Genomic DNA, 64,208 nt, shown 5'->3' with positions numbered 1-64,208 from the left:
CACAATGACCCCCTCCTAAAAATTTCTGTAAAAGACGTTGCTTAATGATCAAGGCAATTATCTGTCTGAGAAAACATTGAATGCAAGGTGAAGATAACGAACAGTGATCAATCTCATAACTCCTATAAGCAATACAAAATAGATAGTTGGGCAAACACGGACCCCTGGACACACTAGAGGATGTGTCGAGTACCTTTGTGACCTCTATATGACCTTGACCTTGACCTCAATGTCAAAATTAAAGGTTTTTTACAATGGATTCGTATCCGGGCCATACCTTCTTTGTTCTTTGGAAGAACAAAGAACGGCCTAACAATCGGTATGAAATGCTGACTTCAATCGAGACTGGTGAAACCCCTGTACCATCAACTTGTTTGTCAGTAGCTTGCCTCGATTTAAAAACTGACTATACGCAGAACATGTTCTTGCGTATCGAATCAGTAGAGATATAAACACCATTTAACTCCTATAAGCAATAAAAATAGATAGTTGGGCAAACAGGTATGGGATGGTAAAAAAATCCATCAACTGCTATTAAAGGCATTAAATCAAACAAACTCGAACACTGAACACCAGTAGACACTGTAGTCACGATTGATGGAAAAGATACCTGAATGCGTCTTGTCCGTTGAGGAACTGGGATGAAATCTTGACACCGCTTGCAGCGGGTTTCTATTAAACTTGTTCTTACCGGATTTATGGCTACATATTTTTCTTGGTTATTGTTACAGAGTCAGCCTGGGACTCATCCGACACTGTGTCTGTAGTAGATACTCTTGAAGCGATTGCCTCAGGGGCACTGAAATGAATGGAATCCAGGTTCTTATCTGTCGCCTTTTCAACTACTCCTAACACTTTTCTGAATAGTGTTTAAAAACATACATAAACTGTATATTTATAGATATATGAATAAAGTATCATGCCATACAGTTTGTATGGAAAAAGTACGGGGGATACTTGTTACAAATGAAACAGATCTAATATAATCCCCTTCATTTTTAAAAAGAGTTATGATATTGATCACTGTTCGTTATCTTCATCTTTCATTGATTGACATCTGGGGCAAAATGAAACCTCATGAAAATGTGTGTCTAAAAATAGAGGAATGTCGAAAAAGGGCGAAGATAACGAACAGATCAATCTCATAACCCGTACAAGGAATACAAAATAGAAAGTTGGGCAAACACGGACCGTTGGACACACTAGAGGTGGGATCAGGTGCCTACGAGGAGTAAGCATTCCCTATTGACCGTTCACACCCGCAGTGAGCCCCATATCAGGTAATCGGAGTAATCCTTAGTCAACATTAATATGCCACGAACGGACTGACAATCGGTATGAAACACGTCAGACAGCATTTAACCAAATGATTGATTGCATTGGCAAACTAGATCGATTTAACGACCTTTCAATTTGCTATAAATACTGCGAAATATGATTTGAAAATTCCCATTTCGATTTTGTCTCATCAGCTCAATTTATCCTTTTATGAAATGATGCATTCGTTTATTAACGTATTTTGACTTCAATAACGTTTTGTTTATTTTCATTTCTTTGTGGTGTGTTTTTATGTAACGGTGGTGACGAATATTTACTTCAAACGATTTGCATGTGATTTGCATGAACTGACGACCGATGTTCCATGTCATCAATATAGCACCGTAACCTAAATTAATGCTTATAGATTACCTTTAGACTTTCCAATTAAGGCCCGAGCTTATGTTTATTTCCCGGTTTTAGTTTCATAACGTGAAGTAATACTTGACCCCTGAATTGAAATGGAGGAAATTTTGTTAATCTATCATATATCTCTTTATTTGTGTTGTGTACCTCTTTAACAATTTCTTTTGCAATGTCTTCTATGATTTTCACTTTATACATCAAATTTTGTTTAAGCGCTTAATCAAACTATTCAGAGTATTTAAGCAATACAATTTCTAATCTCAAATCTGTCGCAATTATGCCAGACAATAGGTTGAGTATGAAACAGAACTTGATACCTTGTCAGAATGGATAACTGAGGAATATCAAAATCACGCATAAACACACCAAAACAAAAGTACGTACGTCTGTGCTTAGTAAACGAAAAATGATCAAAGGATTAAATAGGTTAAATGAGGATTATGTTTTAGTTGCAGTTGACAAAGCTTGTAACAACATTTCCCTTCTTTGTATAGCCCATGATTACAACTGTATATTAATCGAACTTGGCATTTTTCCAGATTTGATAAACGTACGTATACTCCAACTTCCCTTTCAAAAGATGAATATTTTCAGTTTAAAAAATAATAATATCACAATCAATGGGACGGATATACATGAGTTACCGTACCTATATTGGATTCATAAACTTTCCAAAAAAAACCTTACAAGTATAGATGCATTGCAGGATCCAGTAAATGTTCTACTAAGCCCCGATTTGTGCTCCTCACGACAATGTTAATAGCTGTCAAGGAGAAACTTATGCATGTAACAGTTTGTGCCATGACATCTGCCAGAAGTGGTGTAAATCAAATGTGCATTCTCAAAATTCTAAAGAAAGTTTAGTAAATTTGAAATCATAAAACCTTTCTCAAATCAACCACATTTAACATGACTTCTTCAATACTTTACATAATCATTCCCCATGATAAATCCAAGAATTGACTTTTTGACATCATAGAACTTTGCTTCTTTAATAAATAAGAAACGAGGAAATATTCATATATTGCTATCAGTCATTCAAAACAATGAATTTATTAATCACAACTTTGAATCTATAAACAAGTATATTAGTGCTGGAGTCCCGCATCATAATATCTAGGTACTATTTGCTGATCAGATCTTCCAATAGTCTATTGGAATTGCCATGAACACGAAGTATGCTTCTTTATTAGCTGACCTGCTTTTATATTCTTACGAGGCAGAATTTATCACACATTCTGAAAAGAAAAATGTCTTGTTTTGACCTTCGACTAGACATTTAGATGAAAGGTGAAGATAACGAACAGTGATCAATCCCATAACTCCTATAAGATATATAGACGACGTTTTATCAATTATCAACAATAATAATGTTCATTCATATTTCGATTCGATATACTCCAGTGAACTTGACATATAGAAGACTCCACAGTCTTCCACATGTGCTTCATACTGAGCTTTTATTGAACATAGATGTTAACACCAAACTACCAACTTTGCGTTATGACAAAGGGGATGACTTCAGCTCTTCCATCGTCATCTTCCCATATTTATGTAGTAATATCCCATTATCACCTGCAAATGCTGTTTATATCTCAATTTTCCCGATAGATAAGGACTTGATCTGTGTGTTGTCAGTTTTTAAATCGACACAGGTTGCTGATAAATAAGTTGACGATATAGAGGTTTCAATAGTCTCGTGTAACGTCAGCATTTCGCAAATCTTATGATCGTTATTACGATCTAATTTACCTTAGAACCTGTCATTGGGTAACATGTTGTCTGACATGTTTCATATGAGTTGAGGCCGTTGTTTGCACATTGAATATGACTACGGATTACCCGAACGATATGTAAGGCTCACGGCGGGTGTGATTGGTCAAAAGGGGATTTGTACTCCTCCTAGGCACCTGATCCCACCTCTGGTGTGCCCAGGGGTCTGTCTATTTTTTGTATCTCTTATAGGATTTATGAGATTGATTGCTGTTCGTTATCTTCACCTTTCATCAACCTATTAAGTTTGATTCTCTTGACAGGAAGCGCAAAGAAATTCCAAGAATTGAATTTATTCATTTTTATACTACATTGCTTTGTGAGTGATGAGAACTTGTGTAAACTCTTGTAACCTGAAAAAGTTTGATATTGATACACACACACACACACACACATATATATATATATATATATATATATATATATATATATATATATATATTAAAAGAAATAGAATAAACAGTACACAAAGTTAAAAATTTAACGCAAGCGCTTTCATTTTATAATCCTCAGGCGTTACATTTTAAAATAGTTTTGAAATGGTCTGACGTCATAAAGGCGTCCTAACATTTCACGTACATAACGACGTCATAAACGAATGAAGGGGAAAGGTTTTTACGTTAAGCATATTATGACGTCATAGATAATAACAGTAAACATATTTCACAGTAAGCTATTGAGAGCGGGATTTAAAGTCTTAATAAAGTGTCTTTCTTTTTCTCGTCGGGAAATAGTATTTTCTGTATACCGTTTATAAAACGGAAATACACTGAATTGTCCGTGGCCACACACATCTATATGTTCACTAACTTTAAATTTTTCTGTATTCGGGGGCTGAAATGTGTTGTTTATGAACTCGTATACGAGTTCGCAGAGTAGTTCCAGTTTCACCGATATAATGTTTTCCACAGCCAGCACATGTTACAACATTGTATTTCCGTTTTATAAACTGTATACAGAAAATACTATTTCCCGACGAGAAAAAGAAAGACACTTTATTAAGACTTTATATATATATATATATATATATATAATCAAACTCAATGGGCTGATGTAGATTAGTGTAGATGTAGTGCTAGTTGTTTTTATATGTAGTTTTTGTATTATTTATTATTCTTTGTTAATATTGGCCACATTATAATTTATTTTCCTTACAAAATAAATATATATTATTACTACAGTAACTTGATCCGAAGAGTCGGATCACGTCGAGTTGACAGGCGCGGATCATCAGATCACACGAGACGCGAAGCGTCGAGTTTGATCTGATGATCCGCGCCTGTCAACGAGACGTGATCCAACTCTTCGGATCAAGTTACTGTAGTAATGATAAATTTATTATATACCCCCTTTTGCATTTTAAATCTACATTTATAAAATACTAAATGCAATCCAAATTATCAAAAATACAGACATACAGTGAAAGTATGTTTTGTGTACGCAGTTTTGTTTGTGACGCGGTCAATATTTTCCACAAGAAACGTTGCGTTGATGCATTGTGACGTCATTGTGACGGCATCAGTTTCAGAAGATACTGATACGGAATCAGAAAACCACAGTATGTGATCCGGAAAACTGGATCACACGCTGTGAAATCCACAGTATCAAAGAACGATACATTGATGGGTATATAATAAATCAGATTATTATAGCAATGAAAAACTCAATCGCAGTTGAACCCGATAAAAGTCCGGGAGAAGTACTCTGTGCTTGGGTATTGTGTCGTCATACTTTGACTTTCATTACGTCACGTTTAGTACAACGGTTGTAAACATACTTCACAGATCAGCTGGGCGTAAAGACTGTTTATTAGAAAATTTGGAAGTTGTTTAATCAAAAAACCAGCTTTATTAGTAAACTGCAGTCCCGGCAATCTTCTCATTCTTCTGAACCTCGGCCTTTGAGGGAAAAAAGGAAATTTACAGGGAAATCACGTTTGCCAGGGAGAAAGCCGAAAATTCAATCCACAACCACCGATGTAGCCAATACAGGTGTAAGCATCGAGGAAGTAGCCTCATCAGTATCTGAATTAATTTTACCCGAGTTAAAGCAGGCGATCCAAACCATTATTACTCAGAGACAAGACAGCGTCCTTTCATCCTCAAGAAACGAATCAGAAACATCAGAAAAATCTGGACCTTCAAGCAGCGTATCGTCCGCAAGTCCCCATGCAGAACATCGGAAAGATGTTTTAATCAATCCAAAACAGCCTGTTCCAAATGAAAGTGTACTAGTATAGTTCCTTTAAGCATGGAATCAAACAATTTAGAGCCATGTTTAGAAATGAAAAATGCAATTTTAAGCGTGGACAATGAATTAGGTGCGCACGTACCTCAAGCTACAAAACAGAAAATCTTTAAAGGTGAATTTATTGAATTGTACAGTTTACTAAATAGGCATCTAGTCAACGATCAAGAAAACAAAATTGTCTTAAGTAATGGTCAGTTATCTGTCAAACCGATCAGTCAAAACAAAATACTCGACATTCAAACATTGTTAGATCGACCAAGAGGTGTGGCTATTGTACGTAAATTCTTCAAATGTACCTTGACAACAGACAACCCAGCAAAAGGGATGTTTTGATTTCAATAACAAAGGTTTTTGTGTTCGTCCTTACTGTCAATATAGTCATATTTGTTTGAAGTGTTCTGGTAAGCACCCTGCTACAAAATGTCAAGTAACAAATCAAAACTCAAACAGATCTCTTGAGTCTAACCAGGACAAGTCCTCTCCTAGCCTTTTTCGTCGCTCATGGAAAAAACCACAGTCAGCAAAACTTTCAGAAACCCTGGAACAACACCAATTAATATACATAATATGGAGTCTTACCTTTCTATTTATCATAAAACTTCAGACGCTAATGAATTAAGGGAAGGCTTTGCATATGGCTTTAAAATAAAATATTTAAGCTCTCTGCATCAACGTGTACCAATTTAATATCAACTCGGCAACATCCAGTGGAAGTTAAGCAAAATATAGACAAGGAAATCGCTTTAGGTCGGGTTGCAGGCCCTTTTGATCAAGTTCCCCAACAAAATTTCAGAATATCACCTACAGGTATAGTGGTTAAAAAAGATGGGGGTTGGCGTTGAATAGATCATTTATCATTTCCAGAAGGAAATAGTGTAAAGGATTTTATCGATACGGAATATTGTACGGTTCATTACACACCGTTTGATGGAGTGTTAGAAATGATTGCAGCATTAGGTAAAAACTCCCTTCTTGCAAAAACGGATGTCAAATCAACATTTCGTTTATAACCAATACATCCCTCTGATCATGAGTCAATTTTTACAGTGGGTAACAATCCCCAAAACAGGCCTAAAAACAATAAGCCATTACTTAGATGATTTTATTTTCGCTGCTAGAGAATTCGAAGGCTGTAAATTATTAATGTCAAATTTTCAGAATACTTGTCGTGAATTTGGAATTCCGCTGGCGGAGGAAAAACCCGTTGGTCCTAAAAGTTCATTGGTTTATCTTGGTATAGAAATAGACACAGAAAAAATGGTTATAGGTATACCAGAGGAAAAATCCATTGCACTTAAGGAAACTATTGTAACAATTTTGGGTAAATCCAAAATAACATTAAAAGATCTACAATCTTTAGTTGGTTCCTTGAATTTTTGCGCCAAAGCCATTCCTTCATTTCGTGCCTTTAATCGCCGTTTCTGCGATGCCATGTGTGGTATTAGACATTTCATTTTACATTATGACCCCTGGGTCGAGGCCTCTGCTGGTGGACTGTTAGTCCCCGGGGGTCTCTACAGCCCAGTAGCTAAGTACTTCGTTACTAGCTTGAAAATACGGATGTATATTTAATTGCTGTTATAAAATTTAGAAATTCATTTCAAAATTAAGGATTATATCCCTTATGCATAGCTCTTATCCTTGGACGAATTTGGCTCCACTTGTTTGGCACGCTGTTTTTGGCTATATTTAGATCTAAAACTTCATAGTTATTTCGGATTTCAAACATTTCGGTTGAGCATCACTGAAGAGACATTATTTGTCGAAATGCGCATCTGGTGCTTCAAAATTGGTACCGTATAAGTTTTACATAAGGGTCAATGCTGGTATGAAGATCGACCTACGGGTTTGGTTAAATTTCCTCGAGCAATTCAACGGCAGTTTCAATTTTTTGGAAGTTAATTGGTTTTCAAATTTTGAACTTCATTTATATACAGATAGTGCGGGTAATGCTCAACTTGGCTGCGGCGTTTATTTACAAGGCCATTGGGCATATTTTCTGTGGGCTACCCAATGGCAGGATTCAGATATAATATCTGATATTACTTTCTTAGAATTAGTTCCAATAGTTCTGGCAGTTCTGTTATTCAAAAACCATTTCCAAAATACGAAAATAATGTTTCATACCGACAATATTGCTTTAGTATCGATTCTGAATAAAAACACATCAAAATCTAAAAGGGTTAAGGAACTAGTGCACCTCTAGTGCTTCATTCAATGGTTAATAATATGTATTTTAAAGCAAAGCATATTTGTGGTTGCAATAATTCAATCACTGATTCTATTTCTCGAAAACAGTGGGAAAGATTCCGGTCTCTTGCACCAGAAGCGGACCAAGATCCTATACCGATCCTAGAAAATTTCACGAAGATGATATTAGAGCTGAAATAGATTTTAACACTTAAATATATTGCCCCAAACACAAAACTACTGTACTCCAATAGTTTAAAGCTATTTAAGGAAGGACTACGGTTTAGAGGAAATTTGGGGACCTCCCCTCTCTCACTTGTGTATATCCATCGCTCACTTGTCACTTCGCAATTTAGCGTACAGCACAATATCATCTTATTTAGGTGGTATAAGTTTTAAGTGCAAACTGATAGGCACCAACGACTATGCACAATGTTTCATGGTTAGAAAACTACTAGAAGGTATAAAACGATTCCGCAAAACAATTGACCCCCGTTTGCCTATTACTGAAAATCTTTTGAAAAACCTTATGTCAAGTTCAAGTTTAGTGTGTTCCTCTAATTTTGAAACATATTTATTTTTGCTAGGCCTTTTCCTTAGCATACCATGCTTTTTTGAGAGTCGGTGAGTTTACATGCAGTAAGACACGCGACACTCACCAAGTCATTGGCATTAACCACATACAAATTTTATTTGACCAGTCACTGAACAAGAAATTATTAAAGATAACAGTTCCATATTCCAAAACTGACCAATCAGGAAATGGATCGTCAATTCAATTGAACGAGTCATATATTACGGTTATTTGCTCTCTTTTTAATTTACAAAGATATTTGTCTGTCAGACCAAAAATTAATGGTCAGCTTTTTGTTAACGTAGCCGGCAGTCCACTTACCCGTTATCAATTTACATCAGTCCTTAATAAAGCAATTAATGATTTAGGTCTTTCAAATTCACGTTACACTTCTCATTCTTTCCGAATTTGAGCTGCATCGGATAGTTTTTCAAAAGGGCATTGTGAATCCGAAATAATGAAAAAAGGTAGATGGATTTCAAATGCTTATAAAACTTATATCAGAACTTAGTAGAATATATTTTATCACATACGTCAAGAAAAAAGTATATGGATAGTTGGTTCATTCATTATCAAACGGGCATTCCAACGAGCAAGCCTTTCAACTGAAAAATCACATCTTGGACTTAGACGTCTAAATTATCACATCCTTTGGCAGGGCAAGGGTGGTCTAACATGGAAAAAAATGTTCCCTCGCATTCAGTTACTAAGGAGGTATGAACCATTGCCTGAAATTTTAATAATTCACTGTGGGTGTAATGATATTGGTAATGTGCCTTTACTCGAACTTCGATTGAGGATGAGAGAAACATTACAACGGATTCGGTCTGAGTTTCCAAACACCCTCCTTGGTTGGTCTTATATTCTTCCAAGATTTTCATGGCGTCACAGTAAAAATGTTAAATCTCAAAACATTGCAGTCAAACGAAAACAGTTTTATGAGCAAATTGTTCTTTGTGAACAATGGTTTCTATATCAGCTATCCCGAGATATCTTGGGATTCTAGCGGATTGTTTGTTAACAATGGAGTTCATCTATCTGAACTTGGCAATGACTTACTATTATACAATTTACAAAGTAAACTGCAAAAAATCTGCTCTTTCAATGGCAAACGTAGGACCCGGTCAATGTAAGCGTCGCTTATCCTCCAATTTTACTGGCAGTGGTTGTTCTCACATTTGCTTGAACAACCATGTGGCGATATTTACCGACGCTTTTGGCTTTTATAGATTTGATAGCATTATCATACTGAGTATCTGTTCCCAGTACCAGTATAATTTTGTCTATCTTTCTCAATCATAAAGCCAATAATGATAATGCATAATGTCTTAATGTTTAATGCTACAATGATATAATGCCATGATGTATAATGATATAATGCATATTGTATGCATAATAAATAATGTATAATGTTGGAATGCATCATGTATGCATAATGTATAATGATGGAATAAATGATATCTTTGAGGGCTCTACATTGGACAGTGGTTGAAGTCGTTCCAAACAATGTTTTGACTATTAGCCCTCAAATTATAATATGGCATAATGATAATGTAATGTATAAAATTTAGGGCTAGCCATATATCATCCGGCAGCCCTACGGCCGTGGCCTCGTTCGCCAACAACAACAAAATAAATCTTATTTAACTTCACATTTGCCTTCATTTTCTATTATAATATAATTCTTTTCGTTTGTCATGAAGAAGAGACATGTCGTCCCGAAGATTTCAGAATCTAGTTGTTCTTGTCGTTGGTCATTTTAGTGCTTTGTATAATGTTTTGTAATTGACCTTGTATCCACATTGTGGATCCGACACTTCTAGGTATCGGGTGTTGGTGGCACGTATTGCTTTTATAGATATATTAGTATACATGTAGCACACATCTATTTACGCTTATTTCTGAAATAATATATATGACTATTATTGAATATCATCCACACGTAAACGTACGCTAGACTAGATTTACGTCTACGAACTTCAGTAAATATGGATTCAAACATCTCACCTCTTGTGTCCTCAGTGGGTGGTGATTGTCCTACTTTCAATTTTGTATTCTAAATAAGATTTCATGAGACTGATCACTGTTGTCGTGATTTTTCATTTTCGAAATAACTTATTTGAGCGTTAAAATTTATTTTTCATTTTTTCAATATGAAAATTGAATTTTCTCAATTCAGACATACAACGCAGAATGTAAATGTAAATACAACTTTTACCATTTTATAAACTAAAAATATGAACATGAAATTGTTAAACCAATAACCAATGCTAAATTGTAAAACGTAAATACCGATATATGGATAGAATATTAAATAAATAATTAGAATCATTTAAAGCGCAAAATCAATATCTATAAAATTGTTGCACAGGTATCTGTCTATACTATGACTGACAATCATAACAAAAACTTAAATTCTTGTAATTTTTTCAGCTTGTGATGTAGGTACCTATGGACACAATTGCTCTGGAGGACGGTGTGTTTATGGATCGTATGGATTTGGATGTTTAAAGAAGTGTAACTGTTCACGTGATCAGTTTTGTGACGCAATTACAGGATGCTCATATAATACCACTGGTAAATATTTACCCTAAAATGCTAAAATGAAAAAAGAAGTTTAACAACACGTATACATGCTATATTGCTGCATTTTGATAATGTTATTATCAAAATACAAGTATTCAAGAGGGAAGGGAGATACTTTCGTTCATGTGAAAGATGCTGTTGTTAAGTGAAGCAAATGATTAAATCTTTTCTACGTCACATTTACGACTTTGTGAAAGTGATATTTTGGATTTTGAAAATGAGGAAAACGAGCAAGTGTTGAAAAATATAGATCTACAGGTATATATGTATGTCTATTCACGATCATCCATATATGATACCATACTGATTTCTTTGTTTAATATTGGTAGGTTGGTTAACTATATATCGTTAACCGATTGGGGACTGTCTTATCAGCCATAATACTATCCATCTCATAAGCGCCGAACATATGCCAACATTTTGTAGCCCTTCACCGCCAATGGTGACGTATCTATATGAGTGAAAGATGCTCGAGAGGGACGTTAAACATTATTCAATCAATCAATCAATCCATCTCATTGCGATCCAGCCTCAACCTCCAACTCCTCTCAATGCACCAACATAATGAAGTTAGGTGTGTCGAAGTAACATTCATATGCTTCGTACTGGGTTGTCCCGTGGTTTAAAAATAAATATAAATAAATAATGACCATCGTGTACCAAAAAATCTGATGACTGTGGTACTATCTTTTGACGGCCGGACACATACAAGTGGTCATAGGTCATATGTCATAATGAAATAAAGGAGTAACTTATAATTTAAGAAGGGGGTTTGTTAATTGTTTTAATTGTTAGTAATAAAGTAGTAGTACTAATGAGTAATATTTGTGTTGATTTCAAGACGTAAGTATGTATCTACATGTAAAATAACTAAATTATATACAGAAAAGAACTAGGGGAGGATCACCAAAGAGAAGACATTGTAAATAGAGTGGTACTTGTTATTTAAATATTGAGTGTGCCAAAACATGAATTTTGAGATAGGTAATACCCCCTTCTTTTTCATAAAATAAAAATGCAGAGTTAGATCGGTAAGTCATTGTTGGTACATTGTTGGTAATCATAAAATATCACAATGGTGGTTAGCATATTTAATTTTTTAACCATAGATAACACACGTCATTGATGTCATGTGTATATCTTGTTGCAGGCGAAACGAAAGCAAGTGCAGGTATGTAATACCCCCTTTTTTCATGAAAAATAAAATGCAGAGTTAGGTGAAGAATTTATATATACAGCCCTTTAATCAGACCCGGAAAGGATGGATATTGTAATGATAGCCATTACGTAACGAATGAGATGCAGTTGCGAAAAAGTAGAGTATTAATCTGAATAAATGGTTCGTCTCTAAATTCCTCTATTTTGAGAAAATCATTAAAGTAGCCAAGTAGATGGGAACTATAACGCATAGCTTAATTTACTAAACGCGTGTTTCAGGTCTCAATCTGGTAAATATCGCATTCAATTCGTCTTAATGGCAGCCTAAGCAACACGTGCTTAGTAACTAATTAGAATTTCTTGCATTCATTGACAGTATTCATTGTATTGAAACGCCTGACTGAAAATGATCGTTAACGTGCTATTGGGATCCTCGAAGCTGGAGTGTCTCAAAGCAATGTGACAAAACAGTTTGGAGTTTATGTTAACACTGTAAATGTTTTATGGAGACGATATCAGCAAACTGGTACCGTTCGAGATCGCCCACAATCAGGACGCCCGTGTGTGACGTCACGTAGGCAAGATACGTATATACGGACGTTACATTTGCGTAATCGATTCCAATCGGCTTCTTTGACCTCTAGGGTATTGGCGGGTAAGTCCTCGTACCGTAAGGAACAGATTGTGAGAGGCGACATCCGTCCTTAACGTCCTTCTATCCGTCCCGTTCTGCTCTAGCGTCAACGTGCGAGGTTAGCGTTGTGTAGGAGGCATTGTCGTTTCAATAACAGATATTGGGCGGAAGTTCTGTTTACAAATGAGTTGAGATTCGTGTTCGGCTAACCGTCGTGCCGGGTAACGTCACATTGACGCCTGCGTTTTTCAGCGCCGCCAATTCGACGGAGGGAGTGTTATGGTTTGGGGTGGAATTACAACACATAGAAGAACCCCTTTGGTGATAGTGGAGGGCAATTTAACCGGCGTACGCTCCCTACCGTGACGAGATCGTACGTCAGCGCGTCATTCCATTCATTTATTACAACCAGCGTAGCATCATTATGCAAGAGGACAACGCACCACCACATGCAATGTTAGTGACTATCTACAGCAGTAAACCTTGAATATGCTACTCTGGCCTGCGATATCACCGGATTTATCGCCTATAGAAAATGTTTGGGATGAATATGAACGACCTTTATGTCAAGAGTCAAATCCCCCTGCTACATTGGATACTTTGCGTCATTCTTTATTGCGCATATGGCGGAACACTCCCCAGGTATTTCTGCACAACCTGATTCAATCAATGAGCCGTAGGTAGATGTGAAGAGTGCATCGGTCATACACGCTATTAAACTTGTGAAACATTTTGCATCCCCTTGTTTTCAGTGGCTGTTCGTATCAACCACAATGGATATAAGCGTTGACTTGATGTTTGACAAATTCGAAGACAATGCATCAATTTACATATACTTTTTAATCCTTTAATAAAATGCATTTAGAGATTGTGTAAATGATATTTGCTTATAATATAAAGGCAAAGACTGAATCACTAAAGTTTGTTGGGCGTAAGAACACCGTCGACCATGTCGTCTGGATCTCGGCCCACAAGAACCGATAATTTTGTAATAATAGTAGGGATCTATACCATACCACCCATAATAAGATTGTTATTATCCTTTATAAGAAGGTGGTATGGTATAAACCCCTACTATTATTATTACAGACGAAATTACCTGTTGCTGTGCATGGCCGCGCACGTGTGCAGAATTAAAACAATTTTGTTGCCAATTCCTGTCTCATACAACATAAGTGTACCACATTCCATGCCTAGAGAGGTTAATCATACGTTTAACGTGGTTAATATCACCAAAGAAATTAATCCAAGTGCGGGTTTTTCAACAATTCTTGATTCAGTAGTTGTACTTTCCATTTCTCTAAATTACAACACGGCCAACTGACACCTATAGTGACTACAACTGTTTACAATTAGACAGGGGATGCTCACTCCTCCTCAACACGTGATCCTACCTCTGGTATATCCAGGGGTCCGTGTTCGCCCAACTATCTATTTTGTATTGCTTATATGGGTTATGACATTGATCACTGTTCGTTATATTCACCTTTTATTTGAAAAGATATGAACTGTTTAAAGTTCAGATTGTACAACTTTGTTAAAAAAAATCAATGTTTGTGAAATTTAATGGAAAGTCAATTCGAAAATTGGATTATTAATTTTTTTCAGCATTGTGCACTCTTTTCATTTCCGTTATGACATCACATCTTGCTCTCCCATTAATCACTACTCACTTAATGAATTAGGCGGACAATTTGAAATATATATAAAAAGCACACATTAAAAAGGTTTTAAGAGGCTGTCTACGACAGAACCATGCAAATGGCTATTGATGGACATGTGTCGGAATTTCATGAAACTTGGTATATATGCTTTAGATAACATAACTTGAACGTAAAAATAATTATTTTCATTCCACTTGATCGGTAACCATGGAAACGAGAGACACTTGGTTTTTCCCATTTCTATATTTAGATCTATTTTAGAAAATCAGACAATGTACTCTTTTTTTGGTTTAATGTAAAACCCATGTTTTGCAATTTAATGATACTTATTTCATGATATTGCAGAGACAAATATGAATTAATATCACATAAACAATCAAAATTTAATACACAGTGCAATAAAATATCAAAGTTTTAAAATGAGGGAAATGCTGAAATTTTACCTAATTTCACCTATTTGTACTGAAACGGGTATAGTTGTCCAAGAAACGCTTCAATAGACATCATATTTGATACATGTGTAGAACCTATCAATTTCTAATACATGTTAAAGGGAATTTGGTTGCAAATGAAATATAGTGGTATATTGGGGGTGGGTGTTTATGCAAGAAAAAAAGGGGGTGGGGTAATAATGTCGATTGTGTAGAGTTAAAATCTTCAGATAATGTAATAATATCATTGCACATGTCATGCATGAGCATTAATGAAGGGTGAAAATTATTGTTTGTTGTACTTTGACCCAATATTGGAGGGAAAGGGGTTATTTTGAAAAAAATCTTTCACCATTACCTTCCACCAATAAATGGTACATTTATTGTAGTCATATACAAGAATTGTGTATTCAAAGCGTTTTTGCTGTCTATCAAATTCAGCAGGCAATTACAACATATGATATATTTCTCGTGTTTTGAATTCACTCTGCATATGTAGTTTTATTGTAAGTAAAGTCATAAAGGATGGGGGTGGGGGTGGGGGTGATATTCCACTGTAAGTAAGGTAATGCCAAAAATTCATGAAAGACACATTCATTATAAACATACAGATTTAACCATTGCAATTCTTTTTTGCAAGAATAAAAATTAAAACAGTTTTCCTTAACCACTTATGAGTTCAGTCATAGACAATTTATATTGGATAATAATTGGCTACATTCAATTGCAACAATATCACTGATGACATTCTGGAGGTCTTCGTCATTTTCTGGACCCTCCCCATTTTTCACCATGTCAATACAAGGAAAGTAATTGTTTGGTTCCTTGGAAAGCAGGGGTATGGCTGTCTCACTTCAGAAAACATCTGCAAAATAACAAAACAATTCTTATTATTGCATAAGTTTGCCTCTTGTCAGGACACCCCCCACCCCCACCTCTCGGTCATATATAAAACCCAGACATATTAGCATTACACATGTTTTGAACGTTAAATAACCAGAAAAGTTTTTATAATGTTTAGAAGTTTTATGGCTACGTTTAACCATAAATTACAATTTCAGCAGCTCATCCTTTGGTATTAAAATCCTCCTTGCAATTTGTTCACTGTTTTTATTGCACAATAATATGCATATGCACCTCTTTTAATCATTAAGTTTGAATTTAAGAGATCGAGATAAAGATTTTCATTTCATTGTGAGAATTTTCTATCTCAAATGAGTATGCACTGATATACTCTTTGTGATCTAATAAAATTAAAAACTTGATAATGAATTCATTTATAGATGGTGTTTCTTTTTCTAGTGTTCACATAAAAACAATATTTCATGGGTCAAGTTGTCTAAACAAGGGGTGGGTTGTCTAACCAAGGGCTTAAGTTGCTTAAACATGGCTTGCCTGAAGCAAAAAACTGAAAGTAACACAAGATGTGAAACACTAATGGCAACAAAGAACAATAAACAAAGTAAAACATTTTGATACGAAAAGAAATGTCTTGTTACAAGGATTGTTAATATGAAATATGACAGCCTATCATTCACCCAGTTTTAAAATTTGGGTCAAATTCCAAATTTAAGGTCACAAGGTCAAAACCTTTATCAAAAAAAGTAACTTGACCTGTAACCCATTGATATAAATATATGTATAAATTTTCAAATCAATAGCTGCAGACACATTACCAAAAGTCATAAAAACTGTTAATGCACAAATTCACATACAGGCTGAGGCCAGATAAAATAATGTGTGGTTCTGGTTACACTCCCTTGAAAAATAGGGTAGGTACATGTAGGTACATATGTAGTTAGGTATTTTATTGCATTTTTTTAAATTGACTTTTTTAATGATAGATTTTAGATGGAAACACAATTTTCTTTTTCTTTTACTTTTACTTCTTTGCATGTACATGTGCCATTTATATATTATTGATATACATGTATATACCTATCAAAATTGGTAGGGATTACCCTAGTTTTGACAATTCTTACATATTTATTTCAAATAAAACAATAAATACAGGGGGGGGAATCAGTGCAATTGCCAAAATTATGTTTTTGAGCATGAAAGTAGGAAATGATATTTCAACTAGAGTACTGTTTTCAAGCCCTTCCAAGGTTTTAAATCTATTCAACTTTTTCAAAAATAAGGAGGGAGATCGCTTAGTATATTCAAGCAACCTGAAATTTGCACTATTGTTTATGTAAGCACTCTTTAGTTCTAAGTCACTTTCTGTCTAATGTTAGATGACCTGTAATAAGTGTTTATTCATCCATGAGTATTTATGCATAATTGAATATCTGTTAGTGCAGGAAGATAAAAAAAATAATAACTTACCAGAATCAATGGCAGCTTGAGCAATGTGGCAGATCTATCGGCTTTGGAGTCCCCCCCCCCTTTCACATATGAGTTAGATTTGTCATGTAATGGGTGACAACATGTTGTTCTTTATGCAAAGTCAATGTCCATGATTGGCATAGGCATGATGATGTCTGTTAAGTCTAGATCATAGTTAATGCACATCAGCTGTGCAGTGCAGTGAACAATGATTCTGGAATTCACACAATTTCTGATGGACATTTAAAAATCTCAAGTGTGCTGAAGTATACTTCTTGCAACCCTGATGTAAATAGACTCCCTCTTTCCTTGTAATTTTCACCAAGGCTATAAATTTATTTCCCATCACTTTCCACCCATTCCATGTTGTTGTCATCTGCCTTATGAATCATTCTTCCCTACCTTCTTCCCATGATAGTTCCACAAAGGGAGATAATTTTTTGATAAAATTTCCGAATTTTATACCCCAAATAAATGACTTTCTATTTATTTGCAACCAAATTCCCGTTTAGTAGTGATAATTTCTGCATAAATCTGTGTTTTAAACCACGAAACTATTTATTCTAAGCGTTTCTTGGGGTTTTATGACTCACTAAAAATAGCATTTAATTTGAAAGTTACATAAACTTACTAGTTCAAACACTATACGACTTAAATCTGGAGAATGAATTTTAAAGTTATGTTCACCAATTCAAAGATACCGTTCGAATAGACTATGCGGAACTGAAATTATATGTGATTATTCTGCTTTTGATATTTTAATGACTAGCTGAAAATACACCATTTTTGCATGAAATTGATGTGTATATTGTGCTAAAAATAGAACGGCCCATTAGGTGTTAGTTCGGGAGGTACTCATCGATTTTGCCACAACATATGATATAACTAGTAAAATACTTTTGAAATATCATAAAAAGGTCTGAAAATTTGACAACACCTTCCATAATAATTTTTTGGTTTTGCATGGTTCTATCGTAGACAGCCTCTTAAGACTTTAGATAGAATGAATAAATTATTTTTCGTAAAATCTAGTCTTATAACTGAAACGGTGTATGCAAACAAATTGTCCTAACGCTTCTTTTTTTCCGTTAGTATTTATATTATTTAACAGAATAAAATCTAAAATGATCACATAATAATGAACGATTGTTAATAGATAAAACTTCGTCGAAATGGCGAGTTGAAGGTCGCAAAAAACATATTTTTCTCTTGTAGAAGCATTATAATAAACTCTTCTTCATAATAATATAAAAACAGGTCAACTAACAAAGGAGCACAATTCGTGTCCATGGGAATTTCAACAGACTGTTGGAAGACATGATCACCAAAGACTACGAAGATATAATGAACCTCAGCATATTTTTGGTTAAATTTCAGAGTACATTCTTTGGACAAAATTGTGATCATATAATTATAAACATGTATTGGTTCTACAAATTGTTTTATATTCAATTTTTTAAGTTTCGTAATGATGTAATGTAGCTTAAGAAACTTGCAATTTTCACTAATTCTTCACCGTGATGCCTCTCAGAACTGACCGCTATAGGATGTCACTGACCAATCAAATTAATTTATTGCTTATGACGTATTCATTTCATTCCGGTCAATTCTTCCTTTGTTTTCAAGCCACGGGAATTTCCAACCACTGCTACTTTCCCACCCCGTTTTTGCTTGTGGGGTTAATTTTCTGTATTTTGTGTGGGGCCCGTTTTGTGCACCACCTTTTAAGCAATAGTTATTTTTATCATTTGTACATGATTTATTAACTAGGCTGCTTTGTGTCATGTGAGTAGACAAATTCACACAATGGTATTCTTTCTTATCTTTTCATTTGTAATATACAACAAAAGAAGCTGAAAATTGCCAGATTTGTTTTTACATTCTTAGGGCAAAATTGTGAATATAAAATTTATTTTTTACTAAGTGGGAGTTGAACAGACATGTTTTTAAAAAGGGACAGAAGGTGACGGAGCTAACTCTGACCCAGATAATTCAACAAGTTAAGCAAAATCGAAAAAATGGATATCACGGAGGGATTTCATTTTAGAAAAACGAGGTTGACTTGCACCAATGGCAACGTGCAAAATACTGCGATTTGAACATTCATTGAAACGCTGGACGATAATCACTCATTACGTACAGTGTATGTATTCTTCAAAACAAATTATGATTACATACACCAAATCATAATGTAGTTTTTCTAATATACAGAGTCGTCCACTTCTGCTTCATACTTAGATATTTTATTGGTATGGATATTTAGAAAGAGTAGGTAGTCCTTTACCAAAATTGATCCCATGTGTAAGGATTTTGGTATAAGTGTGGGGTCAAAATAGTCAGTTATTAAATGTGTGAACAATAGTACATTTTTAACTTCCTTTCTATAAGTACCAATCCGATTCCTTTCAATTTTGGTACATGTATGAAGCATTTATAACCTTAGAGTTTTGACTCTAGGACAGGTCCAAATTAGTCATATTAGTGATGGTAAAGCCTTTCGTCAAATCCTCTCGAGGATATTTAAGAAGACATCTTGATTTATACTTTTACTAAATATTAGAATTTAGCTTATATATGCAGAACAGGCTTTCATAGTTCTTGACACTAGTCAAGTGACACTTTAAACTATTAATCACTTGATCGATAAGACATGTTGGCCTCTTGATACTTAATTGTTATTGACACGCTAGCCCAGTTCCACCGTGGGCCTCCTTGGACTTTTGTGCATTGTCAAAAACACACACCGCGAAACACGGAGGTTACGATGGACCTCCGAGTATTTTCCACCATGGGATTTATAAAACTCGTGTCGTATAATTTGTTCATATGACTTTTAACTGTGTGTCTCACTAACAATTCCACGATATGCTGTTGTTACATGTATCCATATTGTTTATCGTAGGAATATGGATGGTGAATGTATCCATCATGGTCGTCAGTTTTGCCGGAGCAGTCCTTTTGGTGACTATTGCCGTCATTCTTGTGAAGAGGTAACTTGATCGTTAATGAATCTTATGGTCTCCTTGGATGATCGTCTATTGCACTCAGTTATACTGCCTCCGTGGCCGAGTAGTTAAAGCATCGCGCTCAAAATCACACGACCTCTCACCTCTCTTCCCAGGTACATTGTATCTGGATTCCCTCTTTCACCAATAAAACTCGGCCCCACCAGATAACTGAAAAATTGTTGAGTGTGACAGAAAACATCAATCAATCAACTGAATGCTTGATAAGTGTATTGTATTCAAAGCAAATGTTTGCAAATTGGTAAATAATTGCGTTTTGATAATCGAAATCTTCAATAATGATGTTCATGTATCACATACACAACAGTGAAATATTTTTGTCCTACGTTCTTCGTTTCAATTCAAATTTATACTGTGACCGTGTAATATAAAATTAAATACTTCGAAAATAGAAAGATAGTTTGATAGTATTTGGTAAAAGATTTACAACTGAATTAATTAGAGGATGAAAGTCCAAACATATTTCAAGTAATATATCATTCATATGTCGAATCGATGTATTCCTGTGAACTCCAAGTAAAGGACACACAGAGTCCTCCACTTCTGCTTCATACTTAGATATTTTATTGAAAGTAGATATTAACGGCAAACTAACAACTCAGCTTTACGACAAGCGGGATGAGTTCAGCTTCTCCATCGTCAACTTTCCATATCTATGTAGCAATATTCCATTATCATCTGAATATGGTGGTTATATCTCTCAAGTGATTCGATACTTATATCTTGTGTATCGATTCAGTTGAAAGACATAAACATCATATGCAGGCGATAATGACATTTTGGTATATAACTATGGAAAGTTGACGATGGAGAAGCTGCAATCACATATTTTGAATTTTTGAGCTGTACTTCAAGATGAAGAAAATTCATATATCATGTTAATTATTAAGTTCAGATAAACATTGAAGGACCTAAGCAAACTGTTGCAAAATCTCAAGATTAAACATCTGTAATGACATTTTAAATTTTATGATTGCTTATTTTTGCATATATTTAGAACAAAATCAATATAGATGAAAGGAAGGAGACTAACTAATGTTGTCTCTTTGAATCTAAAGCGAGAGTAGACCAGTCAAACAAATCAAATTTAACGACATTCAGATTTTAAAATTACGTTATAAACTGCTGATCAGAAAATAATGAATTATGTATTTATTTTAGACAGTGAGTGACGAATGCGACTACCCATGCATTTTATCTGGGAGAAAGCAGGCCTGTTGCTGATACAACCTTTCAATGTTATATGAGAGTGGAAGAAAATATCTACAATGAACCTGAACTGTGAACTTCTTTCTTTGCATTACATTGATCCTGTTGATGATAGCAATAAAAATAACTCTACCATCACTGCTTGAAAAACTGCCTTTACAAAGGGAGTAAAGATATTGTAAATACTTTATTTACAATAGCTTTAAGTGTATTTAATCACATTTACTTAAATAAGAAAAAGGTGGTAAATATGGTCTTTAATTACCTTTACTGGGAAGTAAATTTTTGTAATGGCCCAATTTACAATACCTTTACGAAAAAATTAAAGACCATATTTGCTCAAGTAAATGCAACTTTACAAAAATTTAAAGGTTGTCTTTTTCAATGAATTTACAAGAACTTAAATATAATATTTACGAAAGTAAATTTATGTTTACAAAAAGTAAAAGGTCGTATTTACCAATGACTTTAATTTAAGTAATTTTTAATAAAGAGCATATTTAATCAAATTTAAAGGTGTGTAATTTTTACCATCAATATGGAAATCTGTATACTCCCCTTTTCAGATTTTATCAAATTGCAATAAATTTCTTTATACAAAAGTATATATTGTGAATGAGGAGTTCATATCTTAGTACAAGACATTTCTTGTAGAATCACGTTTTAAATGATCTGTTGAGATAACAAAAGCTGCATATTTAAATATCAATAGTCAATTTATTAATTTCTATTTTTCACAAATGTATGATTATATACCACAATAACGGTGGTTAATATACATGAACATCTATAACAATATAAAACAAATTGAACACAATAAATCATTGATATTTCAAACATGCTGCAATGCATAACAAAATATTTTTGATATATTTTATGATAGAATGCATTATCTTGAATTTTGTTTTAAAAGAATTGAACTACAAAGGTCATTTTCTGAACCTAAAGATCATAATTGAAATTGTCTTCGAAAAATTTAATAGATTTGAATGACTACTGCAGATAACTTTCATCCGCAAATAATCTGTATATCTGCAATATCATTAACACATATATATAAAAACAACAATGGTCCCAATACAGGTCCCTGTGGCACTTCAGATTCAAAGACTAAACATGTGTACAAATGAAAAAGTGGTGTTACAAAAAAGAAATTGCATATGCATCACATAGTCAAAAAATAAAAAAAATATTACATGTTAAGAACATATTTTAACATGCAATCCACATGTTTAAAGTCCATGCATGAATAATGTTCAATTTAGGAGGCTCTTCTTGTCTTAGAGACCCCCTACTTTTTTGGACAATAACCTCTTGCTACGTGGAGGACATGTCTCTAAATATTTTTTGTCCAGACTTCCTTTAACTTTCTGTAATTCCTCACTCTCCCAGGAATATGGATGGGACACAAAACCATCATCTCCCTCCTCATCACTGCTCATATATTTGTGAGCATTTGGTAGCTGGAAAAATGTTCTAACTTTATTTTTCTTCTCCTCGGACCATCTCGTCTTCTTCTCTACCGCAACAAGTCTCCTCTTCAATTTCTGTCCAAAAAGATATGTTTTAAATTAAAGGAAAAAAATAATTGCAGTTACCTTCCATATTTACCCAAATCACTTGAATGAAACATTTGTTTTGAATATATTTTTAAATACATGGGCACACAATCAAGTACTCATATAGACACCCTTTCATCAACTTCCTTTTCTTTCCTCAAGTGACCTAAACCATTTCGATAATCTTCATCCAGTGTCATCAAAATCAATAACAATGTTCTAAGATGAGCTTTAAGTAAAACTGTATGATTACTGAGCTAAATTGACTTTCAAGTTTACCTCTTTCTTTCTTTCATATGTTGCTTGCCTCTTTTTATTTAATTCTTCTTTATTCTTATTGTGCCTATTGTTGGCATCCTTTTTGGATGTAAAATATCTTTTAATGGCAGCTAGAAAATAAAAGATGCTGAATAAAAGATCTTGCACAAAATAATGTAAATATGTTTCAAAATAACTAATTATAGCCTTAGTTCAACCTACGATTTCTTTGTAATTATACCCCCCGCAACAAGTTGTGGGGGTATACTGGAATCGGGTTGTCCGTCTGTCTGTCCGTCCGTCTGTAGACGCAATGGTTTCCGGGCTCTAAAGCATTATCCTTTCCACCTACCGTCACCATATCATATATATGGACTACCCATGGGATGAAGATGTTCCCTATCGATTTTGGGGTCAAAGGTCAAGCACACTGGACATCGAAGTAGCAATATGGTTTCCGGGCTCTAAAGCGTTGTCCTTTCCACCTACAGTCACCATATCATAGATATGGACTACCCATGGGATGAAGATGTTCCCTATCGATTTTGGGGTCAAAAGGTCAAAGGTCACGCGCACTGGACATTAAAGTAGCAATGTGGTTTCCGGACTCTAAAGCATTATCCTTTCCACCTACAGTCACCATATCATACATATGGACTACCCATGGGATGAAGATGTTCCCTATCGATTTTGGGGTCAAAAGGTCAAAGGTCATGCGCACTGGACATCGAAGTAGCAATATGGTTCGGTTTGTCATGCCATTTGTTTTTTACACTCAGAAAAGAGGTAGTTTATACCTATTACCAACACCCTTTGGGAGATTGGGGTAAGTTGGGGGTATTCTTAGTGAGCATTGCTCACAGTATCTCTTGTTAATTCTAAATTAGGACAAATAAATAAACTTATAATCAACGTTTGCTTTCTCATTGGTAATAACTGTTGAACCATAATGTAATGCTTTTCAGATTAAATATAAATTAAAATATGTTAGATTTAGCAAAATTTATAACAGCATTTTCATTAGTACCATCTATGACGTCAATTCTTTCATCTGGCGCAATCGCTTGTACACTGTGCCTCATAAATACTGTCAGTGGTACATTTTCTTCATCCATGAATCTACAAAATAGCAAGATTGTTACTTGGTTACAAATTACTTTAAAGTAGTTAATGTACTCCTGGGAGTTAAACTTTTACCCCAAAAATGAATTAGTGTATAAAATTTAAAGTAACTCAGCTGGGTTATTTTTTAAATTTAATATTTTGAAATATTTTTACTAAATTTGCACAATTAATATTGGTTCAATGATTTATTTATACATTTATGGACTGCGAATCTGGGTTATTGTTTGGAGAATGTTGTCAGGAACATCCATTATTTCAAAACAAAACAAAGATGTGAAGAGACCCACACGAATGTCCTAACCAATGCATTCATGTGCACAGTGTGTGATGGCCTTACAAGTAATTTCATTAATTCATAATAACAAAAAAACTGACAAAGCATTTATAAATTCAACATTTGCAAGAAATATTGTCTCATTATATATGTATGCAAAAATACCTTTTGCTGTACCGTAGTTCCATTTCAAATCCGTCTGTTGACCATTTAAATAAGAGTCCTTCACTGCACTCTGAATGAAAGAGAAAACAATAATGATATTTATATATGGGAAACAGGGAGGTCATTTGAGTAATCTAATTCTGATGGGGAGAGATGCCTCATCCATGATGCACTCTTGTCCTTCAAATGTTTTCTTGGAGACCTTCGGACTGCTGTTGTACACTTAATACTTTTCTTTTTCTGGCAAAGAACCGAAAGAGTATTCTAAATTCATATTCCTCTGGAATTGGTTATGTGTATGTTTCGTGAGGTGATTTTACACATTTTCAACAATTTCACACATGGAAGGCACAATATTAAATTATATAGACTATAGTCAAAAAGGCATACAATATATAATATTTATTAAAGCATTGGAACTGCATTGAAAATTGACTCTTAACCTTTTGTGTTGGAGGATCAGGTTGGGGTTCATCTTCATCTCCAGACTCACATCAAGAAAGCTGCAGGGTTTCATAGAGCCTGTCTTTGGCAGGTTTTCTAGGAGATTTCCTTAAACCTGTAGATTGCAATGATGTGGCTGTTCTTTTCTAAACGAGAAGAAAACAATAGTGTAAAACATAACCGATTCCTTACTCTGTACAAAAAGGAAATTACATGTGGAAATTAAACAAATGCAGAAAAATAGCCAAATTTCTGTCTAAAACTACTAAATGTTAATGCCTATAATAAACTACTTAAAGATAATGTCTTAGTACAATAACCTACACAATTTTTATATGGATAATATATCAAATTTCATAAATACATGCACGTCCAATCAGTCAGTCAGACACACTACTTGCAATATATATCAATTACAATTTTTTTTATCCCCCTCCCCCCTCTAGATCCGCGCATGTATATGTATATTACATGCATGTACCTGTGCACAAATACAATGTTTAATCAAAGTGACTGAATCAGTGTATAGGTGGGGGGGTGTTGTTAAAGTAAAAGATAAAACAACTATAGGCCTAGATCTAAAATTACAAAAAAAAAATTCATAGGCCTATCTAAGAAAAGAAATCTAGGTAAACATGATCAAACCTTTGTCTTGGGTGTTGCTGATAACACAGATTCTGGCTCTGATTCACCTCCTGATATAAATTGAAGATGTAAACTTTCATCCTCAACCTCTAAATCTGTCGCCTCTGAATCCAATCCATCGGCAAATGTTAAAAAGCCTTGGGTCCAAGTCCATTTTAAACTCTGTGTAAAACAAAGAAACTAGCCGCGCCTTGAGATGGAGTAATCCGATCTGTTGATCTTTGACGTCACGATTATACCTATAATGCACTCGGCGGCCATATTGTAGGGCAACAGATTGAAGCGTGGAAGCGTAAACAAGAGAGGGTTATTTAAGTTACAGCAAGGATATGGTTAATACTTGTGTTGTGTGGGGTTGTAACAACCGGTCAGTGAGTGGAGATGAAAACAGACGCTTTTATGACATTCCTAAAATTGTAAAACATCAAGGAAAGCAGACGGAAGAGTTGTCAGCTGAGAGGAGAACACTTTGGCTGGCGCGGATCAACAGATCAGATTTCAACCCGAGAAACGTCATTTTAAAGTCTGTTCAGATCACTTCGTTTCAGGTAATAGTTTTAATTAGGTTATATATTTTGTTAATTTATAATAAATCAAAAATTGTTTGTCATTTTAATATGTTGATGGTGCTAGTACCGTCTGAGCGAGCGCAGCTTCATGCATGCACATATTTTGTAATGGTCATGCTTTGATCAGGCAGGGATCGAAATTAACTTTTTTCACTACTAGCAAATTTTAGCCAGTGGATTATTTTCCAACTAGCAAAATTGAGCTTTTACTAGCATTTTTCAATCGATTGCTGTTTTACAGGAATTTAAGAAAACAAACATGTATCTATATCAAAATATAGGGAAAATCTTTTAAAATCTTCTGTAAAGTGCAATAATAAAAATAATATTGAGAATTCTTTCATTTAAAATTTAATGAATATCAGACAACAAACAAGTATCATCGGTGCATGGTGAGGGTCATAGGGTACACTTGTGCAGCGAACTCGCTGTCCAGAGATCTACCACCTATTTACAACATCATGTGGTTTGAAATCTTGAAGATTGTTTGCGCCAATTCACACTATATGTTCAAAACTTTTAGAAATTTCATCTAAAAAATTCTAGTTGAAAAAAAACCCCTCGAACTCTAAGTGTTTGACTATAGACTACAGAAGGACACCGCGTGAAGCGGTGACACTAACACTTTCATGTGTTGTTTCATGTAAACACGGACAAGATCAACATGCTTGCTACTTAAATCAGACGTCTCTGAGACGCCCGAAGTATGCATGAAGTAGGCCATCTTCGACATCACTGACTGAGATAACCTTGGTCTTAGCTATTTATTCGATCCACGTTTACTTTTCAATACTTGTATATTCATTCTGTAAAGCGTTTCTACGCACAAGACAAAATTATTGTAAACTTCAAAGTACAGCCAATAAACCGAGGAAATCCGAAAAAAAGATCCGGGTTTTTTCACTCGCAAAAAGTTGCAATCGATTGTGATTTTTCACTCACAATTTCAATTTTTAACTCGCATTTCCCCTTAATTTCGTTGCCTGTCAGGTTCAATTTAAAGGCCGGGAGTAACCTATTATATTCTTAATGAAATCTATGTATCATTTAAGTAGATTGATATAGCATTATATTGTAATTCATGTTTCAGGAACAAAGGCTGAACTCTATGACAAGACTATTTAAAACCTGACTGGGCACCCTCTCTTAAGTTAGGACCTGTGGAACAAGATCCATCGATAACTTTATCAACAAAGAAGAAGTACGAGAGAGCCCAAAGCCGTGATGCACGAAAATTGGAAAAGACACTGTCAAAACAGGCACTAGATTTCCAGGATGTTGAAAGACTTGAAGATTGTGATGTGAACTGTGAACTGTGCACGTTTAGTTACATTGGACCACTGGAAGCACTGGCACCTAGAGAGGAAGACAAAAGCAATAAGGAAGACCCAGACCTACTCCACAAGATGCGTTGTGAAGTGCAGAGGCAGTAAAACTGCAAAGAGTGACGAAGCAACCGATCCTCCATGATAATTGCACATTGGTATCGTGATAATGGACAGATATCTTCATTTGAGAACATGAACCTCAAACCCAGGCCTGGTCAAGTTGAAAAAATAGTATTGCATAATATTCTCATTGAAGGAAAATCACATGTCCATTACCTTGCCAGGGTGAAATGGTTATGCAAAGTAAACGAAACAGTTTGAAATTATTGTGGTAAACCAGTTGAAGTTTGGAAGGCCAATATGTATGGATGTGAAGGACCTGCTAGTTTTATTCCCATTCAAAGAATAAAATCCAAATTTGTATATGCTTTTGAGAACTTTCAAGGAATTAACACAATCGTTGTTATACCACGTGAAAGATTCTTGTGACTTTGATATGCATGATATGAAGCCGGACACATATGTTGATCTGGATATATACAGACACAATTTGACTACCCAAGTCTGCTCATTACAAAAACTTGTGAAGTCGGGCACATGCAGCTGATGTGTGAAGCCGGACACATAGGTCTACATATACATGTATGTACATCAACTATTTGATTACATCAGTCTGCACATTACAAAAACTTGTGAAGTCGGGCACATGCAGCTAATGTGTGAAGCCGGACACATAGGTCTACATATTCATGTATGTACATCAACTATTTGATTACATCAGTCTGCACATTACAAAAACTGGTGAAGTCAGGCACATGCAGCTGATGTGTGAAGCCGGACACATAGGTCTACATATACATGTATGTACATCAACTATTTGATTACATCAGTCAGCACTGCCACATTACAAAAATTTGTGAAGTCGGGCACATGCAGCTGATGTGTGAAGCCGGACACATAGGTCTACATATACATGCATATACATCCACTATTTGATTACATCAGTCTGCACATTATAAAAACTTGTGAAGTTGGGCACATGCAGCTGATGTGTGAAGCCGGACACATAGGTCTACATATACATGCATGTACATCAACTATTTGAATACATCAGTCTGCACATTACAAAAACTTGTGAAGTCGGGCACATGCAACTGATGTGTGAAGCCGGACACACAGGTCTACATATACATGTATGTACATCAACTATTTGATTACATCAGTCTGCACATTACAAAAACTTGTGAAGTCGGGCACATGCAACTGATGTGTGAAGCCGGACACATAGGTCTACATATACATGCATGTACATCAACTATTTGATTACATCAGTCTGCACATTATAAAAATTTGTGAAGTCGGGCACATGCAGCTGATGTGTGAAGCCGGACACATAGGTCTACATATACATGTATGTACATCAACTATTTGATTACATCAGTCTGCACATTACAAAAACTGGTGAAGTCGGGCACATGCTGCTGATGTGTGAAGCCGGACACATAGGTCTACATATATATGTATGTATGTAAACCACTATCTGATTGCATAAGTCTGCATATTACTTGTGAAACTGGACACATAGGTCTACATATATACATACATACACTCTATGATCATTTTAGTCTGCACATTACAGAAAAATGTTTGCATAGCAAATACTATTATTCAGGAAGGGTAATAATATTCTTGCAATGTATACGTTTTCAATCTAATTTGAAGTGTTTATTTTCCTGACCTTATAAGTATTTTTGTAGTTAATTATTTATTGACTGTAAAGTGTTCCATTAAGATGGTATTTATTATGTACAGGAAGCAGTTTTTTTTTATTTATTTTGTAATTAAAAAGTATATTAATTTGAAGAAAAGTGTTGTACATCATGAAATGAATTTGAAAGTGCAAGGAACAAACAATTTATTCATTATATTTCAATTTACAATTGCAAATGGTTTTACTGTGATAACCAAGGAAAACAATCTTTGGATATACCCTCAGTATGGAAATTAGATCTTCCGATTAAAATATGAGGCCAAAACTGAATGGAGACAATATAATCAAAAACTATGTAAATAAGGAATGTGCTCCATAGGTGATCTCCAACCTCGGAAGACAATATAATAATTTACACAAGTTCTAGAACAAAGCCCTTTAAGCGAAGAAAAGATTTGCAAGCTCCTATGTTGTGTTTATCTCGCCTCACTTCAAAATGTGTTTTTGTGGGGTATGGGAGAAAATCTGTTCATTGTTTTCTGATCTGATGTGTTCAAGTTAAATATATACAATATATATCTACATATAACATTCAAGATATCCAATCCATATACATTTTTGTTTGTACAAAAAGTCAATATCTGAAGCACTATATCTTTTGTTAAAACTAATTTTTAATGTGCTAACAATGGCAGATTAAGAGCCCCCCCCCCCTTTTTTTTGCTACATTTTTTTTTAATTTGTTAGAAGTAAAGAAACTTAAAGAATATATTTAATGCGAAGTAAATCGTAAAAGGTCATATTTAGCCAAATGTGGAAAGTAAAGGAGTTTAAAGGTGATCTTTACAGGTTTAATTTCGCGTAAACTTACTTAAAGATAACCATTGCTTCTTTAATTAAAGTAAAGTTGACGCAAAGGTAACCTTGATTTTTGGTTAACCTTTAGGAGAATTTACTTCCGAAGTAAAGTTTTGTAAAGTTATTTTTTCATGCAGTGCATGAACAGGCATGAACGACTACGAGAAAAAGGAGATAGGACAAAAGAATAATCTTCAATACTGCCCCCCCCCCCCTCATGAGGAATACTAAGGAATCTGAAGTCGATAAAGTGGACATGGGATACATAGATGTTATGGAAATTGGTTCCGGTACAGATTCGCTTCCAGCATCACCACCACTAACAACATTAGCAACAACAGCGACAACATCTACAATGACAACATCAATCCTCCCACTACAAACGACATCACAATTAAGAACAAAACCGCCAGCACGATTTCCACCACTAGAAAAGAGAAAAATTCAATTAACAACAGTACTTCCAAAAGAATTACACCAATTAGTAGCACGTGAGACAAACACCACGACACAACCAACTGTCGCAAAAGCAAATACAAGCACATCACCTTTAGAATCAGCAATAGATACAGAATCATCAACATCTCTTGGAGTGAAAATAACAGAAGAACCATCATCTCCATTCACCGTCACAACAGAAATGATAACACTGCCACATTCAGCAAAATCAGAAACAACCAAGCTATCATCAGTAGCACTGATAAAATTACCGTCAGACACCCTATCAGAACCAATAAACAGGACAGATTCAACCACACTACATATACCACGGACGAGAAAAAGCGTAAAACCAAAGATGTTTTTGCAACCACAACCTACTACAACAGGACAACCAACGACAACAACAGTCACAGCAACCAGACAAACCAATTCAAAAAGCGTACAACATATGATAATTGTTTACGAAACCGCGCAGTGTAAAAATTAAGTTATATTTCATATTTGAACGATTTCAAGACTTATAAACCGTGGCATTCATCATCTCACTGAAGGAGTCGCAAACAGATTCTAGTGTACATTTTGGAATTGTGGCAGAAGTTTTCTATCTGATATAAAGTATTGCTAAGATCAAAGGAAAGAATACCGGACTATGACATAAATCTATACTTATGAATTAACACATTTTGCCAATAAACTCCCAAACCCTTGCTCTAGAGTTACTGCTTTCACATTTAATATTGTTTTATATGTGGGGTAAAGTTCGTAAACTATAATAAAATCTTTTTTCATTAGTAAATATCGTAAAATCAATTAAAAATCTAATTTCGTTTTCGATTAACTACCCCGAACTAGCAAAAATGAGAGTAAAGTGGCGGTTTCTTTTGTATTATGACAACTAAAAAGATAATATGTTATAAAGTTAATCCGTTGTTAATTGATCCTTGGTTTTGATGTTATAGAAGATATGTTTTGATAATTGTCGAATAATTAAAATTTACCTGTTCGTTTCCTCAATCCGTGATTTTAGTCGTGACTCAGCTTATGGAAACTTCCAGAACGAAGCGAGACAACACCATACAACCAATTCACATTCTCGGGCCTTTCCGGCAAGCCGAGAAGTTGTGATTGGTTGACAACATGATCAGCATAATATTGTGTAGATATTCAATGTTAGTTATGATAGTTTTGACTAGACTCATATTTATTATTTTATGAAGATTTCTAATCTATTATTTACGAAAGCCCAGAACGCTCATTCGAGATTCGAAATTCAATATACGAGATTCGGATTTCGGGATTCAAAATCCTAATTAACCAATCAGATAGCTTATTCTCCTAATATGTTTACGAAACATCGAAACATTTCTTTTAAAACTATAAAAGTTATGATGTATACATAGCATGCAGACAGGCCCGTAGAAAGCGGAAAGGGAGGGGAGGAAAACTTGTTCCAACTCCCACATATTAATTCTGTACTCTATATGATAACGAGGTCAAATAATGACGAATATATCTCATAATATACCTAAATTGAAATCGTATTTGAAGCCTATTAATCGATGATACCCTGCCAACAATTGATCCTAGTTTGATTTTTTTCAGTTAAGTACTAATCAATAGGTTAAATACTAGTATAATCCATATGTAGGCCTATTTTTTTCTTTTAATATCATTACGTTTTATTTTCATTCTAATCCATTTTATTTTATTTATGTACTTTCATTTTGAAATCTACAAGGAACGTACCCCTGGACGTTGACGGAGGCTGTGGGTGTATGGGTCAAGAAAAATCTATATACATGTATAAACAATTGAGGAAATTCAAACTATGAATAAATATTTCTTTCCGATCTATACCGTTTTTTTTTCTACATTTTTTTTAGGTTCCAGGAAACAGGGTCCTGAACCAATGCACCTGTGTCATTATTAACTCAAACAAGTACAGTTATTTTCATTGAAAATAACTTCTATGAATATGATCATTCAGGCAGAAGAAAATGGTATGTGGGTAAACCGATAGATTAATCTAAAATCAGAATCCATTGCCACAAGGTGTCATCAGTTAATATTCTTCATATAACCTTTAATTCTATTTTTAGATAATTCAATGTCTACTATTTGAGGTGCATTCGTCATTATTCGACCTGGTTCCACCCCACCCCCTTCCCGCTTAATGACATGATTCCCGTATAATGACATGATTTATAATGTCAAAATATTTCTATCAATCCAAGGTAGCATTGTCATTATCATTGTACTTAATTGTTACTCTGATGAGTCAGCTGGCTCAAAGAAATAAAAGAATCTGAATCTGAGCTGTTTGTTTCCATTGAATTGTAACAGAAAGCATGACTTAAGGTATAAAAACTTGTTTCATATTTAAATTGACGGGAAAATGAAGTCCGATAGATAAATACAGGGGAAAAAATGTCTAGGAAATATAAGATTATTGTAAAAGATATATATGAACATTCCATCAAATTATTTTTTTTTTATTGAAAATCGGAATGATTTTGGAAAATTCAGAATTTTTTAGAAGGGGGTGGCAATTCAAAGCTTATTACCTCCCTTGTATATTTAGATTGATTGATTGATGTTTTTCGCCACACTCAACAATTTTTCAGTTATCTGGTGACGCCCAGTTTTTGTTGGTGGAAGAGAGAATCCAGATACGATGTACCTGGGAAGAGACCATCGACCTTCCGAAAGTAAACTGGGAAACTTTCTCACCTACCGGCGCGAGCTAGTTATTTTTGGCCACATCGTCCCACAAAGGTGGTGCATAAAATCATAATGGCAAATAAGTGTTGTTGTTTTTTTGGGGGGTTTTGTTTTGTTTTTTCGTGGGGTTTTTTTTTTTTTTTTTTTTTTTTTTTTTTTGTTTTTTTTTTTTTTTGGGGGGGGTTTTTTTTGTTGGTTTTTTTTTTGTTTTTTTTTTTTTTTTTTTTTTGTTGTTTTTTGTCCGGTAAAATATTAGAATAAATCCAGCGATTACTATACCGATAATTATTTGATTTGTTGGAAATTCAAAACATAGTAGTTCTCTTATACCGGTAGAAGGTCAATCTCTAAAGCTCACAAAATACGTGTACGGAGAAATTATCGTCGCAAAAAAAATCAGAGAAGGTGGAAGGTGTTGGTAGTAGTATCGATACTTCAGGAGCCTATGCAAATAATTTCCCCACCCTTTCCATCCTTTATAGGCGTCTGTGTGTAAACAATGGAGGAAATTCGAACCATGAATAAATATTTCTCTCCGATCTATGTTGTCTCTATTTATAATTTAAAATAAAAATATTTTAGTTAAGTTTATTTATAGGAAGCTTGATTTATAGTCTTAAAAGAAATGTTTCGTTGTTTGGTTAACATATTAGAAGAATTACCTTTCTGTCATATTCAAAGTTTATATGCATGCATCCTCTAATTTTAATCTTTTGTGACCTGCATTTTCATTGGTTAATTTGGATTTTGAATTTTGAAATTCGAATCTCGTATTTTGAATTTAGAATCTCGAATGAGCCTTCTGGGCTTTCGTAATTATTCATATACATCTCATTCAACTATTTCAATATTCTTAACCTTTTCCGTGTTTATAGAACTCGGGAACGTTAAGGCAGGTTATGAAAATTTTTACTGGGATAAAATCTGCGAAACAATGTGACGTGATAATTGAAATAAGTATATCACTAAGTATATATTAAATTTCGATTTTATTTTTTATTTAAGTTTTATTTATGCATAAAATAAGCCATGCAGCTACTAAGATCCAACGAAATTCGAAATGCTATACTGCTGTTGTGTAATTTCTGTCTGATCGATATGAAAGTAAACTGATGACGTCATGACTATACATCGAGTGACGTTGACACATGCAAGGATTTTTTTATATGTGCCATGCAAATATCGACAAAATGTGGAGTATTTGAAATATATGACATGGGATATATGGGATATATATGTGAAACGCTAAAATTTATTGATATTAAGAAGGTATGTTGATATCTTTCATTGACAACTTTGTTTAACGGAGAAAACATTCCATTTAGCATGTCGATCCGATTTTCCTCTGTCACAGACTGAAATAAAACTGCAAAAGTAGCACATTTGGCCGCATACTTTTAGAGACTTTTTATACACCGTTTGAAAGGTCATAAACTAATGTACACGGCAATTACTGATAGAATCGTCTGTTAAAAAAACTTTTAAAGAAAACTGCATAGCATCAGCCATCCGTGCAAAATGTAAAACATGGGCTAGATGGTTTCGTATTTAAATGTTCAATAATTATTTCTTATTGAAAGTGGTAGGATTCTATCAGTAATTCTGATATACTATGGATGTTTTACCGTCACTATCGCCAGTTAGACCAATATTTAAATCTTGGGATAATGTGTTACTTTTACATTTTCTATTAAGGTACCTCCATGATCTATTTATAACAGTCATGCAATGACGTCACACGGAAGCGCATGTTTGTCATGTTGTTATACAAAATGTTCGCATGTAAACAACCAAAATAGTTTTTAAGAGTTAGTAGCTCCCTCTCTCTGTGTAAGACCGATTTTAAAAATTATGCAGTTTACGTGCATAAATGAAGCATGACCTGCCTTAACATACCCGCGAAGTATGTTACAACTGAATTTCTGTAATGATTTATTAACAGTTACTGATGTGTACAAACAAATGGATAAACACAAAAAAGGTTTTAGTTTGGTTGAACATGTTCTGTGATGACATAAATCTTGAAAGTAAATAATAAGTCGAAAACTGTCCAATATGTCAGATATCGAATGATCCAGGACTGCTCTTGGAAGTTTGCGCCTAATAACTTGAAATGCTATATTCAAATTAATTTATTCAAATGTTCTATACTACCTCACAATGTCCAAGAAATCAGGCCACTGTTTACGAAATGGCACTTTTTCTGTTTGCCAATCCAGTGGCGCATTCGGGGGGGGGGGGGGGTCGGAACCACATCATTTCGTCAGAAAACTTTGCTACAAAGGGTAAAAATCACGCATTGTGACCCCCCCCCCCCTTTGAACACCAAAATTAATGGTAGACCCCCTTTTTAATAAGATAATTTCTGGACACGTCCCCTGCATTCATATAAATATACATGTAGTGCATCATGTTTTTCATTATTGCGTTTGGCGATAAGAAACGACATGGATCCATAATTTTACCCTTAAATTGTTGCACTGGACAAAAACTACCATTATAAATGTATTTGCATTACCGAGTTTGAAATTATGAACAACCGTTCATTTTTTCCTTCGTAAACTATTCGGCATGATGGGTTAAAAGAGCATTCGTAAAATCGTTATCTAATTTTCAATGCGGAGAGAGATCGACTATCCCACCTCTGGTGTGTTCAGGGGTCCGTTTTTGCCCAATTATCTATTTTGTATTGCTTATAGGATTTATGAGATTGATCGCTGTTGGTTATCTTCAACTTTCATATGGAATATTTAATTTGGAACTCCAAGTGACTTCCTAATAATCAAGTTTTATTCAATGTACATGCTGTCGATAAATACAACATAACTAATGCGCCCAATTATTTAAAAATGTTTTTAAATTCATTTGAATTAAAAATTTCGATCAATCAATTCATGTGCGTAACAATTCAAGCACACATAAGAAAAAATTCCTCTATACAATATCATTTGATTCTGATTTCTCGCGCATGCGCAGGATTTCATCTAGTGAATACATATTTCATTACATAGGGCGTCCAGCAATAAAATTGTGGAAATAACTCGCATTTGTTAAAAGTACACAATTTTGACAATGTTACCGAGACGGGAACAGGTGAGAGATGATCATCCCGTAATGGGAACACAGTTTAACTGTAAAATACCGAGTTCGAAATAAAGAATCCGCATGACATGTAATGTATTTTGATATAAAATTTCATTTCATATTGTTGTTCCACCCTACCCCCGGGGCCATGATTTGAGCAAACTTGAATATCCACTACCTGTATACTTGCATATTAATATGCAACTAATTCAGACTGCTATTCTTGAGAATTTTTTCATACTATATCTATCTTAAAACTTCGATCCCTTATTGTAATTCCACCATACCTCCAAGATCTGAACAACTTTGAATCGGTATTCTCTAATGATGTTTTCACATATGTTTTGTCTTTTCTGGTCCAGTAGTTCTTGAAAAGAGGATTTTGAAAGAATGCCACAATATATTCACCATTTCTTAATTATCCCTCTTTAAAGGGGGCGTGATCCTACATATGGACAATTGTGGAATCCCTTTTTAAAATTATGCTTTATGGTAAGTTTGGTTGAAACTGATCTAGCAGTTCTGGAGAAGTTAAAATTTGTAAAGTTTACGGATACTGGGTAAAATGAGACCAGAAAGGCTCACTTGAGCTTTTAGCTCAGGTGAGGTAAAAAGATATTTTTTCTAATAGAAAGTATCCACAACAAAACATAATTCCTTCCAAATATTCTGTGAAGTGTAACGTATTATTTTATGAATTGAAATCTTGAATGGGTACATAATCTACAGGGATTTGCCCCATTCCCAATGCTAAAAGCAGGTATTTTCCCCAATTTTTGCTGTGAAATTACCAAACAATGATAACAAATCAAGGAGGGTAATCTAATTGTTTATAAATCTTCTTGATACAGATTAGAAATTTTGATTCAAAATTATTAAGTAAACCTAATTTTCTTACCTCTGCTTATTTGAATGAGGTAAAGTTTGACCAAATTGAAAGTCAGGAGTCCAATTATACCCTAATGCACTCTGGATTGGTTTTCTTCCTACTTCTTTGTAAGAAACATTTTTCCCAATTTCAAGCAAATGTCACTATTTTTTCCCAATTGCAAAGGTACTGGCCTTTGAAATCAAGACCTTAAAAAACCCTGATTTATGTACAATGATAAAACACAATATTAGGTCTTTATTTAAACGTCTTACATGCGCATATATCACCTTTTAGCAGATAAACTTGTATTAATTAAAAAACGTCCTTGTATCAAATTACATTTTAAAAATATATCACCAACATTCATGAAATAACAAGTCAATCATTAGAAAAATCAAAGCAACATTATAACCTCCTAGCGACATTCTCCATGCACACACACCAAAAATCTGGGTATATTTCTAGGGGGGTACCTGTATATTTGAATACCATATTTTAATATTTCTGAATACTTGAGTAGCCTTTTCAGCCACATATATCTATTTTCCATATGTTGTAAAGTTGTTGCTCATTCTAAACATTTTTATGATTTCAGTCCCCATGCCCTTAAAGAATTGCACATATATATTACTGTACCTGAGTACCATCGTATGCATGCTAATCAACAAACACAATTTGTTAACCTTGAGAGTATTATTAAAATACCTACGTGCTTTTATCAGAATTAGGATCTGTAGTTACTGACAAGTTTAGTTGTAAAGATCTAGGCCTATATGTTATTCTTAACAACAGTCACCTATGTACATCTGTACAAACTATACTATAAATAATTAAATATGTTGAAGTATAAAAAAAGGTACGTTGATTTGATTTGGAAGACAGAGTATACGTATGACAGGAGCAAATCTGGTTTGTAGTCCATCTTCTATAAAGTAAGCACACACCTAAATAATCTGTAAAATACTTTTGTCTCCTATGTCAAACATTAATAGCGACATTTCTACCTTACGTCTTTATGTTTGTCTCTTGTTTGTTTAATATGTAATAATGTGAATGAAAAGGCAGAGTGTCATCATAAGTATCCGAACTTTCTGGTTGTGATGTCATCAATAGGCTATTGGAAGTACCGTTTGAATTGTCTCCCGTAGCCTCGTTATCGTTGACAGCTAGTGTAACATAGCTGTCACCATCCTTATCATCAGCTGTCTTCGTAGCAGAAGAATAAGCACTTTTCTCAAATTCGACGGCGATCATCCTTTGGTTCCGCTGGAGAGCAAGTGTTACGTAGCTGTCCTGAAAGTAATCGTTTCTGTTTACGACAACGGCGCCACCTTCGTCGTAGATGTCTTCTTCCTCAGTGGCGTTGAAAGTGGAAATTGTGTTGCGCCTATCAAAGCTGAGTACGTTGTAACTGTTAGATGCTCTTGTCATCTGAGAGTAGTCTTCCTGAGGCTCGTCCGAATTATGGGTGGCAGAGTTGTTCGAGACACGCCTGAACCTCAACCCTCTAGAAGTGCATAAATTATTAAAATAAATTTCTATGTATGCTTTAAATGCATCCTATTTAAGTATTTGGTCCTATATATTATTCAGAAAATACATAAATAATTCAAGCCTGATTAATTGCACGGGTAACACACGAAGGTCCCTGTCGTGACAGGCCTTGACACAACAAAGAACCCAAAACGCTAACCATAGGTCTAAAGCTGTACTCGTTTCCAGCTGGTGACGTCTCAATTTGAATGAAAAATTCTCAAAGGGACGCACAAGAAAGGAATAAATTGCACTGTACATAGAAAGTAAATAGATTGTACATTTTTCATTTGATGTCTTTGTGATATAAATTTATAGGGTTCATAATGAGCATACAAACCTGAGAAATATTGTCTGAGAAACTTTAATCTGCAAATAGAAACCGCAATATATATATTCTTATAGATTCTGTTACACACGGTGCAAGGATACACAAATGATATTTGTGCTAGGACGTAAGTGCTGATTTTGCACGACAACGCTTAATTGTATGTGTTATGTTACCAAACTCACCATCACAAACTGATGTATTTTAAGTATTTTCATCAAATAAATTGTGTTATCTTGTTAAATATCATTCCCAAACATGCTGTTCATTGTCCTGTTTCGTGATATAAGGATTACATCAAAAGAATTAAACATAAAAAAGAATTAACCTTTGATTGTACAGTACGACGATGATAACTAAGATTGATCCAACGCTGAATACGACGGCCAATAAAACAGGTAAACTCTTGTGTATGATTTCCTTATCTTTGTAGCTCTTTTCGCCTGCTAGAATGCATGGAATCGCAATCATGATTATAAAAATATATTTTCATATCCTTAACCTTCATTATACAACGATTAACAGATTATAGCTCTGATCTTATAGTATGAGCCTGGATTAAATTTTAATGCCCAAATGTTACCACATTCTCTCGTATTCGAACCTTCTCATCTGAAGACAAATTCATATGACATTGATGAGAACTACAGACTGTGGACAAAAGTATCGGAACGATTTATGACGTTGTCCAGTTTGCATGTATTATACCCATATACCAGTGGAGGATTTAAAGGGGGCGCAGCCTGGGCGCCCCCCCCCCCCCCCCTAAAATTTTCAAATTTAAGGTAAATCTTGGCATCCTGTTTTGGAAAGAGTACTAAACGATAAAAGAAGCAATAATTTCTTCCACTCCCAGAGAAATAAATTACAAAATCTTTTGATTCCTTGAATTACTTTATTGGGAGAACTTAATTTAAAAAAAAAATTTGTGTCATTTTATTAATTTCACCTTTAAGAAATGATAGAGGATAGTACAAATGACTAAATAGGAGAAATGTTTCAAGCCCCATAAAATCTGTAAAATCCAGGAGCTTCCGGGGGCGAAGCCCCCTGGACCCCCACTAGGACTTCGCTCTGGACCCACTGCCTCATAAAGTGGCGCCCCCCGTAACCGCAATTCCTGGATCCGCCCCTGTATAGATTATGTTGACAAGTTTTTCATCAGTAATCACATCTTGTGAAGTAGCTGTGAAGTAAATGACAACACACCGATAATCATTGCATTTTAAGGTGGGTCCTTAGTCCTGGATTTTTGGGGTTTAGGTAGCATTTTTTTGTTTGGAATCAATAAATTAACATTCAGAGTAATGAGAAAAGGCAAAATAGTTAAAGATTTCCATATTAATTTTCATTACAGACACTACTGAAGTAATGTACCCCTATGTAGATTTTTATGAAATTCATTGGAAACAGTTATCTATTTAAAATAAACACACACACAAAAAAAATTTAAATTGCATTTATTTATCAGGAAACATGTCAATAACTAAAACACGTCATTTTCAATCTGTTCATCAAGTTTTAGTACAATAAATGCAAAATTATTGAATTAGCCTTATTCTCCAAAATGTTAAAAAAAAAAAACAAATATGGACACAGTTTCCTTATAGCATGGTTTACATATCATTTTTTCTGTTAATATTAGTAGATGTACTTATGTTATATCTATTTATGGGGGGAAATCCATACCTTTCCTTAATAATTTCAAATCTATAGCTTCCAGAGTATGTATACCCCCATAAAAAAAACTTAAGTCTGGCACGATACAGCTGAGCTATTCAAAACCACTCACGGATTAAAATTGTATGTAATTTCATGAAAAGACACAGATAATAATTCCTTGTCACCTTGGTAAAATGTTTGTGAAAAATATAGGAAATCTATTGCATAATGGACTTGATAAATAATTTAATGAAAACGGAGTTATTGTCCTTGGATTCAACATTTTGAAACACATCATTGACTATTCAAATATAACTAAGACTTTTGAAGTATTTTATGGCTAACAAGATTTTTTACAATAACTATTGAAAAAGACTCCAACAATATTTATGTTCCAGTCATTAAATTATTGCAAAATCTTATGACGTCACAGGAGTGTGGAACTACGTTAATGTTGTTGTTTTCCAAATCAACAGAAAACGCAATGTCATCAATCAATTTCAATTTAAAGTAAAGGACGTGCAAAAATTTTAATCGAAGGTTTCTTAAAAAATATATGAAAGGTTTTTTAATTACACGTATTTCATTTTTAGTATAGCTTCATTGATTCTAAGCTTTCGTTGGATATTTGATCTCCGTTTGTTTAATCCCTGCACTACTGTAAGCATAGGCTTATTTAGAGGGGCCCCGGGACCGCTTAGTCCTACAGGTAAGAGCCTCGGTTAATGTTCCTGCGCTCCTACATATATATGTAGGTCGGACTCTTACATCCGGACGCCATTTTTCAACGAGCTCGTTCTGACTGAATTTTGGTCGGAAGGATTTCTACTGTATGTCAAATTCGCACAAAATACATGTATGAAAGGTGAAGATAACGAACAGTGATCAATCTCATAACAGTGGCGTAACCATGGTACTTTTGATGTGGACGTCCGAGTATAGGCAGGGGGTTTGGGGGCCGCCTTAAGGCCCCCAATGGACCCAGGGCTTTGCCCTGGGCCTGGTTTTTCGAAAGCTGGTTAACTTTAACACAGTGGTTAAGTTTAACGCAGTGTTAACTCCTAACCAAGTGATTAGCTAACACAATGGTTAAATTCTGTTTTTCGAAAGCAATTTAACACATTGATTAGTTAACACTGTGTTAACCGAGTTAACCACTTGCTAATCATTTGATTACCCATAATGCACATGTACTTCCTATGTAAACAATAAGAATGCAGGAGTAAATAAAAGTCTTGTTTGTGGGAGATAGCTGATGAAATGTTCATGTATTGTTTTGTTTCAAAATACATGACAGTGACTGTGAGCCATGCACTTATACTCGTATAAATGCATTTATTAGTCTATTCAATTTGAATAATCATAGAGGTATTGGATATAATGATATATACTAGGCCTTTAGAAGCCTAGTTGAGAAAAACGGTGCTTATGTTGTAGAAAGCAGGCTCATTGCATAGTTTATCAAAGTGGGGATTTATAGGGAGTCGAACAAGTTGACTTCACAATTGTCTGAAAATACTTGACAAGCCAAAACAAAATAATTTATACACCCCCCCCCCCTCCTAAAATGAGTTGTTCTGTACGAGCCGAACCTAAAATCCTAAGTTGCGTGATGGGGGAGGGGGTCGGTTTCATCCTTTATCAGTAAAATATACGGGTTCAGTTCAAGCTTACATTTCAACTACCAATCACTGGTGCTATGATATGAAGAAGCGGGGAAGGGGGGTGTCAGACTTTGCATGTAAAAATAACAGCAAACGTATGTTGTCAGAAATAAGGGGGTGAGGTGCTACATGTTTTGGACTAGGAAATAAAACATGGTTTTCTATATTGTTTGATTCATAATTGGACAAAATTTATGGGAGGGGTTTAACGACGATGCTAGCCTATAAAAAATTCTAAATTTCTAAGAATATCTAACTTTTTTTTTTTTAATACTCTTTAAAAGTCTTATTTTCCCCAAAACAGTTAAAGATATTCATGAAGAAAATGATAAATAAATTTACCTTATGATAGTCTGCTCACATACATATCTATAGCATTTTATATCTATGTACTTTTTATGCATTTATTTATTTTAATATTCTTTTTATTTTAAACATAACACTTGATCCACCACTCCATTTCTACTAAGGGAGATTAATCTGGAATATCAACAATGAAAAACTTTTCCTAAGTTTGTGTTAACAACTATTCTGTATTAGCCTAAATTGAATACTGTTCATATTAGATAGCCTTCAAAAAGAAAATACATGTATGTACGTTTCATGCATGCAAATCTTCATTTGAATCAGTTGTAAATGATACAAGGGATTTTCAAAAGGTCAAGGCCAGTGCAGACGATAGTGTTTTTAAAGTTGGTGTTTCAATGGAGATTATCATCATGAACTAAGGGCCTGCATACACTTTGACATTTGGAAGCCAAAATTAGGTAAAATTATATCTTAAGCATGGGTCCTGTTGCAGGATTTCATATAAGTGAATACAATACGAGTTTTATTGACACCCCCCCCCCTTTATTGAAAGTTTCTGCCAAAAGTATCTATAGATGCGTGCAAGATATTGCCACTGACAGAAAAGTGTAACACCATCATCCAACTGTATTAGTTTTTTCCATTAGCTGTTCCCCTTAGGTAAATTTCATGAGATTTGACGAATATATCAATTTATGACAACATAAACAACACACCGTCATAGTTCAGCATCAATACACACCTCAGAATGTCTAAGCCTTTGAAATTTTCATGATTTTTGGTCTGAGGCGGACAGAAAATGAAGTAGGCGGCCATTTTTAACCACTGTGTTAAGACTTAACACAGGTACTGGAGGTGGATTAAAGTTAACACAACGTTAACACAGTGTTAATGCAAACTCGCATTTTGAAAAACAGTTAATCACATGGTTAACTTTAACACAGAAGTTAACACCGAGTTAACACTGTGTTAAAGTTAATCAGCTTTCGAAAAACCGGGCCCTGGTGGGTGCCCAAGTGGCGAAACCCCAGGAAGCTGGTAAATTTGAGACGATTTCGATGTGTATATTCGACCCTCCTGAACGAATTTTTCGTACACTTTATAACATTTGTTACGCAGCCATATTCGAGGTCTGACCTGGACCTGGAGTAAAAATTTTGCACGTCCTTTACTTTGAATTGAAATTGATTGATAACATTGCGTTTTCTGTTAATTTGGAAAACAACAACATTAAAATGCAATGATTATCGGTGTGTTGTCATTTACTTCACAGCTACTTCACAAGATGTGATTACTAATGAAAAATTTGTCAACATAATCTATATGGGTATAATACACGTAGTTCTCATCAATGTCATATGAATTTGTCTTCAGATGAGAAGGTTCGAATACGAGAGGATGTGGTAAGATTTGGGTATCAAAATTTACTCCAGGCTCATACTATAAGATCAGAGCTATAGCCTGTCAATCGTTGTATGATGAAGGTTAAGCGTATGGAAATATAACATTGACTATATATTAATTGGAAATATTAGGTGTGATATACATGTAGCATACACTAGATATCCAAGTTAGCTGACTTCTTTTATTTTTGAAAGGGTCATCAAGGTTTTCAGGAAATAAATTGCCAACAGACGGCAGCATTCCTTGATTTAGATGCATTTCTCTTCATGTCCTCTCCTGAAAGTTTTTCCATGATGTCTCAGGGTTAGGATTGGGATGCAGGATGTACAGTATATATATAAGATGTAAGAATATCCACTGTTTGTACACTTAATCATTTCTGTACTTACAAAGTTTTAAAAAATTAAAATCAATTATGGTACATATACCATAACCGATATAATGAACTTTGAATATTGTTGTGGTACAGTGATTTTTACAACCGGTAGGGGACTATGTATTGCCATGCAAGGTGAAGATAACGAACAGTGATCAATCTCATAACTCCTACAAGCAATACAAAATAGATAGTTGGGCAAACACGGACCCCTGGACACACCAGAGGTGGGATCAGGTGCCTAGGAGGAGTAAGCATCCCCTGTTGACCGGTCACACCCGCCGTGAGCCCCATATCCTGATCAGGTAAACGGAGTTATCCGCAGTCAAAATCAGTGTGCCAAGAACGGCTTAACAATCGGTATGAAACACGTCAGACAGCATTTGACCCAATGCGAGGTTGTATTGACGAACTAGATCGTTATAACGACCATATAATTTGCGAAATGCTGACTTCAATCGAGACTGTTGAAATCCCAGTACCATCAACTTGTTTGTCAGTAGCTTACCTCGATTTAAAAACTGACTATACCCAGAACAAGCTCTTGCATATCGAATCAGTTGAGACATATAAACACCATATGTAGGTAATAATGGAATATTGCTACATAAATGTGGGGAGTTGACGATGGAGAAGCTGAAATCATCCCGTTTGTCATACAGTTGAGTTGTTAGTTTGTCGTTAATGTCTACTTTCAATAAAATATCTAAGTATGAAGCAGAAGTGGACGACTCTGTGGTGTCCTTTATTTCGAGCTCACAGGGATATATCAACGCGTGTGACTTAAGGTCATGTTTAAGAATTATTCGGAAAAATGAAGCTTTATATCCTATTGTTTTGGGTGTAGGTCATTTATTAATATTAAAAAACTAAAGACACTTTTCAAGTACCACAACATATATACGCCTCCAGTACTTTCACTTCGCATGTTTACGTAAGATGTCAAGGGTCATATGACGTCATTTGACCAGATTATACAAGACGCAAATAGATGATCATAAATCGACACGGCGCACAGCCAGCTGTACATAAATCAATAAAAACATGACATGATAGAAAAGAATAAGTTTCACAGAATCGAGTATTCACTGTCCAAATTGGATCATCCGCTTGCAAATAAGTTAAAAATGGCCCGCAAGTTGAAAACCCACCCCTGCACTTTGTTTATTTGTGTTTTTTCTCGAGTTCAGTGTATTGTTCAAGAATATTTCAAGATTTGGACAGTGATTTTTAGATAAAGCCTTGTTCAAAGCTTTCAAATAATCTCATGGTATCACAATACATTTATTTTCCTCTTACCGCCGTCCAGTTTTATCTTCGATATGCATGTAAACACGCTATCTAATTAATATTCAAACGCAGCACTGATGTAGAATATTGATCCAAAATTAGATACTGGAAAGGGAAGTAACACGGCGGGAAAATTACAATTTATTATGTAAACGTATACATGATACATGTACGCAGGACAACCAATGTATTTTAACCAAGAAACATTTACTTTAGTTTTAATCTTTTAACTCTCTTTCTCTCTATTGTTTATTCGCCAATCAAGGTTCCTTGGGAAGGGGGGGGGGGGTGTTTAGTAATGAAAATAAGAAAACAATCATTCAGAATTACTAATACTATCAGAGTTCACACTTCTGCATGCACTGCACATATCTATAACTATATATGAAATACTGATTGCAGACAAGATTTAAATTAACAACATGATATATACAATAAAATAACCCAAATGCCTCACACATCAGTTTCTGAGACAGTGGATAGGTCCAAGTGTGTTGTGTGAATACATATAAAATTGTAATCAAATCAGTATTATTATAGTTTAGTAAGAACAGTATGCAAGTATAAAACACATGTACATGTAGGATCCAGTTGTTCTGAATGTTTTATGCTAATGCAGAGAGGTTAGAATAGAATGATTATATAAATGAAAACAATTAATTGTATGAAGTGTTCAATAAAGAAAGTATGAATTAATTGTTGACTTGATTACAGGGGGCACCAAGGGACAGTGCCTGTTGACAGTCTGGTAATAAATTTATTGTACCGGACTGTTGGTCTTGTACTCCCAGTAACGAAGACAGTTATATTTAACAACTAATTTCAGAGACACTTTAAACTCTAGTTTGTATTCAAACATTGTGCGTTTGTAACGACATAATGATAACGGAGCGGATCAAAGATTTGTTTACAATCAGATTATTTAAATTCCAAACCTCATGAATGAATGACAGTCTGATTACCCCCCCCCCCCCCTTTTTTTCCCTATCGTCGTCAGGGACCATTAGAAGGGAGCTGGTTTTAATCAGACTACACACATAAATATATATGCACTATCTACCCTCGATCTAGGCCTAAAACGAAATAATTCCTTCAATGTGAATGTGTTAAACAAACAAGTGTGTAATATATGTATTACATATATTCAAAAAATATTTCTTCGCTTTGGTATGAATACAACAACACACCAGTATCTATATATTTTTTTGAAAATTTAATCTGATGCAAAGAAGTATGCATTTAATTTCACAGAGATCGGTGCGGTGTTGAATTCTCTGCATTACCTCGAACACATCATACGTGATGGCCATTAGTACAGCAAGTTCTTATATTTCTGAGCTTAATAACAGACCAAACTCATTGCGTAATTTGTAACTGACGATTCGCGGTGCAAATCATGCGCTGATCCAGGAATATAGTCTCGGGTGTCAATCCCTGCATTGGGGGTGGGGGTGGGGTATCCAAACAAGGTTACAAACATGCAGTGTCTACTAAATAGATGTAGAATATATACAAAAATATGATACACTACATGTATGTTTTCATGAAACACTGTTGAAGGGTGGTTGTCTATATCTGGACCCATGCTGCTCTTGCAATGAAACACAGTTTAGGGAAGGGGATAACTTAATTTGATAGTTTTAAAAACGATTAAAATGTCATGGAGTTATTACTTTTCAAGTTGAGTGGGTTGGGTAGGAGTCTGGACCCATGCAGCATCTGCTCTTGCAATGAAACATACATAATGAGGTAGGGGGGGTATATGTATCTTGTTCTACAATGAATATTTGTATTATATCACTGTGTATATAAAAAAAAAATCCCTGGGAATACTTAACGACTCGAGTTGGATTTCTTTTAGAAATAGTTTAAGGTGACAACTTGAAAATCAAAATTCCTTTCAACAAAATATGTATCTAGCTACTGGAAAACCAGAAGTGACACATACTCCTCCACTACTTGGGGAGGGGGTATATTTTCCCAGTTTTAAGAAATATTCTTAATTCATTATTGAATATAAAGATAAGTGGCTGCAGTGTGTAAACTATCTAGTTCACCAAATGAGTGTCAATCTTTTTACTTCATATGACACCCCCCCCCCTTCACTCTCAAATACTTTTTATCACTTGACCATGAAAATGTAGAAAGATTAAAATTTGAAGTACTCAGTCAATGCAAAGTAATTCAAAGTGAATTTCAATTAAGTTTCAATAAAACTATTTCTCATTTTGTTTTGTGTTTAATTGAAAACATTCATAGAACACAAGATTAGATGCTTTTTCAGCAGTCATTTTCTTGATATTAAAACTTGACAGTTTACTAAAGTTCATAAGCACAAATGTAGATGACAATTCACATCACTGAATGCAATTAGTGGATATCCTGGTTTGACCACTATGTACAGCGTAGTAACCAGCTGATGGAGATGAATATTATCTACTGGAGTCAATATGGCTGTCATCTGTGGGTACTAAATGGAAAAAAGATGAAAGTTGCCAGTCAAAAATATTTAAAACACAAGTCTACATGTTCAAGTTTATATGTGCATTATAACATAAAAACATTCAAATGTCATACCATACAGCAATATTAAAACATGCTTCATATGAATTTTCTCTTATTTATCATTTTGAAGTAATTAATATTGACTAGATGTAAATAATGCCTATATTTATGTATATCCAGTGCCTGATTGGATTATTCAAAGTTTGTAAAAATTACCTTGTATGTACATTTGTGGTCACTGGTCTAGAGATGTGGAAAATTGGAAATATCATGCTCTTTGAAAAGTTCACATTCTTGTTGGTATGCACATCTGTAAATAGCATTATCTCATATCATAAATTCATATGCCGCAAACATTCAATGTATTAAAGAAGGGTCTCAAATACACATAAAAAATGTGGGCAATCAGTATGCATTCAGGGTCTTTTATTTTTCTTCCATTTATTCAAACTGTAATGTAAACGAAAATATCCCAAATTTATTTTCTTTCTAGTATGTCACTTGATAAAATTAAATGTGACTGTAAATCTAGAGCATCAAAATTAATGTAGTTACACGTGCATTTGTACAAGATATTACCAGATACCTGATGCACTGATACTAGCGCCACCCCCCCCCCCCACCCCCATTTTTGAAAATATTTTTTGCAGCGATAAATCTGAAATGTGTTGATTCCCGGTCTAACTCATTTCTTTTTCGATTTTTAAAGTACTGTAATCGTTTCACACTTTTTGTAAGCTTTAGAGATTGGCCATGTCCGGGTATAAAAAAAATGAGCACAAATTTTGTAATAAATTATAGGTTGCTAATGTTATACATGCAATGCTAAATTATATATACAGTTTGACGTCATATGTACATGCCAAATATATATAAACGTCTTTACAAATATGCATATGAACCGTTAGTATTTAGTTTGTCATCAATATACATATCTCATATTGTGTAACATGATTGTATGCCAACATGCTTGGTGGATCAATAAATAAATTAAATAATGCCGGTAGAAGCTTACAAAAAGCGTGAAAGGATTACTTGAATCGAAAGAAGGATGAGATAGACAGGGAATTTACTTATTTCAGAGAAATTATAGCAAGAAAAAAATCAAAAGAAAGAGGGGGGGGTAAGTACATGTAATATCCATACTTTAGGTGCCTGTGGATTTTACTGCCTAGATACCCGCCTGTACTCATGTAAATCATGTTTATATAAACAAACAACAGCTGGTACCATTTGAGCATCAGTTCTCTAACATATAGGCCTATTTTGTGTGTGTGCACCTAATATATGCTACACATCGGCTACGTGTGACGTGTGCAGTATGTAAACAAGGAACATCAAACTATGTATATACTACCTCTAAAGTATTGAGTCAATGTATAAAACACAGTAAATGTTGTCTACTTTCATTGTTGACAACTTTGGTTTCAGGTATTCATACATCATTATTTCAATTACAAGAATTTACCTTGATTTTTCCGATTTCAAAGTTGTACAGCTGACATCTTCTGAACGTCGCGTCGTCTTTGCCATGTGCCTAGTAAGCGCATTTTAGACGCTGATCCCAACCATACGACAAACTTCACCGGGGTATTTCTCATCATAATGCCTTGTGATGTGTTGTCAAATCAGGGAAATTTGACTTATTTTAAGCGTAGAATAAAGGCAATATTCCGATATATTTTTATATGATCCTAAAATTAGAGTTTGTGTATGTGTATCCAAATATGGATTGATCAAGGCGGAGCAACTGTCATGACGTATCAGCTCATTATGATCTCATTATCATACCGAGTTCATTCGTTACCTTAAGTGTCCTGCGAAATCGACATATGAATGAAAGCTATTATTGTTAATAGACAGAACGTCATCGATATATCTAAAAGTCGAATTGAAGGTCACAGCGAGAGATTTTTTCTTCTCACGTAGAAGTTTTTGAATAAATTCTGCTTCATATGAATATAAAAACAGGTCATCAAAGGAGCACAATTCGTGCCCATGGGAATTCCAACAGACTGTTGGAAGACCTGATCACCAAAGACCACGAAGATATTGTCAATGAGGAACTCTAGCATATTTTTTATTTCAACTTCAGAGTACTTGTGCGTGGAATCAGAGTGGTGTTTAACAAAGTAAGTTTTTGAATGACTAATCACTAGATATGAATATTTCCGTTTTTGTTGAAGAAGCAACTGTCTATGATGTCAAAAAGTCTAGTCTTTAATTTATCGTGAGGAATGGTCGTGTATAGTGTTGAAAAGTCATAGGTTTTAATGCTATTGATTTGGGAAAAATTCTGTGATTTCAAGTTTACTAAAAGTTCTTTAGAATTTTTTAGAATCCACATTTGATTAACACCACTTTTGGCATATGTAGTCGCACAGTAAGTTTGAAGTTTCTCCTTCACAACTGTTAACATTTTCGTGAGGAGCAAACATAGGGGCTTGGTAGAGCACTTATTTGGATCCAGCAATGTATCTTTGTTTGAAAGGGTTTTTATGTAGTTTAGGAATCCAGTATAGGTACGGTAACTCATATTCATTCGACCCATTGACTGGAATATTAGATGTGTCTAAAACTGAAGCATGGTTTTGAAGAATTTCGTCTTTTGAAAGGGCAGTTGAAGTATAAGTATGATTACCAAAAGTGGAATTAATGCCAAGTTCGTTTAAAATACAGTTGTAATAATGAGCCTTACAAATGCAATACTCTCAGAATGCTTGTTACTTATTGTGGCCCCATCCTACCACCAGAAACCATGGTTTGAACAAATCTAAATTTGCAGAAATTGAGGATGCATTTCAGTAAGTATCCTATTTTCGACCCAGTTGTTCTTGAAATGAAGATTTTTGTATGACTCCACCAAATATTCACTATTTTTAAATTAAAAAGTCGAAAATGTTATGGACGGACGCCGAACAAAATGTGATTAGAAAAGCTCACATTTCAGTGACAATGAAATTCACAACGTTTTTGTGTCTTTCCCCATATATACTCATTGAATAGCAAACAGGAATTTCCAGAGAAGTTTATTATGTCTAATTGTTAACGCACAACGGACGTCTGAAGACGAACGACGACGAAACGCTTTATGTTGACTGCATGACTCAAGTGACAAAATGCAAATAGCTAACATACATTGCTAAAAAGAATTCGTTGGGTATATATTTACCAGTGATATTATATGAGCATCCTGTAATTGCGTCACACAACTGATCACGTGAACAGTTACACTTCTTTAAACATCCAAATCCATACAATCCATAAACGCACCGTCCTCCAGAGCAATTGTGTCCATAGGTACCTATATCACAAGCTGAAAAATGTAATGAATTTTAAAAGTGTTTTATATGGGTTCCTAATCAACATAGGTTTGTTACTATTGGTAAACGTGATCGGTGTCACTAACCGTGAAATAATATTAGTGTGCAAGAAATTCGAAGTCTGAATTTTTAAAGAAAAAAACCCAAACGTTCATGAATATTGAACTGAGTTGGCTTGGAGCATTATAAAAACAACCGTTGGTTTTCTCAGTCGGCCAGTATTCACCTATACACCAACTAAACAAGTCAGTTGAACGTAGTTATCATTACAACTCCGCCAGTACAGGACATCCTAATCATCAATTGTTACCTAATAATTGTTGTTAATTTAGTACGAGCATATCTTGAAATCTTAGAAATTAATTCAATTTAATAGATTTCTATACTTCGTAAGAGCATTCTAATATTGTCATGAATGGTGAAGATAACGAATAGTGTAGTTGGGTAAACACGGACCCCTGAACACACCAGAGATGGGATCATGTGTCTAGGAGGAGTAAGCATCCCCTGTCGACCAGTCACAACCGCCGTGAGCCCTATATCCTGATCAGGTCAAAAGAGTGCCATGGACTGACCATGACCATAATGACTTGCATTAGCCTAGTGACTTTGTAACCGGCACGCCAGCGTTCGATTATCGATCCCGATGCTACTTCAAAATTTCACATAGTGACTTCCTTTACTAAGTACCGGTGTTTGTTGCATACTAGACTCCCCCCCCCCCCCCCGTATAGAATTCTCCCGAGAAAAATGGGCTCCAGTTAGACTTCACCCCATGGGGAAAAATCGTTCCAGTATATCATATCGCCCAATGGAAACATTTAGTACATGTATAATGTTTTCATCTGGGCAAAAAAAAAACCTCCTGGAATATAATTTCCTAATTTAGCGTACCATTCGTTACCACAAAATTATGTAGTTTGCCGTAAGTTTCGTTTTAAAAAAATACAAATTTCATATGGATTTAATATTGAGACGTCACCAGCTGTAGGTGATGTATCATAAATTTAGACCTATGCTTAGCGCTCAGGGCCGTACAAGTGAGTGTTCTTCAATCTTCATCGTACCAATGCCTGCCGTGACTCGGGACCTCCGTTTTTAAGACCATATCCGCAAAAACCTGTGATTCTCACTTCTAAATCCCGAGCGTTTGCCGAAGGGGCAAACACTACCTATTCTAACGTCTTAGTTTTTGACGCGGCCAGGGCAGGAGCAGGGCTAGAATTCACGACCTCTCGATTACGAAACGAACGCTCTACCACTGAGTTACCGCGACCGGTGTGACTTAAAGACGTAATGAACCAAAATCGCACATCATATAAAGATAGAATCACATGACATAATGAAAAAAGCACATGACATAATGATACGTGAACATGGCAAAATGAGAAAAGCACATCATATACACATGTACACTGTAATGACATAAAAAAGCACATGACATAATGATAAATGTACGTGACATAATGATGACACACAGCATAATGATTAGAGCACATTACATAATGAAAGAAGCACATGACATAATGAATAAACAAAATGTAAACAGAAGAGAAATACGTAACATGCGATGAACATTATGCACAATTTCCTCCAACATTGCTTGTAAACTACACACGTGAGTGAGTCATGCAAAAAAAAATACTATTTCCTCTAAATCTATTTCCATAAGGAAATAATTTCTACATGCATTTTCTAAAAACCAATGACGGTGAGTGTGGAAGATGGAAGGGGTAAGAAAACAATAAAACAGAAACAAGAAATAAAACAGAAACAATGGCTGTCTCTTGTTTGTTTTACATGTACGTCCCTTTTATTTACTGATTTGGAAACGTCGCCAACTGTAGTACACATACCTATCTGATTTTGATACGTCACAAGCTGTAGTACACATACCTATCTGATTTGGAAACGTCATCAGCTGTAGTACACATACCTATCTGATTTTGATACGTCACCAGCTGTAGTACACATACCTATCTGATTTTGATACGTCATCAGCTGTAGTACACATACCTATCTGATTTTGATACGTCATCAGCTGTAGTACATATACCTATCTGATTTTGAAACGTCATCAGCTGTAGTACACATACCTATCTGATTTTGATACGTCATCAGCTGTAGTACACATACCTATCTGATTTTGAAACGTCACCAGCTGTAGTACACATACATATCCTTCCGTAGCAGCGAGGATTCTTTAAGTAAATTTTCTTCTCTTATTCATTTGGTGCGTTGAGATGTGATATTTTGTATGCAACAACTACATAATGTATGAAAGGCGAATATAACGAACAGTGATCAATCTCATAACTCCTACAAGCAATACAAAATAGATAGGGTCATGAACAACGACAATCACATGCCAGTAATTTGAATTTGATAAATAGCAGCTCAAAGAAATGTGTACCATAAACAGTGGAGTTTTTTTAACGTAAGGTTTCCATTGTAATTAGGAATAGGTAATTAAGATCTGCTATATACATGTTTGAGATCAATTTCATTATGTACTCAACTGTGATACAATGTGAACAAAGAAATGAAATTTTTATCACCTAAACAAATAAAAATCAAAAAAATATCTTTACTTTTAAACAAACCATGTCTAACAATAAATACTCTCTTCTGTTTTATAGAAAACACTGTACTTTCATTAAGAATATAAATAAAGTGTGCTCCCCTACCTAAAATGGCCATACTTCACATTGATAATAACACGTTTTTCGAACTTGATAAATATTTTATTTCACGCATGCATTATTTACTAAATGTATATATAACAGCTTTTTGTCTTTATATCTCTGTATACCATTGCATAATGGTGATGAGATCCAATAAATTGAATTGAGTACATGTAGTATTAAAATATCACAAAATATACAGTTGACAACGATTGAAATAGAAATGCAGACGTTTTCTCGTTTATTCAGTGACTCAGAAACTTGCCCGTCTTCTGAATGAAAGTTGTAAAACAAACGTACTAGGTTTTTGGTCAGTTAAATAACATATTACGGGGGTAAAATTCATCTCATCTCCGCTAGCCATTAATTTTAATAATCGATAGCATATATGATTAGAAGCAAATAAAATGCAAATCATTAAGTCATTTTTGTTTATATTGATGATAGGTTTTTTTCATGAACTAGTTGCATTTGAAACCGAGGTTTTACATCCTTAATTATTTATTACAGGCACGAAGAACAGGAGGGGTGTAATATGAAAGCTTGAAAGTTAAGAATTTATCCTTGTAGCGCAATTTAAGAAATTGAAGTCGGAAGGGGGAATTGAGACAGTTTCAGCGGATGAAGTCTACTACCCCCACCCCACCCCCAAACACATGTACACAATTTAAGGTTTTCATCATCGGACAATTTGAGCACTATTTTTTGTTGTTATCTTATTGCTTGTCAAGAATTTTACACAACTTAACCGGCAACATACCCCTTCTGGTACATTGAAAAATATAAGTAATGTTAGCACGGGGCTCTATAAAGTTCAACCTGCAGTCTGGTCATACTTCGTCATTCAATAACTTTTTTAAAATAAAAAAAATGTTTGTTGGGTTAGCGGGACTATGATCTATGACTATAACAATGACCTGTGTTTAACTTTTACATTCCATGCAAATTCGAAGGGGTTTCCCCTCAATAGAACAATTGGGGGTCAGCTAATCCGTGTATTTAAAATCAACAGAAGTGCTTGGCTTCTTGTGGAATGTGTGAAATATATTGGGTCGGCGCAATATACCCGTGATTTTAGACTAGATCTGATATCGTGCCGACCCAATATATTTGACACTTTTTATAAGAAGTCAAAAACTGCTGTCAATTTCAAATAACCGTAATTTAGTTACATGTATACTGTGACCAGGACAATAGGAATTTGCATGGTATATACTTGTTATACAAACCTCATTGCATTATCCAGACACTCCCGACGAACATTTTTTTTATGAAAATGAAAATCAAAGTACATTGAACATAAGTCTCGGTCAAATGTAATTAACTTGGGATTTTGAAAATAAATCATTCGATGGTGTGTATTTTTGCTTCTATTATTTATATAATAAATTGATTCCAATTTATTAATCATCGACATTGCTCCAATTTGTCTATTGGATCAAGTTATATTTGTCAAGATACCTATTAACACATGTACCTAAAACAACGCATTTGTCAGAGAGAGAGAGAGAGAGAGAGAGAGAGAGAGAGAGAGAGAGCACATCGGTAATTATTGAATATTCCTATTACATGTGTTGTACATGACTAAATATACTAATTCGCATTCAAAGCAGGAATTGCCTGTAAGTACGCATTATTTAAACATAGAATTAAAGAATATTTTAATGAAGAAAGGGATTAGAAGACTAAAAGAAAAGATTTTAAAACCAGGCTTTCTCAAAAACATAATATATAGTGTTTGATATCGTTGGAAATGGTTCAAAATCCTGAAAAACAATATAAGTATCGGGGGGGAGGGTATTGACATTTTTTCTTTTCTTAAAATTTCACCGTTATCATGGTTATTTATCCGGCGGCACATTTTCACATCTCCTGTAAGGCGCCCGTGGACACAACAAAGTTCCTAGCACCTGTGTGTATTGGAAAATAACACACACGTGGATCACGGTGGATATGGTGTTTCTCCGTGGATTTTCCACCATGGGATGTATGAAACTCGTGTCGTGTACTGTACATGTAATAGGCATCTTTCCTGGCATTATAAATTCGCTAAGATTAGCCTTCAATATATATATATATATATATATATATATATATATATATATCGTTAAAGGTAATATGAAACGATTTCTAACAGTGGTATTTTTTTTAAAAACGAATTCTTGTTTCATAAACCTTGATTAATGACTTCCCATACATAACTCAATTCTTCAGATTATCGTTTCATATGACCTTTAAATGTGTGTCTCGCTAACAATTCCACGATATGCTGTTGTTATATGTCTCCATATTGTTTGTCTTAGGAATATGGATGGTGAATGTATCCATCATGGTCGTCAGTTTTGCCGGAGCAGTCCTTCTGGTGAGTATTGCCGTTATTCTTGTGAAGAGGTAACTTGGTCGTTGATCAATCTTATGGTATCCTTGGATGATTGTCTATTGCTGTCAGTTATACTGCCTCCGTGGCCGAGTGGTTAGAGCATCGCGCTCGAAATCACACGGCCTCTCACCTCTGGTCAACGCGGGTTCGAATATCGCGCCAGTAAGTGAGAAAGTTTCCCAGTTTACTTTTGGAAGGTCGATGATCTCTTCCCAGATACATTATATCTGGGTTCTCTCTTTCACCAACGAAAACTGGGCGCCACCAGATAACTGAAAAATTGTTGAGTGTGACGGAAAACATCAATCAATCAATCGAATACTTGATGAGCGTATTGTATTCAAAGTAAATGTTTGCAAATCGGTAAACAATTGCGTTTTCATAATCGAAATTTTCAATAATGATGTCCATGTATCAGATCCACAACAGTGAAATGTTAGAGTTTTTATCATACGTTCTTCGTTTCAATTCAAATTTATACTGTGACAGTGTAATATAAAATTAAATCCTTCGAAAATAGAAACATAGTTTGATAGTATTTGGCAAACGATTTACAACTGAATTAATTAGAGGATGAAAGTCCAAACATACTTCAAGTAATATAACATTCATATGTCGAATTCATGTATCCCTGTGAACTCGCAGTAAAAGACATCACAGAGTCGTCCACGTCTACTTCATACTTAGATATTTTATTGAAAGTAGATATTAACGGCAAACTAACAACTCAACATTATGACAAACGGGATCCATCGTCAACTTCCCATATCTATGTATCAATATTCCATTATCATCTGAATATGGTGTTTATATCTCCAAACCGATTCGATGCTTACCTCTTGTGTATCGATTCAGTTGACACACATAAACATCATATACAGGCGATCATGACATTTTGCTACATAACTATGGGAAGTTTACGATAGAGAAGCTGCAATCACTTATTTTGAATTTTTGAGCTGTACTTCAAGATGAAGAAAATTCAGATATCATGTTGATTATTAAGTTCAGATAAATATTGAACGACCTATGCAACTTGTCGCAAAATCCCAGGATTAAACATCTGTAATGCCATTTTAAATTTGATGATTGATTATTTTGTTTTACATATATTCAAAACAAAATCAATATAGATGAAGGGAAGGAGACTGCAACTAATGTTGTCTCTTTGAATCTAAAGCGAGAGTAGACCAGTCAAGCAAATGAAAATTGATGACAATCAGATTTTTAAATTACGTTATAAACTGCTGATCAGAAAATAATGAATTATGTATTTATTTTAGACAGAGAGTGATAAATGCGACTACCCATGGATTTTATCTGGGAGAAAACAGACCAGTTGCTGATACAACATCTGAAAGTTATATGAGAGTGGAAGAAAATAGCTACAATGAACCTGGACATGTTTCTTTGGATTACATTGATCCATTTGATGATAGCGATAAAATTAACTCTATCACGAACAGGCATGACAGACCACGAGAAAAAAGAGAAGATAGGACGAAAAATATTCAATAGTGTCGCTCCTCATGACGGAAAGAAAGGAATCTGAAGTCGATAAAATGGACATGGGATACATAGATGTTATGGGAATTGGTTCCGGCACAGAATCCCTTCCAGCATCACCACCACTAACAACATTAACAACATCTACAATGACAACATCAATCCTCCCACAACAAACATCACAATTAATAACAGACCCACCAGCACGATTTCCACCAGTAGAAAAGAAAAAAATTCAATTAACAACAGCACTTCCAAAACAATCTCACCAATCAGTAGCACGTGAGACAAACACCACGACACAACCAACTGTCGCAAAAGTAAATACAAGCACATCACCTTTAGAATCAGCAATAGATACACATTCATCAACATCTTTTGGAGTGAAAGATACAGAACAGTCATCACCTCCATTCACCGTCACAACAGAAATAATAACAAAACCAGAAACAACCAAGCTATCATCAGTAGCACTGATAAAATTACCGTCAGACACCCTATCAGAACCAACAAAAACGACAGATCCAACCACACTAAATATACCACGGACGAGAAAAAACGTAAAAACAAAGACGTTTTTCCAACCACAACCTACTACAACACGACAACAACAGTCACAACAACAAGACAAACAAATTCAATAAGCATACAGCATATTATAATATATTTTTACGAAACCGTGCAAAGTAAAAAATAAGTTATATTTCATATTTCAAGACTTATAAAATGTGCCATTCATCATCTCACTGAAGGAGTCACAAACAGATTCTAGTGTACATGTTGGCATTGTGGCAGAGGTTTTCTATCTGATGTAAAGTATTGCTAAGATCAAAGGAATGAATACCGCACTATGACATAATTTTATACATGCAAGGTGAAGATAACGAACAGTGATCAATCTCATATAAATTAACACATTTTGCTAATAAACTCCGAAACACTTGCTCTAGAGTTACTGCTTTCACCTTTAATATTGTTTTATATGTGAGGTGAAGTCCGTACGCTATAATAGAATCTTACGTCATTAGTAAATATCGTAAATTTAATTAAAAATTTAATTTCGTTTTCGATTAACTACCCCGAAATAGCAAAAATGAGAGTAAAGTGGCGGATCTAAGCCGGTTTCCTTTCTTTTGTTTTATATGTATGACAACTCAAGATAACATGATATAAAGTTAATCTGTTGTTAATCGATGCTTGATTTTGATGTTATAGAAAATAAAGGTTTTGATAATTGTCGAATAAATAAAATATACCTGTTCCTTTCCTCAATCCGTAATTTTAATCTTGATTGAGGTTATAGAAACTTCCAGAACGAAGCGAGGCAACATCATACAACCAATTGCACATTCACGGGCTTTCCGGCAAGTCGAGAAGTTGTGATTGGTTGACAGCATGATCAGCATAAAATTGTGTAGATGTTCAGTGTTAGTTATGATTGTTTTGACTAGACCCATATTTATCATTTTATGAAGATTTATAATTATATTATTCATGTACATCTCATTCAACTAATGACACCTCCTCCCCTCCCCTTTTTGATGTTCTTAAACCTTCTCCGTGTTTATAGAAGTCTGTTACAACTGAATTTTTGTAATGATTTATTAACATGTACTGATATGTACAAACAAATGGATAAACACAAAAAAGTTTTTAATTTGGTTGAACATGTTTTGTGATGACATAGATCTTGAAAGTAAGCAATAAGTCGAAAATTGTCCAATATGTCAAATATCGAATGATCCGGGACTGTTCTTGGAAGTTTGCGCCTAATAACTTAAAATATTTTATTGAAATTATGTTGTATACTACCTCACAATGTCCATGAAATCAGGCCACTGTTTACAAAATAACAGTTTTTCTGTTTGTCATTCCAGTGGCGCATCCAGGGGGTCGGAACCACCCCCTTTCGTGTGCACCCCCCCCCCACCCCCTTGAACACCAAAATTAATGGTAGACCCCCTTTTTAAAAAGAAAATTTCTGGATACGTCCCCTGCATTCATATAAATATACATGTAGTGCATCATGTTTTTCATTATTGCGTTTGACGATAAGAAACGACGTGGATCCATAATTTTACCCTTAATTTGTTGCACTGGACAAATCTACCATTATAAACACATTTGCATTAACGAATATGAAATTATGAACATCCGTTCATTTTGTTCTTCGTAAACTATTCGGCATGATGTTCTTCGTAAACTATTCGGCATGATGGATTACAAGTGCATTCGTAAAATCATTATCTAATTTTCAATGCGGAGAGAGGTCATCTATCCCACCTCTGGTGTGTCTAGGGGTCCGTGTTTGCCCAACGATATATTTTGTACTGCTTGTAGGATTTATGAGATTGATCGCTGTTCGTTATCTTCACCTTTCATATGGAATATTTAATTTGGAGCTCCAAGTGACTTCCTAATAATCAAGTTTTATTTATGCAGTCAATAAATACAACATAACTAATGCGCGCAATTATTAAAAAAAAACTGTTCTTAAATTCATTTGAATTAAAAATATCGATCAATCAATCAATTCATGTGCGCAACAATTCATGCACACATGAGAAAAAACTCCTCTATGCAATATTATTTGATTCTGATCAAGCGCGGGATTTCATCCAGTGAATACATATTTCATTACATAGGGCATCCAGCAATAAAATTGGGGAAATAACTCACATTTATTAAAGGTACAAAATTTTGACAATGTTACCGCGACGTGAACAGGTAACTGATGGTCATCCCGTAATGGGAACACAGTTTAGCTGTAAAATACCGAGTTCAAAACGATGAATCCGCATTGCATGTAATGTATTTTGAACTAAATTTTAATTTCATATTGTGATTCAACCCTACCCCCTGAGACCATGATTTGAGCAAACTTGAATCTCCACTACCTAATTATATTAATATGCAACTAATCAAAACTGCTATTCTTGAGAATTGTTTTCATACTATATAGATTTTAAAAGTTCGATCCCTTATTGTGATTTCACCATACCTCCGGTATCTGAACAACTTTGAATCGGTATTCTCTAAGGATGTTTTCCATAACATTAGTTTTGTCTTTTCTGGCCTAGTAGTTCTTGAGAAGAAGATTTTGAAAGAATGCCACAATCTATTCACCATTTCTTAATTATCTCTCTTTAAAGGGGGCGTGATCCTACATAGGAACAATTGTGGATTCCCTTTTCCCAATTATGCTTTATGGCAAGTTTGGTTGAAATTGGTCTAGCAGTTCTGGAGAAGTTCAAATGTGTAAAATTTACGGACACTGGGTAAAATGGGACCAGAAAAGCTCACTGAGCTAAACAGAGATTTTTTTCTAATAGAAAGTATCCGCAACAAAACATAATTCTTTCCAAATATTCTGTGAAGTCTACCGTATTATTTTTTTAATTGAAATCTTGGATGAATACACAATTTATGTACAATGTTAAAACACAAGATCATGTCTTTATTTAAACATCTTACATGCGCATACAGCACCTTTTAGCAAATAAACCTGTATTAATCCAAAAACGTCCTTGTATCAAATTACATTTTAAAAATATATCACCAACATTCATAAAATAACAAATCAATCATTAGAAAAAACAAAGCAATACTATAGCCTCCTAGCAACCATATCCATGCACACCAAAAGCTGGGTATATTTCTAGGGAGAATACCTGACTGTATATTTGAATACCATATTGTAATATTTCTAAATACTCCAGTACACCAAAAGCTGGGTATATTTCTAGGGGGAATACCTGACTGGCTATTTGAATACCATATTTTAATATTTGTAAATACTTCGGTAGCCTTTACAGTCACATATATCTATTTTACACATGTTGTTGCTCATTCTAAACTTTTTATGATTTCAGTCCGCATGTCCTTAAAGAATAACACATATATATTACTGTACCTGAGTATCATCGCATGCATGCTAATCAACAAACTCAATTTGTTAACCCTGAGAGTATTATTAAAATACCTACGTGCTTTCATCAGAATATGGATTTGTAGCTACTGACAAATTTAGTTTTAAAGATCTAGACCTATATGCTATTCTTAACAACAGTCACTGATTGTACTGACTGTACTATACATAATGAAAGATGTTGAAGTCTAAAACAAAAGTTCGTTAATTTTATTTGGAAGACAGAATAATACGTATGACAGGAGCAAATCTAATTTGTAGTCCATCTTCCAAAAAAGTCAACACAGACCTAAATAATCTCTAAAATACTTTTGTCTCTAATTTCAACAACGCCTGCCTGCAAAAACATCAACAGCGACAATTTTATCTTGCGTATTTTTGTTTCTCTCTTCTTTCTTTAGCATGTAATAATGTGAATGAAAATTTGGCAGAGTGTCATCATAAGTATCCGAACTTTCTGTTTGTGGTGTTGTCAATAGGCTATTGGAAGTACCGTTTGAATTGTGACCCGTAGCCTCGTTCTCATTGACAGCTAGTGTAACATAGCTGTCACCATCCTTATCATCAGCTGCCTTCATAGCATAAGTATTTGAACTCTTCTCAAATTCGACGGCGATCATCCTTTGGTTCCGCTGAAGAGCAAGTGTTACGTAGCTGTCCTGAAAGTCATCGTTTCTGTTTACGACAACGGCGCCACCTTCGTCGTAGATGTCTTCCTCCTCAGTGGCGTTGAAAGTGGAAATTGCGTTGTGCCTATCAAAGCTGAGTACGTTGTAACTGTTAGATGCTCTTGTCATCTGAGAGTAGTCTTCCTGAGGCTCGTCCGAATTATGGATGGCAGAGTTGTTAGAGACACGCCTGGTCCTCAACTCTTTAGAAGTACATAAATTATTAAAATAAATTTATATGTATGCATTGAATGCACCCTATTTAAGTATTAGGTCCTACATGTTTTTCAGCAATTACAGAAATAATTCAAGCCCGATTAATTGCACGGGTAACACACGGTGGTCCCTGTCTTGACAGGCGTTAACACGACAAAAAACCCTACACACTAATCATAGGTCTAAATCTGTACTCACCTCCAGCTGATGACATCTCAATTTGAATTAAAAAATTTCAAAGGGACGCGAAACAAAGGAATAAATAAACAATTGCACTGTATATAGAAAGTAAATACTTTGTCCGTCTTTTATTTGATGTCTTTAGGATATAAATTTATAGGGTTCATAAAAAATATACAAACCTGAGAAATATTGTCTGAAAAACTTTAATCTGCAAATAGAAACCGCAATATATTTATTCTTATAGATTCTGTTAAGCACGGTGCAAGGATACACAAATGATACTCGTGCTAGAACGTAAGTGTTGATTTAGCACGACAACGCTTAATTGTATGGGCTATGTTACCAAAGTCACCATCACAAAATGATGTATTTTAAGTATTTCATCAAATAAATTGTGTTATCTTGTTAAATATCATTCCCAAACATGCTGTTCATTTGTCTTGTTTCGTGATATAAGGATTATATAAAAAGAATTAAATATAAAAAAGAATTCACCTTTGATTGTACAGTACGACGATGATAACTAAGATTGATCCGACGCTGAATATGACGGCCAATAAAACAGGTAAAATCTTGTGTATGATTCCCTGATCTTTGCTCTCTTCTTTTTCTTCTGCTAGAATTCAAGGAATCGCACAATTATAAAAATATATTTCCATTTAATTCAATTTGAAGCACTTCACCGGTCTT

At 34.7% G+C, this 64,208-nt stretch overlaps 2 protein-coding genes, 2 long non-coding RNA genes and 1 pseudogene across 6 annotated transcripts in view; 2 read left to right on the top strand and 3 right to left on the bottom strand.

Moving 5' to 3' along the window:
- The first annotated feature begins 3,510 nt into the window (after window positions 1–3,510).
- LOC130048196 (uncharacterized) lies at window positions 3,511–9,603 on the top strand (annotated as a pseudogene).
- Window positions 9,604–22,207: 12,604 nt separating this feature from the next.
- LOC125656018 (uncharacterized) lies at window positions 22,208–26,208 on the bottom strand. The gene is made up of 6 exons (XM_056162512.1): window positions 25,977–26,208; window positions 25,331–25,477; window positions 24,888–24,957; window positions 24,351–24,442; window positions 23,345–23,454; window positions 22,208–23,053 (listed from the first exon to the last, which is right to left on the bottom strand). Exons 3-6 carry the CDS (start codon window positions 24,908–24,910, stop codon window positions 22,787–22,789), a joined length of 492 nt encoding a protein of 163 aa, XP_056018487.1. The 5' UTR covers window positions 24,911–24,957; window positions 25,331–25,477; window positions 25,977–26,208; the 3' UTR covers window positions 22,208–22,786.
- Window positions 26,209–26,228: 20 nt separating this feature from the next.
- Window positions 26,229–28,296, top strand: LOC130054100 (uncharacterized). Its single transcript, XR_008802368.1, has 2 exons — window positions 26,229–26,524; window positions 27,636–28,296. It is a non-coding gene; the product is annotated as an uncharacterized LOC130054100 (long non-coding RNA).
- Window positions 28,297–48,344: 20,048 nt separating this feature from the next.
- On the bottom strand, window positions 48,345–50,447 carry LOC130054101 (uncharacterized). Its single transcript, XR_008802369.1, has 2 exons — window positions 48,847–50,447; window positions 48,345–48,595 (listed from the first exon to the last, which is right to left on the bottom strand). It is a non-coding gene; the product is annotated as an uncharacterized LOC130054101 (long non-coding RNA).
- Window positions 50,448–62,646: 12,199 nt separating this feature from the next.
- The window catches only part of LOC130046593 (uncharacterized), a 5,405-nt gene continuing 3,843 nt past the window's right edge, over window positions 62,647–64,208 (bottom strand). For 2 of the 3 annotated variants that reach the window (XM_056162413.1, XM_056162419.1), the window contains 3 exons: window positions 64,014–64,134; window positions 63,698–63,726; window positions 62,647–63,322 (listed from right to left, as the gene is read on the bottom strand). In XM_056162413.1, coding sequence (XP_056018388.1) covers window positions 62,775–63,322; window positions 63,698–63,726; window positions 64,014–64,134 — 698 coding nt within the window. In that variant the 3' untranslated portion in view covers window positions 62,647–62,774. The remainder of the gene's footprint in view (window positions 63,323–63,697; window positions 63,727–64,013; window positions 64,135–64,208) is intronic. The other variant, XM_056162415.1, reaches the window with a different exon arrangement.

This window comes from Ostrea edulis, chromosome 1 (assembly GCF_947568905.1).
Source record: "Ostrea edulis chromosome 1, xbOstEdul1.1, whole genome shotgun sequence".
Classification (NCBI taxonomy): Eukaryota; Metazoa; Mollusca; class Bivalvia; order Ostreida; family Ostreidae; genus Ostrea; species Ostrea edulis.
This window is presented reverse-complemented; position numbering and strand designations above follow the sequence as displayed.

What these genes read in the sequence shown, in the direction of transcription:
- LOC125656018 (XM_056162512.1), bottom strand. Translation starts at nt 24,910, where the DNA reads ATGGAACTACGGTACAGCAAAAG. An exon ending in GAACTACGGTACAGCAAAAG is followed by an intron (nt 24,443 to 24,887) that starts GTATTTTTGCAT and finishes GCTATTTTGTAG; the next exon opens with ATTCATGGATGAAGAAAATG. An exon ending in AAGAATTGACGTCATAGATG is followed by an intron (nt 23,455 to 24,350) that starts GTACTAATGAAA and finishes TTTATTTTCTAG; the next exon opens with CTGCCATTAAAAGATATTTT.